Source organism: Vanellus vanellus (assembly GCF_965231255.1).
Source record: "Vanellus vanellus genome assembly, chromosome: 2".
NCBI lineage: Eukaryota > Metazoa > Chordata > Aves > Charadriiformes > Charadriidae > Vanellus > Vanellus vanellus.
In genome coordinates, this window is record NC_138906.1 from 162213966 (window position 1) to 162286054 (window position 72089).

Here is a 72089-nt window from a genome sequence, read left to right on the forward strand (position 1 = left end):
GTGGGATTGCTTCTGATCTTTTATACCAAACCTTACATGATTGTCGCTTTGACTTCAGTACAGGTACTTTTGACTTTGAAAAAAAATAAGACCAGGATTAGGTCCATGATGTTCTCCAGGCTAGCAGCAATCCATGTAGAGTAAATGATGCATTCTTGCTTCACAAAGATTACTCCTTCCTCGAGCCTGTACTTTGACCATTGCTTTGTTTCACCAGTTGTCTGGTTAACATTGCTTTCTTCATAAAACTGGTTGCTTTTCCACAGTGCATTCCTGAGTTTTATATATATATATGATGAAAAGAACTTCACCCTTTCTGAGAGGAAAGCTGATGCTGGAGTCCCACAGGTAGCATATGCAGTATTTGCTTCTTAGGGTATCACATTTTTAAACAAATATAAAATAAAAAATCAAAGGAAAAAAATCTTTGGGATTCTTGAAGGCAAAAATTTCTCAGGTGTACCGCCAGTAAATAATTTTATCCATCAAGGGACACAACCCTGCTTCCACAGGTTTAGCGTGAATGTGGTACTGGTTTTTTGATGATGTACTTACAGCACAAGGCTTCTCTTCATGCAAGGGTACCATTTCCTATAATGCTCGTTGCCCTACACACCACTGCAGTGAGGTAAATATCCTTCTTCATGATCTAAGGGCCTAAATGTCCTTTCCTTGCGTATTCGGAAATTCTTTTGATTGATGCAAGTATTTCTGACTATAGGTCCGTTGACTATGTTTTCCCCGATGACTGCTGGGGGGGTCACATTCCCAGCACAGCTGCCAGTCCAGTTTGAAATCTGCCCCTCCATCAGTTGCAAGAGCCTTCCCACTGCCACAATCAATAGCTTTTCAGCATTGTGTTTGTTTCTAAATTTGTTGCACATTTGTTTAAATCCCCACTGTATAATGTGGATGCATCCTAAATTTGGACACCCTTTTCTTCCAGATAGCTAAGGAGGAACACAGGCTCCATGTTAAAATTAAGAGGACAGAAGATAAATCCCAGTCTGTTTGCTTGAGCTTAATGAAAGTGAAGGAAAGATCCTATTCAACATCACTTCTAATACATAAGAATAATTTCTATCAATCAGAGCCATCTTATTTGCTTTAATACAAATTTCAAATAAAATAAATCTTCTTCAACTGGAAGAAATTATTTCTTTTTAAGAAGTTCATGTGTGAACTGTTTTTGTGTATTTTCTTCTGTACTGTACTTGTGAAACTGCCTGGAAATACTAGTATTTCACTTTGCAGAAATATCCCTCAGGAAATGAGATAGACCATTGAACTTCTAGCACTTGACTGACCAAAACAATTAAGTAAAACCAAAACACAGATAAAACAAAACATAGTTTACACAGAATAATGAATGTCATCTGGTATCAAAGTTACTCTACCAGATGAAGATAACAGCTGTAAAATTAAATGACTAAACACTACAATAGCAGTTATACATGTTTCCTCTCTAGAGCCCATCATGGTGATAATAAGGTATTTATCATATTACAGCAATATTACATACCCTCTTTGTAGTAGGGCTGCCAGAAGCATGTCAAAATAGATGTTCCCTGGCCTGAAGATGTGCGTAATTTTGAAGCTGAAATATCAAAGGCAATACTTGTCTGTTTGGCAAGAGAGATTTTGTGTATTAATGTAGGTTACAGCGTCTTTTCAGCTGGACTATATGTTCTTTTGGTTTTGAGAGGAACTTGGTAGACTTTGGTCATTAGGAAGCAAATAAATCAGACATCTATTAAAAAATTTGCTCCAGAGTTGTTGTGAGCCTGACACTCTCTTCATGCAAGACAGACTCATGTGTGGAAATATTTTAAATTTTTGTTGTTTTAATATTCAAAAAACACCATCCCTTAGACATCTGTTCAGCTTTGGAAGAACAGGATTATTAAATGGGGGTAAGTACTGAAGTAGGGGTATCCTTGATAGTTATAACAGCTCCATAGTGATCATTTCTGCCAAGGGAGGAATGGTTCCCCATGCTCACCTTGTCCAACTTTCTGAGAGTCTTAGGGATGAAATTCAGGATTTTTTTTCAGGATTTGAAGCAGCCCTTGAGTTTACAATGAGTCATTCAAAGATGGAAATTACTCCACCTAAATAGCCTACCATTTCCTATGTCTTCCTCTGAAGGACGTGGTTCTGGCTTGTGTCAGTAACAAGTTACTAGAGTAAATGATCAGGGTCCAGAGTAATAATTGCAATTCCCCTGTCCCACACCAGAAAGAGGTAAAATGGCTTTGAGGGAGCCAGCTAAGCATGAAATAGTTCACTTGGCATGGAGTGAAACTAAGGGAAACCTTCCCGTGACTTTGTTGAAATCTTTGACTGAACCCAAAGTGCTGTGAAATTGTTCTGCAGGTATCATCAGTGAATTGTCCACTGGCTTCCCCAATAGAAAATAGCTAGGACTTGATACTACCAATAAGCCAGTAAAATTCTGTGGTTTCATTTACCGTTGTAAATTAAACATGATCAGGACAGCTCTCTGGAGCTGAGGCAGACTGGTGTGGAAAGACACTGTCTTATTCCCCAGGAACAGACTGTCTTACTGGAAAAATGTGTGGACTACCTACTGCAAATGGTCTTTGGCTTGTGCTTGGCCCAGGGATTGTTTGGGAGAGCCCTAGCTTGTTTGGGCCAAGATTGTGCTAGGAGCCGTTCCAGCAGTGTGTGGATGATTGCACCCAAGTGCCTGTGAACGTACCCTGGCACTGTTTGATTTACTGTGTACAGGCCGCAGAAGAAGTGGAGTCTTTTGCCTTTGAGTACACTGGTAGGTTGGGCCCACTTTAAAAACTGGGGTAAGATCTGAGCTCCTCCATCCTGCAGAGCATCTGAGGCAAATATTGGCTGAAAATGTCTCAGTGTGAGCTCTCTGTGCTCCACAAAGGACAGGCAAGCGTCACTCTGCTGCCCAGCAGTGACCTGTCGAGGGCAGGAGGCATATTTATTCTATAACAGAGATCACTGACTGCAACGCGCCTCCAATGCACCGTGGCATCTCGTGACTCCCGTTGTGTGCCTGTGCGATGCAGAGAAATTGGATTCTCTGAGACAGGTTCGTTCCATTTTGACAAGGAAAACACATTGCACAATCAATATCTCAGTCCCTCCGTTTGTCACAGTGGCATTTCACACTGTTCAGTTGCTCTCTGCACTGAAGAGTGCTGCAGGTGGCTCTTCACAGATGTCTGTGAGGGTGACAGATTAGGAGCTTCTTCACTGTTTTGATATCAAATGAGCCTTGCATATGCCTCCTGTTAAACATGAACCTAAACAGCAGGATTAATAAGAGTAGCAACTGGAACACTCACCGGTGTATGATTTCATTTCAGTCGTGATCCTGTTAGTGTTGAAATAAATCAGTTGTGTCTGCTAAGTCCAGCTGAAAACCAGGCAACTTATTTAGTAACATAAATAATGATTTTTGAACCCTGGTTTTAGGGCTGTCTCCAAAGAAACACACAACGGGGAGGAGGTAAAACTTAGGTGTATAAATCCAAACCTTTCCCATTCAAGACTACTTCACTGTTTGCTTTCACTGCTCAGGTACCTCAGCTGTCTTTCTGTGTTTCATTCTGTGCAGGACTGGCCAGATCCACAGGCTACACAACACCTTGTCTACCTGCACTGAAGCATCTCAGAAGATGCCTTCCTGGAAAGTCTGTCATCAGACTTCACATGGGTTTAGCTGTAGCATTCAGTTTCTCATGCAGATGTGCCTAGCAATTGGGAAAGGAAGCAAAAGAGTTAAGTCCATATGTTTTGGGCATGGGGTAAAATACATGAACAATTCTTGGGGAACAGGAAAGTCCCGCTCAGAGAAAGCCCTATGCTCTAGGCTGCAAAGAAACTCTCACAATTCTTTTCTCTAAAGTAATTCTAGAATCATAGACTCACACAAGTCTGGAAGGTACTTCTGGATGTAATCTACTTCAATCCTCTGCTCAAAGCAGGTCCAACTTCAAAGTTAGTTCAGGTTGCTCAAGGCATTCTCCAGTTGAGGTTTCAGTATCTCCAAAGACAGTTATATCATGACTTCTTTGGGATTTTTCCCACAAGAGGAAATAGCTTCAGCAGAAGGAATGGAAACCCCTCTCCTCCCCACACCAAAATAGGTACTTTGTTCTTCACATTGGTTTTGAACAACTCTATGCATGTGTGACACTGGAACCAGCTCTCTCACATGGTGTGCTCAGCAATGAAATTCATATAAAGGTGTGTCACCGAAACTGCTCTCTCATAAAAAATCAGAAGAGGTCTTGAATTGGTGGACTAGAGACCTTTAGCAGAGAGTGAATATTGCCCAGATAAACACCCACATCTTGAGGAGAGGTAAGATTTAGCATGTGCCTTTTTCTCCAGTGCTTTGCTCCCCATAGAGATGTCCTCAGTCAATGTTACAGCTGCTCCAAGGTGCCTGGCTACTCTTGTGATGCTATGTGGAGGGACCAGACACTTGTCTCCCAGGTCTGGATTGCAGTCTAGTAGCCAAATCCTGGAAAGAGAAGCGTCTCTGATTAAGTTTTACAGTCTTCAGCCCTTTGGACCTAATCCCAAGAGAGTCACTCAGGCCTGTGCTGTGAATTGAATAGGAACAAAGTGCAGAAGCCCTGTTTTTCCAGTGCCAAGCACTGAAGCATTACTCCTCTGGGTCAGGCAATGAACAAGCCAGAAGAGCCTTTGAGGCTCTGAGCATGATTAATAGACCTAAAGCTCCAGCTTGGAGCCAGATGGAGAACATACACACTCCTGCTTTTTATGTTTGCATACGTACAGGTGCTGCTCTCAAGGAGTTGTCAGCTGCCCGCTTTGAGGGAACTGTCAGATCTGCCGTAACACTGTTTGACTAAGTGTGCAAACATAAAGTGGAGATTAACCAAGACAGTCCTTTAGTAACACCATCAGCCGAGTGATCATGATGACTGATGGCAGGAGCTGGGAAGGGTTAAATATGTATGCAAAGAGAATTTTTATTGCACCCTTTGCAGGTACTTCCATTCACATAAATATATGCAGGTGTACCCCGTGCTACCCAATCACACATTTCTGTCACTGGCCTGTCTGCCTATCAGGCACTGGGCACGAATTCCTGGCAGCTGATTAACTGCTTGTGCCAACCTCCTCACGATTTACCGCATGATGGTTTGATTTACCACGTTTCTAAACCTATATCTCATCTGCTTTGTCAGGCCTGTCCTGGTGAATCCTGCACCAGACCAAGGCTTACTGAAATACCTTAAATGTTCTCTAATGGGCAGAGACTCTTCAATGCATTCCAGTAAATTACCAGGCTGTGCATTTTAACTCTCCGTGGCCTTGACAGCTCTTACTAGACACATTTTGGGCAAACACAAGGCAGCCTGTCAGACTAACAAGGCCCTGGCAAGTTTTGAGCAATATAAACCCTTTCAAGAAATCCAGAGAGAGAGAGAGCTGACAGAAGAGACAAATGCCTTCTAACGGCAGATGTTTGAGACAAATTAACAAATATCAGAAAGCTGCTTTGATCAAATGAAACAATGAGGTAAAATGTTCCCTAGCTTCTTTATTAAAATGAAGTACAAAATCTAAAGTGTAGCTGAAACAGGGGAAAATCTTGGAACAAACGTGGTTGGATGTGATACTTCTCTCCCCTAGGTAAATGTGGCTTTTCAGTACTTAACAGCAGGGCAATTATTACAGCAAGTGTTGCTCTGTGCTGTTAAATAAGTGGTTCTTTGCAATCCCACTGAGATAATGAGATGTGCGTAGGTGCATTTGAAAGGATGATTCAGTAGCCAAAGCTTTGACCCCTTACAAGGGTCACCTGAAAGCCAGACTCAGCTCTGCCAATAACCTGCTGTGTGTGGGACTTTGGGAAGAACTTCAGCTTTCTTGCCTGTTTATTTCTAGACTTGCCTGTTCTGCTAAGAAACCTTCCCCTGTTTAAGCAAGATTTCTTGCTGTGTGGCTGTATGAGACCCAGCGGTGCTGCCATGCTCTCAATTGCACCTCTGAATGCTGCTGTTAGAAAAGGTGGAAAGATACCCAGTGAAAAGGGCCGGAGTTCATTGGCACCACTTGGAATAAAGGGACCTGTGGAAAAGAAGGATGGTTTCTAGCAGAAACTTATTTTACCACTATAGTTGCTGAATTAATTGCTTTCTCTGCTTTCATAGGTTGCCTTTAGTTAAGGTGAAATGCTTTCAAAAGTAATGACATTTTTAATAATTAGTAACTTCTATCACATTATCTTGCTGTCTTTTCTTCTTCAAGGGTAAAGCTTGATGTCTTTGCTTATATGGAGTTCATATATATATGCATACGCGTATCCATACATTTACGTATGTACATATGCATATGTACATCAAGGCAATGACAAAAGAAAGAATGAGGAACAGAATTATATAGCAGGGAACAAAAACAAACAAACAAACAAAAAAAAAAAAAAACAACCAAAAAAACCCACAAGGCAAAATAATTCCAATATTTTTATTCATTACACTTCACTCAGAAAGGAAACCGGACTTCCTGAAATATCATTGCTTCAAGAAATTTCCAAAAGGAAAGCTTTGGGGTTTGTTTGTGAGATTTCCTTCTTTTGCCTAGATACTTCTTTTTGTCTGCTCTGTGACGGTACTCTCAGTTTACTGCCACCGGGGAAGCTTTCCCATCTCACACAAGAAATAATTGTGACAGGACGTTTGGTATTTGTGTGGGGCCATGCTCAGAGCCCGTGTCAGCTTTTGAGGAAGCTGATGTTTGGGCTGGGAACACAGCTTTGGTGACTCATCTCCATCCATGAAGACAGACTGCAGCCTCCCCCTCCAGCCGCTGTTACATGTAGTAGTGGACCAGTCTCATCCCCGGTGAGCAACCCCAATCGGTGCCGGTTGAACACCTACGCAGCAGCAGATGGAAGCCAGGGGAAGGAGGAAAAAAGCTGCCTTGTCTGTCCCTTCTCCTCTCCCTTAAATCTCTCCCTGTTGCCTTCCAGCAATGTAGAGAAAATTAATTTGGGATTCAAGCATCTGGAGAGTACTGGATAAAAGGTGCTCTAGAAGAACATATTGTTACAGATGTTCCTCTCCTTACTGCTACAGCAAGTCAAGATAAAAACACACTGCATAAACTGTGACGTGCCTGAAATCTAATGCAAACTGTTCCCTTTCAAGCAAGCAGTAAAACCCTGGAAGCTCAAACTGTGTCCTGCAGGCAGCTGAGGAAGAGACATGCTCTCTTTTTTTTTTTTTTTTTTATTGTATTTTTAAAGATAAAATTGTGCTTGGGGCCATTCAAAAAAATGTGGTGCTGAGGAATGTGCATGAAGCAGATAACACCATTTCCCTCCACTAGGAGGGAAATAATTATAATAACAGGAACTTTATTCATTAACTCGGAGAAAATTATGATTATGTTAGTGAGGCTAAAGGATATGAAATACCTTCCGCCATCGGATAAAGGATGCTCCAGACAATGCTGGGACCAGGCTTTGGAAGTTCCTACTGGAAGAAATAGCAGATGAAGGCAGGAGTAAGAGGAGGAAAACAATTCCCAGATAGTAATCCTATAATTTTTAATTTGGAAAAGTTAATATTATTCCAAGTTTTATACCCTGAAGAAGAAACCACTTGAGGCAATGCCATATTCTTGGCTCCCTGGTGGGTTAAATAAACTTGTAGTTGCAATGATTTTTATTTATTTAAGTGACAGCTTGTGCCTTGGACTGAATGTCTGCTCAGGAGCAGTATAATACTGATCCCCTTAGGCTGACTATTTGATCTGGTTTGTGTCTGCTACTTTCCCAGTCCCTTTCTTTGTACACGCACAGGGAACAATCTATCAGAGTTGTCCCACATTCCTGCAATGTGGGAACCAGCAGGACTTGACCAGAGCAGGAATACCATGGTAATATTCTGCAATAATTTTCCCATCTAAACCAGAGGTTTTCTTGACTGGCTGTGGGAGAAACAGGGCTGAGCTGCACCTCACCCAGGGTTTCATAGGAGAATAAGTCCTATCTGTACCACCAGTTCTGCCACCATGATGTCTGGAGTCAGAACACTGCATTGTGTGGAATCCATTATACACCATGGCATTTCTTCCTTCATTTAAGTCTGGACCCTCTATTCCTTACTCAGGCTCCACTTGGAAAGCCGAAAGGAGTAGCGTGTTACGTGGCGTAGCATTCAGGCTGGAAGAGGGGAAGGTTGGAAAGGAAGGGGAAAGCTCACAAATTGTCAGCTTTTATTTGGGACTTAACAAAAGCACCTGGATTCATGGACAAAAAAAAACCTGTCTGTGATGAGTGTCAAATGAGCAGAAGGAATGGATATTTACTCTGTAGAATTGAGTTGTAGTTGGCAATTGAACAATTTTTCATTGGAGCAGTGGATAACAGATGATTACTCCTGCTTTTTACGGAGTTTACTCCAATGCAGATGTATAACAAGATAACAGGAGGCCTGAGAACTAACTAAAGATACACTGTTTGAGCAGTGGCCCAAAGCCTTGACATTGACCATGGCTATGCCAGGCTTCCCACGGGTCCTCCTGGATGAAGTCTCCAGGTGTGGCTGGTACTCAGATGGAAGACCACATGCAAATCTCAAGTAATGTGGAATAAGTCAAGGAACAGGCAAATACTAGACTCCAAAACACAGGCAAGTTGAAAAATTATGTTCCAGCCCTGTTGTGACTGCAGAGAAGGCATGAGGAGGTTACCTGCTCATGCAGCTATGGAAGAAACTGGAATTCAATCCCAGGCATAATTCACACAAAAGATTCATCTTCTCTATGCTGAAAAATGGGAACACTGCGTATCTTTTACTGTGCATAGTAGAGATAAGGGGCGTCCCCAATTTTCCTGCCTGATGTGAGGGATAAAGCAGCTTTCTATGAACCAGAGAGATCATAAGTAAAGATGTAGACTTATGATCCCTGAAAGGGAAGTATTGCCACCAGATGTGACATTTGAGGTAAGCTGTTGCTCTGCCATTAACTGATCAAAATGTCTCTGGAGGAAAAAAGAAAAAAAAAAAAAAAAAAAAAGAGAGAGAGAGAAGAAAAGACCCAAACTTTTTTGAAGCAAGTTTTCTCGATGGTTTATTTGGAGAGATCTATGGTCTCTGTGAAAGTCTTCAAGGGCCAAACTTACTGCACATCCAAGGACCTTCTCTTTTCTCCACCCTGAAATAATAATTCCCTTGTCTTTTCCCCAACAGTACTGGGAGCTGCATGTCTTCTTTGTTGCCCTTTTCCAATGTCCAGGAGCTCAGTGTAACTCACTCAAGAGCTCTATTTGTCATCTATTCCCCCACCATATACCACAGTTTTTCATTCTCCTCTCTTCCCTTTTTCCAGGCAAGTCCTCCTATCCAATAACTTCTCCCTTGCTTGGTTTACAGGTCTTTCAGAAAAGCTTTCACACAGAACACAGAGATTAGTGCTGAAGATTTGGGGATGGAGAGAGGAATGCAGTATCACTTCAGGTGAGTATCTGAGCAAGTCTGAATGGCAGATCCCAACTTGGATTCCCATAGTAACCAGATATAATTCTGGACAGGGAGACTTCAATGTTTAGGACACTGTTATCCACTAGACCAAAATGAACAAAATTCATCCACTTCCCAGGCCCCCCAAAATAGCAGTCTCGTGATAAATCCACACAATTTTTCTTTGGTCACAGGGTACTGGCATCTTAAATCTCCTGGAACAATGAGGTGGGAGAATGGAATATTACTTGGATAAATTTAGTGGATGTCAGCAATGAGGTATTTGATTTGTAAGTCAGAAATTCTCAAACTGAGGTCACTACTAATAAAGCAAAAGGAAGGATAAGCTGGCAGTACTGACAGTAGCTGGTCTTAATTTAGGATCTCTGGGTTCTTTAGTTTGTGGATGTCATTGCTGGAACTGCACAGGACTTTTTTGGAACAAGCAGATCCTTGAACAAGACATTTAAATGTGCTTCATGTCAAATATATGAAAGGTCATTCTGAAGTTAGTAGGACTTGTATCCTTACTGGGTTGAATCCCCAGTTTCTGTATTTGTCTCTTTCTTCAGCTACTACATGGGGTCAGTAAATTGTATGCAGCTTTGGGCAGTCACACAGACACTACATGAAGGGTAGAGGGGATATAAACAACTCTCCTCCTTCCATATTACAGCTCTGCATCCTTAAACTGGGCTATGTATTGTGTTGTCCTTTGGAAATCAAACAGTATGAGGACTGCGTCTGCAGCTGCCTGTCTTGTGTGGAGCATCCTCTCCTGAAAAAGTACATTTCTTTCAATGGAGTACGGAAAGTTGATACTGAGGTCCAAATAAGAGAGCTACAGTCCTCACACCTACCTGGGTCAAAAGCCTATCCCACCTGGAGTCACTCCAACTCCCTGGGTACCTCAGCAGAACAGGAGAAAGCAGTTCCTTTGTCAATAGGTTTTTCTCTACTGCACTGTTTCCAGGCTGTAGTCATGCAATGAGTCCCATGTCCATACTTTGGTTTTACTGAAAGACAAGTTTCCTGTAATTTTAACTCTGACCATAACATTCATGACTCCAAGTACAGTTAAATTCCTCCTCCATGCGCTACTTTATATAGGTTGAATGCTCCATAAAGATATGGAGATCTTAGCTCCTTGAATTGTATTTGAACCAAATACTTGGTTTGTGTCCTAAAGGTTCAAGTCAAGTGTTTATTTCATTTTACTCTGAGCTGAGATGTGGAAAACGTTCACTCCATATCAGCAACACTGTCACATCTCCCTCCTGAGAAAAGCAGTTTCTTTTATTCTTTCAGTGCTCTATGAGACTATACTTCTGTGCCATGAGACATTGCTGCTTTGTTATGTGACACTGGGGCTGGTGACATGTGGCACACTGTCCTGCCTATGCCTGAGTGCTATGTGTTGGCTCCCAGTAGTAGGAATGACTGTGTGCTAGACACTGGACTGAAAAGGACTTTCAAAGTCACCAAATCCAGCCAGCCACAGTTGCAAAGAATTATAAGGTTCCCATAAAACTGATCAAGCTCCCTCTTGAACAGCAGCTGCCTGGTTTTGCCTCAGCAATACCAAGACTTCACTATTTCACTGATTTGTTAGAAAGTTTCCTTTAGTTTCCATCACCTAAGGAGATGGAAACTAAAGGATGTCAACAAAGGCTTCTGGTCAAAACAGTTTCCTGTCTTTCTGGTGTTCACGATTTTCATAGAGTCATAGAATCATAGAATGGTTTAGGTTGGAAAGGACCTTGAAGATCATCGAGTTCCAACCCCCCTGCCATAGGCAGGGACACCTCCCCACTAGACCAGGTTGCCCAAGGCCATGTCCAACCCAGCCTTAAGCACCTCCAGGGACGGGACCTCATCAACTTCTCTGGGCAACCTCTTCCAGTGCCTTACCACCCTCAAAGTCAAAAACTTCTTCCTAATGTTTAATCTAACCCGGCCCTCTTCCAGTTTAAAGCCATTCCCCCTCGTCCTATCACTACATGCCCTTCTAAAAAGTCCTTCCCCAACACTCCTGTAGGCCCCCTTTAGGTACTGGAAGGCCGCAATAAGGTCTCTCTGGAGCCTTCTCTGCTCCAGGCTGAACAACCCCAACTCTTTCAGCCTCTCCTCATAGGAGAGGTGCTCTAGTCCTTGGATCATCCTCGTGGCTTTCCTCTGGACATGCTCCAGCAGGTCCATGTCCTTCTTCTGTTGGGGACTCCAGAGCTGGATGCAGTACTCCAGGTGGGGTCTCACCAGAGTGGAGTAGAGGGGCAGAATCACCTCCTTTGACCTGCTGGCCACACTTCTTTTGATGCAGCCCAGGATACGGTTGGCCTTCTGGGCTGCGATCGCACATTGCTGTCTCATGTTGAGCTTCTTATCAATCAGCACCCCTAGATCCTTCTCCTCAGGGCTGCTCTCCAGCCATTCCCCACCGAGCCTGTATTTGTGCTTGGGATTGACCCGACGCAGGTGTAGGACCTTGCACTTGGCCTTGTTGAACTTCATGAGGTTGGCTTGGGCCCACCTCTCCAGCCTGTCCAGGTCCCTCTGGATGGCATTAATCCTATTACATAAGGGTTTACATTTAAAACCCATTTTACATAAGTTATCAGCAATATCTATCCTACATGTTGTCTCTGAACTGGTCAATATCCTCCTTGTGGCAACAAGGTAGGGAACTTAACGTTATTTAATATATTGCTCCATCATGAATTATGCCCAATGACACAATGTCTAAAGCAGGAACAGGACAACACACCAAGGGAAAGTTTTCATTTATGATGCCATAGAAATGCCATCCATGATTCACTGGGTGGAATTGTCCTAGAACAGGAAACAAAAACATACTGCATAAAACCAGTGATAAACATCAAGCTGATAAATGCTACTAATTACTTTAGAATAGCTTGTTTTTTTCTCCCCATTAGCCTGCTCCCTAACCCTTTGGTACCAAAAATAATTTTGCATGAATCACAACTATATCATTATAATGAGTGTGAGGAAACATCAGTTTATGTAAGATCAAGTTAAGTAACAGGAAACATCACATTAAGTATAATCTAATTATACTTTGTTCTGCAACAGAAGGGACAGATTTATTTTTCAGATAAGAGTGAGAAGCAGTGTATAAACATGGGAAACTCAGAGAGAGAATCACAACATCTACTATTAGGCTCTGCAGAGTCAAGAAGCCAATTGAAACTACCTAAGACAACAGTTTCTCTGCTGACACTGCTGGGAGTGCAGCTCTTAAACAAACGCCTACATCATATGCCTAAAGCTATGCAGCTAGACACCTTCCTTTCCAATCAAAAGTAAAACCACAAAATGCTTCTTTTCCAAAACAGGTCTTCCTAAAGCAGTGGCCCAGAACTCTAAAATATACCTGAAGGTACCATCATTTTAAAATGTCAATATGTTTGTGCTCCTGGAACTCCACAAGGGGATGATGAGTCATAACATTTATGCCAACAAAGACTATTATCGATGTCTTGTTCACCTTCATAATTGACATGGGTATAAAACTTAACTCGGTTTTCCCTGCATTGGATCATAACCTGGTGTGAGATACAGGATTTCTTTTGCAAAGATATTTGATCTTCACCTGTATGAATTCTTATCTCCCTGGCAGCCTGTCTGTAAGGCTCAGGAAATGTTTGTGAAGTGCTTTGAGAGCTTCCTTGGGGATGCAATGTAGAGAATTTGCAGGCAAACAAATAAAAGGTCGATTTCTATCCAGTTACTCTCATGTTGTCTTTACTTGGAGACATTGCTCTTAATACAGCTTGAATTCAAACAGGTGATTAACAAATCATAGTACATCTAGTACATTAATAAAATGTGATGCTTTCTGTCTTTCAATAAACACTATTTACACAGGATCAAATTCTGCCATGAATTACACCAGCGTGAAACCAGAGCAAACAGTTCTTCAAGTCAACAGAGTTGGTCCGGATTAATGCAGAGAGGTAAAGGTTTTCCAACACCACAGTCAACTCATTCAAAGCTTTTTTAACCTCCAGGGTTATGTGTATCAATATCTCAATAACGTGCTCGGAAAATCATGCAGCTGATTAACAGTAGAGCTCCCTGAGTAAGACGTAATTAAATTAGAAAGAAAAGGTGCTATTCCCAGGATAAGGGAAATGTAAGCAGTACAAAGAGCTACATGCCCAACCAAGATCCTGTATCAGAGGAGTGACAGCTCTATTTATGGGCACAAGTGTGACAGTTAAGGACAAAAGTGAGCTAACTAATTTGGAAATCTCTGTGATATTGGCACAAGACCCTTGATTGCGGGGTTTCCTCACTGTCAGTGTTAATCTCAGTCTAGTCCACGAAGCACAACTTATCTCATTCTAAAGAAGAGAGGTCAGATTTACCCTACTCTAATGCAGATGTAGATGACTCGCTTTAGTCAATTAAATTCTACTCCTGGTGCCCACATTGTTCAAACAAGAGCAAACCTCACTGTTTCACCCCCACTTGAGCATGACACTTAATTCCCTTTAGGAAGATGGACCTCCCAAGCATTTCACCAACTATTCTGTGGGACAGGACACCTGTATTGGCCAACAATAATAGCAAACACCTGTAAATTAAGTGATCTAGAAAAAAACATGGTTTAACCCTGGCCAGCGACTAAGCACTGCACAGCTGCTCACTCACTTCCACCCCAGGTACGGGGGAGAGAAAAGGAAGGGTAAAAGTGAGAAACAAATAACAATAGTTTAATAATGAAAAAGAAATAATAATAATAATAAAATTGTAAGGAAAAGAGGGGAAAAAAACCCAAACACACAAAAACAGAGCAAGGAATATGAAACCCAAGAAAGACAAGTCATGCAAATGAAAACAATTGCTTACCACTAACCGACTGATGCCCAGCCAGTCCCTGAGCAGCATCCCCCCTGCGGAACAACAACTTCCTCCCTAGTGTTATTGCTGAGCACGGCGTCATATGGTACGGTCAGTTGGGGTCAGCTGTCCCGGCTATGTTCCCTCCTAACTTTTTGTGCACCTTCAACCTACTCGCTGGCGGGGCAGTCTGAGGAGCAGAAAAGGCCTTGATGTTGCGTAAGCTAAAACACCAGGGTGTTATCAACACTATTTTCAGCACAAAGCCAAAACATATCCCCTTACAAGCTAGTATGAAGAAATTTACCTCTGTCCCAACCAAAACCAGTACAAACTCAATCAAAGGAACTGGAGCTGTTTTTTTTTTTTTCTAGAGAACTTTAAATTTAAAGAGAAATTTTGATAAATAACTGCAGATATATTCTCCATGCCCAATGAGTTGAACAAAGATTGTCTTAAATTGAAACAAAAAAGGAATCCACTAGACATTAAGAAAACCTGTTTAATGGCTAGGAAAGCTAAGTACTGGCACAGCCTATGTGAAGGAGGAACAGTCTAGCACATACTGCAGTCTGTAATCGGTGGTTTAGATATAGCTAACACCACCATGAACGTGGACTGGACAGCTTCTCACACTCCCTCCCAGCCCTGTTTTCACTGATTCTGGATAGTTCCCACATTGTTTCAGAATGACATGAGGCAGAGGCAGAAAAAAAAAAAAAAAATGTCTACTAGCACCCTGCTCTGATTCCTAATAAATTGCTTCCCATTAAAAGTAACAATGTTTTCAAATGCTTGCAGTGATCAGCAGGGTAAGTCATTGTCCCTCTTTCACTACACATGAATTCTCTTTGCTGTCTTTTTTGTGGACATAATTGTTCTTTTTTTTTTTTTTTCCTTTAATATTTTCCTGTTTTGTATTTTTCCTTTAACTTGGTGATGACCTGAGATTAGTTTTACTGGGTTTGTTTTGTATTTCTTTCATATTTTGAGACCCCAGATGATAAAGTTGTACACATATATATAGAACTGACATGACTAAACAGACCATCAAAAGAGCTTTCCAAGAGAGATTTTGATTTAAACAGGTAACAAACAGTAGGAGAGAATAAATTTGCCTGAAATTACTTGGAAAATTATAGAACAATTTAAGTTGGAAAGGACCTCTTGAAATCATCTTGTCCATACTCCCTGCATCTTCTCACCCAGTTCAAGCAGGATCAGCTAGAACAGGTTGCTCAGGACAATGTCCAGAGAGATTTTGAACATCTCCAAGAATGGAGACTCCACAACCTCTCTAGGCAACCTGTTCCCATGTTTGATTACCAACATGGTAAAAAAGTGTTTTCTTGTGTTCAGATGGAATTTCATGTGTTTTAATTTGTGCCCGTTCCCTCTTGCCCTCTCAGTGGGCAGTATTTAGAAGTGTGGGGATTGTTCTTCTTCATTCCCTCCCATCAGGTATTTTTGCACATTGATAAGACCTCCCTGAGCTTTCTCTTCTCTGGACTAGACTCCAAGTTCTCTCAGCCTCTCCTCACATCATAGGTGCAAGCAAAACTAAGTTAGGGCTCCTGAACCTTAGCTCTGTGTCCCGTCACCAGAACCAGGGCTGCTGCATGCACATACTGAGTGCTGCTGAGGATGCAATGGCTGTATCCTTCACACACATGACTGTGAATTAAAATTAGTGTGGAGGACTTGGATGTAGCATTAGCATGAAGGATGGAGGAAGGCCTGACAGAAACGTACCACGGATTATTCTATTTTATATAAGGTGTGAAGACTAGTCAATCTATTTTTAATTACAGCTCAGGCTCCAAGCTAATGAGTTGGTATGATTCTCATGTTTCAATTGCATAGCAATGACAGTGAAGTATTTGAATCCTAAGTAAAGAGGAGATAATGCACCTCCTATCCGCATTCTTGATGCATTGCGCTGCCCCCACTTTCCTCCACCCTCTACAACGATGCCTTACATGTGCGTTCCCTTCTCCTGCCCTTCATTCAAATCAGTTTTCAAATGTTGTGATTCCAGGTACTAATGTTCTGGACAAGCTTGAAGCAACTGAGACCAGGCTGTAAGCTGAAAATAATGTGTAGCAGCATAGTTGAGTGCTTAATCAATACATGAGCTGTCAGCTTTTCAGATCAAGGAATTAACATACTTATTTTGCAATAAATGAAACTAGTTTTGGGGGGAGAATATGAAAGCTGCTAACAAGACAATGTCTGAGTTGTTTTTTTTGTTGTTTTTTTTTTTTTAAGAAAAAAAAGGAATGAAGGAAAGACCTCAAACATTAACATATGATTCTTTTGCTACTCTTAGTAGTGCCTGTTCTAACTAGTCTTGAGGAATTATGATGGCAAATTTACAACTGAAGGGTATTCATCATAGCTTGATGATGGGAAGAAGCAGGAATGGCCCTGACGTTTGAGCTCCACACATATCTTTACAGCCACAAATGTTCTCTCACCCCAGCATAAACTGCAAAAGTTTGAAAACTACTATATCACATGTCCATTATAGGGAATGCTTGATTAAAAAGAAAAAAAGAGCATTTAAAAACCTTCTTCCTTTCCTTTAAATCAAAGTGGGACCTTATTTTTAATGTCAAAAAATATTAATACTGCCTTTTTCATTTCAAATTCCCAAAATCAAAGTAAGACTGGAAAAGTCAAAAAGCATCAAGAGCCAGTTCAGGCAACTGTCAGATGTTTATTTCACAACTATATCCCCTACCCTTGCAATCCTACCCACAGCAGGCAACTAGTTAGTTAGGGCCACCTGTTGCAAATAGTACTTCTTCTATATGAACACTGTCATAGAGGAACTGTGCTCTGCATGGCTGTATGACTGAGTGGGAAGAGAAATGTAGTAGCAATGAGGTGCTATCTGAGCCCTGTGAGGGCTCTGCTGTGTCCCTGCAAAATTCACTGCCCTGTTTTGTGTTGCAGTGTCATCATCATCTGTAAAAATTAACTTCTCTTGTGTTCTGTCACATGTTACACAGGCTTACAATTGTTATTGTAAGCTTTAGTACCTTGACTGGGGAACTTCTGGTGACACCAACCAGGAGCTGAGCAAAGACAGCCCCTGAAGCTTCCCAATCAAAGAGAAACCTCCCAGATAGAGAGAGGATCCTCTGCCCCCAGTTGCTGGTGAACAAGGAGAATTGATTGAATGCTCCAGACCTCATCTGCATGTCTATAACATAATGATGTGAGAATTTTTGTTGAAGTACCATGAAGTTTTGAAGCTGAAGTGAATAAAACATCATCATTCATGTCTGACAATGGATGGAAAGAAGATCTGTATCTATCTGTGTCTGGTACAAAGGTTCACCCTAATCTTTGGTGCAGCCCGTGGTGATGATCCTGTCTGGGCAGCTGGGAAAGAGACTGTATCAAATAGTGACTAGATGTGGAATATGCTAATACATGGTTGTGCAGGCAGGTGGTCCACTATATAATGAGCTGAACCTCTGCAAGGACTGTGTAAAGATGAATGATACAAAATGGTAGTATAAGTGGGGAAGATTTGGTCTTAAACTAATGTAAGTAGTGATGAGTGATGGATTCTGGAAAAAGCAGATCTACCCAACCACCAGTTTAAGGCTCAAAGTACTGTTTGAATAGTTATGTATAAATATGTAGATACTTTGTTTTTCCTGGTAAATGCATCACTTACTTAAAACTACCATAAATGGTATTTCCTCTTATTTGAACAAACCAGTAACAGAAATACATGTTCTATAGACTGCTTAGTTCCAATGTATTGAATTAAAATGTAATCTGAGCAAAGTGACATTTAAATCACCTTTATTAAGAAAAGAAGGGTTGATACTGTACCCATTTAATCAGAAGCATCCCAGAACATTCTGGAGTGTCTGCAGCTTATTTTCAGGCTTATCCAGGTAATGGATGGAGAATAAAGCGTGACTTTGTCAGGCAGAGACAACCTCAAACACTTCTTGGTAGCTCAGTTGATGGCATAGCCTGGGGAATGATGTTTGCAAGTGTAAAAGGCAAAAGTCCTATCACAGGAGCCCAGTGTGTGATATAAAACTTTCTGTAAAAGGCCATCCTCAAATTAGGCCCATTATCTCTGACATACAATCTCCACACAAGTGAAATATTTAGTGCTAAGAGTTTATGGCATTTCCCTAGGCGAAGCTGTATGGCTTTCACAGAGGTTTTCCTTGCAGAGCACAGCTCATCAGCCTTTCTCAGCCGGTTTGACCAAGACCATGAAAAATGTCTTGAGCATACAGTCTCCCTTGCAGGATCAGAGCACTAACACACAGGGCTACAGACCTGCTGGGGGGCGGAGGGGGGGGGCAACAAAACCACCCTGGACTTTACAGCACTTCATAGCTTTGGTGTGTGCCCGGTGTGAAGAACAATGAATTATTATGCTGCCCCAAGGGCAGAGTAGGACCATTTCTCTAGAAAGCATGCCTCTTTATGGGGCAGAAAGAGGCACCACAACCCCAGACTGAGGCTATAATAAGCTGTATAATGAGATGTCCCTTGACATTATCAGGGACCATATCCCTACAGCTAGGGAGGGTCTCCTGGTGCAGAGTAGAGAGTTGGGAGTGTTTCTCTCCTCACAGTTAATGTTTGAAGAGGTTTTGCTTGACCTATGAAGAAAGAACCTGTAGGACCAAAGATCTGTGGCGTTAGGTAATATAAATGCACGGACTGAAAAAAAAAAAAAAAAGAGAGTCCCCAAAAACCCTTCTGCAGGATGAATATCAAAGTAAGAGACCAATAGTGACTTTTCGTAGAGCTGAAACCAACATTCCTTTTCTGCCTCTGCAGTTTATTCCTACCTGACTCCTGGAGTGACCCACTCGCTGGTCTTTATGACCAGCGGGCCTTTTGGATGAAAGTTTTGACTATGTGTTAGCATTAACATTAAGCAAGTCTTGAGAATTTACTGTGTTGCTTTTATTTCATACTTCACTTGGAGAAAACACAATAATCCTTTCTTTTACTCTTTCTAAATAAGGAAAGCCAAGGCTCTCACATTTGCTTCTAATTACAATGCACTTTACTGTGCAGCCCCAGCGAGGAGAAAAGGTTTTTGAAGTCTACAGCATTGAGTGAGAATTGATCGCTAATTCAATTTGACTCTGGGAAGTTAGCTATAACTAAAATGTACTGAGTAAAAACAATCAGATCATTGTTTCTCTAGTGGTACATGTTAAATAAAACCTGAATAAATCAGGTGCTTTGAAATAGCTGGGAAAGCCAAGACCAGACATGGTGGAAGTCCTATTTCAGGAGGGCACTGACTCTTATGGGTCAGTGCAGCACTTCTGTGTACTTGTAGTGATGATTAGCTTTCATGAAGGACTTACCATGCTGTCCTCCTAACATGGGAAAGGCTTGTTACGGTGCCTCCAGAGTTCTACAGAGCTAAACATATCCACTTGGGTAGAACAGGGTCTTTTGGCTCTTTCTGGGTTCCACTGTCGGTTTGGGACTGGGTTTTCAGAGTGCTGGGGGAGCTAGGACTGGGACTGAGTAGGAAATATAAGGGAAGTTGTGCCTTCATTTTCACAGGACACATTCTAAGATGTATTAAAAGATGACCCCAGAGGTAAATCAAGATAAAGTAGAACACAAGTGTAGCAAGTGATTTTATTTGATGGCCTCTCATTTAATGGGTTTCAATGGTGGTCATGATTTTTTCTGTTTTAGTTGGTTTATAAAAGAAGTGCCTATTTTTTCCAGTTACGGTTTTTATTTACCTCTGCCTATTAATATAGTGGCAGATGGTACAGGCAGGTATGCTTTAAGGTGGATGTACAGATGGCTCACTCTGTCTTGCCGTGCCTCTGACAAGATAACAACATGAGGAACTGCAGGATGCTACAGATTACAGAGGGAAGTAATGTATATGCAGATGGCCTACGCTGACCCGTGGTGCCACTAACAAGACAGCAAAATGAGAAACGGCAGGACACTATAGATAGCAAAAAAGGTAATAGCTTGACAAAATTGCTGTCAAAGTTAGAAATTACCAGGGCAACTATAGCATAAATAACAAATAAGGATCTAAAATCAACAAAACCAGGGCTGATAGGGAAGTGGTACACAGAAGTGAGCTGTTTATTTGGGAGGGGATGAGAGCAGTAAAGGGGAAGATCTTGCGGGGGAAAAGGGGAATATAATGTGAGCCAAATTGTGTGTTCACAGCTCCCTGTCAAGCAGGTCTGAGCCTGACCAACACAGCTTGAAGTCAGATTGTAAACACATTGTTGCTCCAACTGTGTTCGCGTCTGACTCTCTTGTGCACTCAGGAGGGATCTGGATGCTTTCCCCATTGCTGGGAGAGAGCACCTGGAGGAGGTGGCTGGACATCCCAAATTCCAAATGGTGTGAAAGTCAGAGTGTTGACAATCCTATAAAGAAAACTTCCATTTTGTGACTTTTGGGGATTATTTTGATGTTGTGTATGCCCAGTTTGTTTTTGAATCCAGAAATTAATTTCCTTTCATTTGAAGAAAACTAAACGCCACCCTGCCAAAATTCAGCTTCTGATGATATTATTATTTATACACCACAAATGTCCAGAGGTGCTGGCATAGCATAAACAGGACAGTGAGTTTAGAAACAGAAATAAAAATTAATGGTAAGAATGCAATCAGAAGTACAATCCTTGTTTTCTATAGGCAAATCCACAGGGGATATATCTGAGTTTGTCCTCACAGGCCACCTTGAGATTACTGTCAAAATATCTGGGTGGGAACAGCCCAGCTCTCTGCAATCAAAGGCAGAAAAAAACACAGATCAAACACACCATGTCTACTCTGATCTCATCAAAGGCTACAAAACATTTCTGATTGTTCTGGAACAGTTTCTGGCTATAAAGAGGCCATGGGAAGTGAACAGGAAAGGTTAAGGAACAACCAACATCCCATTTCCCACCCAGGAGGAGAGGCAGTGGGAAACTGTGTGCAGGTAGACTGTATTCCAGTAGATGATACCCCAGGCTGCATTTAAAGGAAGGATCACAGAAATGTTTTCATGAGTATTCCATCTGCCCTGAGACTCCTTATGTGCTATGTGCTAGAGATATGTGGATGTGCTAGAGTATAAATGTAAGTACACATTTATCTCAACACTTGCTGCCTTTATTTGTTGCAGAGTTCAGTGCTCAAGAGTCAAATGACTTTGCAGGTAGTAATTACTAACTTGTTATTTGCAAAATGTAGTTTTAGTTCAACAAGCAAATTGAGATTGACTTGTCTTGAAAGGATTTTTTTATTCTGGCCCACCTCCTTTTTTCAGTGTCAATTTATTGGGTTTTGTGACCATGCTGCTGTCTTGGCAAAATAGGCTGATTTCAGGATGTAACTCCCATGATAATAACCATAATCGTATACTGTACTTAGTGGACTAAGTAAGGCAGTAGACATCTTTGTGCTCCCCATGTAGTGCTAGAACCTTCTGGGCAATGATTCAATGCTTCTCAGAAGACCCTAAGAAGATTATAAAAATAACTATATAGTGAATTTGTTGCAGACAAAACAGTCATAGCTCAGGGAATTGATTTAATTACTTGAAAAGTAATACCAGTTTTTGATCACTCATTCATGTATGGAGAAAAAATAGAAACGTAAAAAAAAACACTTCAGCAAACAACATTGCTCCCCTTTCTCCAGGCTCATCCTAAGCCAGAACCCCTATCCTACCCATTCCCAGTGTCAGCTTCCCTTATTTTCATCGCAGGTTACGCTTGGTCTGTCACAATCCTTTCAGTAAGTTGAAGAGGCGCAGAAGTTGGGGTCATGTCTATAAAGGATTCTGTCCATCTTTTTGTCCATATTAGTTTCTGTCTTCCATCCTTTGCTTCTGACTAGTTTCTTCCTGCCAAACCTTGCTTCCTACTGTTTTTTCTCCTCCATTCCCTGCCTCTTACTGGTTTTCTACTGCTGTACTTTTCCTTGTGTCGCTGCCCCAGAGTGGGTTGTCCACAGTCCGCAGTCCCTCAGGGGTGTCCCTGCCTCTTTGGTCTGATGGGGACCCCCTCTGAGGGGTGGCTTTCCACCTATGATGTCACAGGTGTGACAGATATTTCAGTTCTGAAATAAAAACAATTCTAAGGAGAGCATGAGCTTCTTTACCCCAGGCCACATTAGGCAGGATTTCCCACACTGACACTTGAGTTCCTCACTAGAAAGGAGCTGACCTTCCCTAGCTGGGCTTTGTTGGGCTGAAGACTAAGTGACATGCATCAGTTGTTGCAATGTGCTTTCTGGTGACCTTCATCTCTTCTGGAGGTTGGTCTGGAGGTTTCCTGTCCAAATGCTTATTGATTTTAGTGCAGGCAAACAGGCGTGCAAGTATTTAACTATGTAAATGGAGGAGGAAAGAGAAGGTGTATGAGGCAGAGACACGGGCGTTTTTTGTATCTTTAAAGAAGACTACCTGCTCTTACATAAGAAAACATGAAGTCATTCCTCTTCCATGTACGACTGTGCCTTGATTTTTCTGTCATTGGTAGTTTTAAAGACAGGGAGTGGTATCTGTGTCTCTCTTTAATGGTCCTCCAAAGCCAAAGGGAAATAAATAAAGGAAAGCAAAGGAATTATCAGTAAAAAAGGAGTGACTGGCAATTTGTAAAGGGGATATTTGGGTAGCCCCATGATCATGCAAATGTCTTCTGGTGACATTTCACTCATCTGCTGTGTTTCAGACTGGTGGCTTTCCCATCCCATATGGCTATTCCGAAGCACAAAACTGGTCTTACATATAGGGACTAGATGTATGACAGCAGCGTGGCCGCCCATTCAGGCATCCTGTTTTTAGATAATACTTTTTTTGGTTTTTACTACTTTGTTTGCTTTAGAAAATAAGGTGCCTGTTGACACAGAGGTTAAAGAGGTTAACAAGTATTAAACAGAAAGACAGAAAATGGTTTCAGAGTTCCTCATGTGAGGCTTTAGCTTTAGTTTTTTCAAAGGAATTTCCAGCAGCACTAAATAATTAGCTGTTATACCAGCCACAGCATCAGAGCTCATCTTCACAGCTGTAATTACCGCATGCTTCTGACACCATAGATATTACCATTAACCCTGCATGTGAATCATCATCTAATTTATTGTCTGAGCTGAAAGCAATTCCTTCTTTCCAGTTGAAAATATGCAGCAGTGCTTTGTAATGTTAATCTTCAGGTTATGATCTCTCCTCCATATGCATGCTTTGCCTTTCCAGATGGAGGCTTACCGAAGCACCTCCTGCTGTCATCCTTCATGTGCAGTCTTTGACAATTTTGGACTTTTTCCTAAAGCACAGGCAATCTTTATTTCCATGTATAATGAAGAAGTTCATTTAGCAAGCATTGGTATTTACAGCACAGAAGGAAGGATATTCTGAGACACTTGAGATGCTGAAAAGGCTAATTATTATCATCTCTAAAAAATAAGAGCTCTGTATAATGTCCTAACTGGTACTGCACAGTTGACAAGCGTACATGATGCTGATGTACTGTTGGTGAATCTGCAAAAGAGGGCCCTGACACCACATTAAGTTCTGAAGATCTCCAAAAAGATGGGACACGGACCTGTGCCATGTGAAAGTACCACAGCAAATAATCCCAGCATAGGCTGCGGCATAAGCACTGCTACTTGATAAAATATTTCTAAAGGAAATTTTAAAAGACAAACTTTTTCATAAAAAAATGCCATGTCTACTAAATTGCGGGGGGGTTCAAGGAAAATGTTGGCTATCAATTGAAGTTAGCTTCAACTGAAGTTAAATATTTAGTGCCAATTTCCTTTGACATAAATTACTTTGCCTAATTGAAACAAAATATTTTGTTACAAGGAAGAAGAAATGCAGTGTCTCAGGGCCTTTTTCTCCTTTCTATCTGGGTCTGTCTGGGTAAATTATGCTTCCTATGATGCTTCACAGACTCTGTCTGCATTGATAAATTAAACAGTACTGGGGAACATTTCCAGGCAGTGGACCTCAAACATCTTTTAAATGGTACTGTTTGCAACATTAAATTGTTAAACATATCTCTGGTCATGGTCCAGGCTCACTCAGTCTCTCCCAAGCAATTCCCAGGCACAGGAAGGAGTTAGAGTGGGACAGGGACTGTTTCCTGGCAGGTGGTTTGGATGTAAACATCAGCATCTGGAGGTTAAGAGAGTTTAATATAGGTGCAAACTGTTTTCTCACAGTTCAGTCCTGAACTTCCCACTAAAGTCTACTCATGGAGATTTATAGGGACTTAATGGCTAGTCTTTCTGAAGTCCTAATGGTCCTCAACACTTTCATCCTCACATTTGTCCAGAGATGTGAATTAATAAAGTACCATCTAAGGCCATTCAAGAGATCTTTCAGGAGAGAACCTGGCTCCAGGTAAGTCTTCTGGGTCATGGTCACTCCATCTCTCCAAGTCTGTGCTAATCTCACCTTAGCTGCAGCAGAAACTAAAACAAGCAGCCAAAAAGGCCTTTTGAAAACATCACCATACCTGATTACACCTGAAATTTTTGTTTGTAACACAGCAGAACTTTTTGATTCACCCAATCCATATCTTAACTTATCCAAGTTAATAATCCTTGTTTAACTGGAAAGAAATGGCAGTATTGAATGGCACCAAATTTCTTTCATTTCTCAGGCTCATCTCCTGGTTGTACTTGAAAGAAAGTTAATTCACATACTGTAGCTTTGTGTCACATTCCGTTTCACACCTCAACCTCTACTGCAAATCAAGCCACAAAGGCATTTTTATTTTTCCAGCTGGACACGTTTCTTATGTTCTCCTGGAACTTATGCTTTTCACCTCTCCCTCTAGACATTGTTCTGACATGGAAAATTGGTTCCAGAGTCTCATAACAGTACTAGAATAATGTCTGGGATTGAGGAAATCCATTTCTTCCAGTCATCCCGAACTCTGTCACCTGGTGTGACGGTGTATGGGGGTCAGAGTTCCACTGGCACTCCCAATAGCAGGGCTAAGGAGCCTGTTCTCCATGCCTTCTCTCCATCACACCCACACACTTCCGTCTAGACTCTTCAGAGAATATTTAGCAAGGATAGAGATAAGCTTTCCCACAGGGCTGAGGAGATGCTTGGTCTGATGGCCAGCAGCAAGGCCAGCCCAGCACTGATATCATACAGATTGACAAACTGCTTACTTGTCAAAGATTATTTTGCAGTTAACAGAGATATGTGCAAAAACAGTTATCCACTTTTTGAACAAGAATAATCAAAATACTGGGGTCATCAGAAAGATATACCTTTGGCAAAGGTCCACCATGGAGTTATAGCAAGCAACAGAGAGACATACCAAATTCCTTTCTTGGAAATCTTTTTGTGTTCACAGAAAGTTAGGAAAAGAGGCAATCTGTTCAGAAGCTGGTTAGAACACAATTTAATCATGAAAGTAGGTGTTCAGTAGAATATCAGATACTTGCTCTAGATAGACATGATCTCCCTATGATGGTCACAAAGAAGGTACTCAACTAGCAGCAAGTATCAAAGCCAGCTGCATTTCTCTTGTGCAAACAGATTATGGTGCCTAACCAAAAAAAACAGATCTCGAAAAAGAAAGCCTCCAAAAGATTAATGCAATTGTTGGCATAACCCACTGAGAGTATTTAAGTATAAGATCTTAATGAAGATTTTTCCTAGGCATACTACCCCAAAGTGACACTTCCCACAAGTGAGCAAAGCAAGTTCTCCCGGGCAAAATTCATCTAGTGTTACAAAACTGTTAAAATGCTTAAAAATATAGATGAGGTTGAAAATGAGAACATAAAGGGCAGCGAATATGAGCTTCAAATTAAAATCTGTCAGTGACTGATAGAAGAGGCAAATGAGTCAATGATAATACGGTTAAAGAAAATAGCAAGGTATTAAAAAAAGCCCATCCAGGGAAAAATGAACTGATGTGAATTAGAATTACAAATGAATTACAGATGAAACTACAAATAGTGAAGCAGTATCCATGATCTAAAATAATAAGGGTGGAATAGAATGTTTTTCCTCAGTAATAAAACAAAGCATAGGATAGTAATAGCAATAAAACAAAGTGTGGGCTCTTCAAATTAAATGTTTTCCGAAAAGTAGACTCAGGCAACTTGCACCTATGAAATTTTCAAAGAATTAGTTAATCAACTTCATAACTGAGTTTGCCTGAACACATTTTTAGAAACAGAGAAAATCCCATAGTCTGGGGGATTATCTGTATAATATCAGTATTTGAGAGTGCCAGAGATCGGGCAGATGTAAATCCCTAGTGAAAAAATGCCAGAAGTAATCAACAATGCTGTTGTTTCCTTCTCCATCTTTATTGATATTATTCATCTCAGTTACCATCGCTTCTCGTAAACCAGGCTTGATCAAACAAACTTCTCCCTTTTTTTCCTTTTTAAAAATAAATTATTGGTATGATTCATGAAAGCAGCTGGTGTGACTAGATTTCCTTATACCATTTGACTGGGTACCAGACAATATTTAGTCGAAAATAATTTGTTTAGTGAGAACAGAAAAGGGACATATTAGGTATTAAACACAGAGCACAGAAAGTTCAAAATCTAATGTTTAAATTGAAAACATTCAAGGTATTTCTCTCTGGGTACCCCAAGAAGTAATCGATGGCCTAGCATTATGGGGGGAGGGGGGGGAGGAGGGGGGGGATTTGGAGAAAGAGAAAAGTGATGTAAGGGATCAAATAATTAATTTTGCTGCAAAATTTGCAACTAAGAAAAGATTGGTGGAGTTACAAGGCAACATGATGCTGTTACTGTCTGACCTGGAGTGCTTGAAGAGATGACTGAAAGGCCACAAAACATGTTTTGACGTGGAGTCTTTGAGGTCCTGCACATCATACATATTGTGTTAAGAAAACAGGAGCTTTGTGGAAAAAGTCACTGTAGGCTGAGACAGTTACAATTAAGTAGACTATCAAAGACGGTTATTTGGATCACCGGTGACTGATAGGCACATTCGCATGGTGGCTTATTTCTGTCCCCCAATCTGAGGTGCTTAATTAAGGATGAACAAATTATTTTCTGCAGGAACCTTTCTCTCTCCTCTGACTGGAGAGAGCACTGTAGGATCTGCTTAGACTAGACACCAACGGCTAATATTAGGAGAAATTAATCCTACCTTTTGCCTTAGTAACTGGAAGAGATACTTTCAGCTTTCTATATGGCCAAGTACGGGCTGCAATTGCCTAAGCATGGGCACTGCCGTCATTTAAGCATCTTCCTCAGGCCTCAGCTGAACAGAGTCTCAGAAGTCCCAGCATGTATCAGAAGTCACACCAATGGCTGAAAGGACTGAACGACCTTTTCTAGATCTAACCTGCAGGAAATTCTGAAAATTCGAGCACAATCGAATCTTGCAGTCAAGGCCACATCACAGGAAGAGCAGAGCCCCTGTACACCTCCTCAATGGATGTTTTTAGAAGCTCTCTGTGTCCTGTGTCTTGGTATCAGATTCCTTCATTAATCTGTGCTACTTAACTTTATTGCCATCCCTTTTTACACAGAAAAATGGCTTTACAAATTTGCTATTTCCTCTCAAGCGTTGCAGAGACTCCTGTCTATCTTAGGCATCTGTATTTTTGGTGCTGGCATCCATCTGGGTTAAGAAAAAGAAAGTTTTCAAAAAAGAGATTTAATCCTTATTGCACACATTACAAATAAATGAATAAATATTGATTTCATCTTTTACCCATTTATAGAGGAAAATGGCCTCATATTAAGTTTGCACATTTCTAAAAAAAGTTGATGAGACCATTGTAAAAAATCTTAATTATAAAGAAATTACAAACTAGTATACAGACATACATTTTTCATTTAAGAGTAAATAGTTTTATATGCTTCTAAATAAAGTCTACCAGTTGTGTAAAGTCTGCAACTACTAAGGAAAAATACATGAACAGTTACCTGCATTGTTCATAATGTCTTCCAGAAATATGCTATAAAATTGAAGAAAGATAGAAAGACTGAAATATCTTACGTTCCACAGGAAAAACAAAACAAAACAAAACAAAACAAAACAAAACAAAACAAAACAAAACAAAACAAAAAAACAACCAAGCAAATGAAAACCAAAAACCAGATCTGGGGTTTTAAAATAAGCAGTTTCTCCTCATTTCATCCAATTAGAATAGTATTTTTAACTTTGTCACCTTTATCGGAATCCTATATTAGTAAAATAAGAAAATTATATTTTCTAGATAATGGGAAGGTTTAAATAACAGTATAGGCTTTTGTAAAATTATTAATACTGTAAAACTGAAAACAAAACACTTCAAGCACTTGTGGGTTTCTTCAAAATTCAGCTTCTTCCATACCATGTAAATTTAGCAATTAACCATTGGGTTTATTTTAATTCTTTTTAGTCCTATCCCAGATCAATCTATCCTAGAGAAAAATCCGACCTTCTGTAAAAGGAAATTCACCAGAAGTTTACAGACAGACAAAACTCCTCTCATTGCAGGATCCTCACTGAAGCCAATTGAATCCATGGTATTCAGGACAATAACAGCAGAATTTGATTATTAGTTGAACCGATAAAGAAAGCAAAGAAACAACCCCCAATGTATTTTACATAACCTTTGGTATTCTTTTCAAAATCAATGTTTAAGAACAATTGAAAAACTAAATCCTTTATTAAACCAACCACAGTTTAATTCCTCATATTTATCTGAATTGTCTTGACTTTCTCTTCCCAAAAGTTTATTTCTAATCAAGTTATGTCTTTCACGATAAGATACTCTTGTAGTCTCCAGGGCAGATTATTCTTTCAGTGATGCCGGTATTATTCAGCATAACTCAATTGAAATCAGCAGTATTGCGTGGAATCGATTCTAATCTGGCCAAGAACTCTAGAATCTAAATTTTGTCATCCTACAAAGACAACAGCAGGAAAAATTTCACAGATTTCAGTTAATAGCGCTAATTTTGTATCTCTCAGTTGTGGATGAAAAAAGCTTTTGTTAAGCAGAGATACACAGACCTGATGCTCACAAACTGAGGTTTATTTGAAGGCTGTTGATTTACCTCATTGTCTCTGGACAAGAAAATACGTCAAACCTTTCCATTATGAGAAATAACTCTTTTCAAAAAGAAGGGTCAAGCAATTGGCACTTTTCCATTCTGATTTTTCTGCTCTGCATAAACAACAGTCTTACATGCTTCTGCTCAAGGAGGATTGTGGCGAGATTTGTAAAGCAGTTCTCCGCAGATTTGCTTTTATTCAGTCAGGCTCCAAGACAATCCACAGGGAATAAAAACCATGACACTCCGAGAGTAAATAAGAGCCAGCCAACTTTGTATTTGCCTGTGAAGATCTATTTCAATCCTGAGGGAGGATTTGTTTACCAAAATATTTGTCTCTTGTTTTCCAACTATACCAGTTGATCTAATAAAACAGATTACATCTGCATATAAGTCTTGTTTTACCCATGTCCTTGTACCACTGTGGCTATAATAGCCATGATGTAGGCGTGATATAGGCTCTTTTCAGTGGGGCCCAGTGACAGCACAGGAAGCAGTGGGTGCAAACACAGGATGTTCCATCTGAACATCAGGAAGCTTTTTTTTACTTGGAGGGAGGCTGAGCACTGGCACTGGCCCAGAGGGATTGCAGAGTCTCCATCCTAGGAGATATTCCAAAGCAATCTGGACAGGGTCCTGAGCAACCGGCTCTAGATGGCCCTGGCTTGAGCAGGGATGGTGGACCAGATGACCTCCAGAGGTCCCTTCCAACTTCAACCATTCTGTGAGTCTGTGATTCTATGATAGCAAAATACCTACAAACTTTCCTTAACTAGTCCTGGCAGGGCAGCTGTTTTAGGGGGCTAGGAAAATGAGAACGGAGGCAAGCTGTTAATGTCTCATGGTCTCATATAAAATGGTCTGGGTCCTCTTCCATTCTCCTGCTCTTAGCCAATTTTGTAAACTCCAGTACATATAACTCAATTAAAGAAGGCATTTGCCTATAGTTTGGATATTTCATTACTATAACTTGCATTAAAAGCCACTACATATTTTACACCCTGGAGTTGTCATCACAAATCTTTTATGCAAAATATGAAGATGCAAAGATACCGAATCTCCTTTTATACCAAAATCCTCTCACACGTTTTATTTCCCTCAAAACTTATATTGTAGTTTTCTTCATAAAATCATAGAATGGTTTAGGTTGGAAGGGACCTTGAAGATCACCTAGTTCAACCCCCCTGCCATCAGCCGGGACACCTTCCACTAGAGCAGATTGCTGGTTTTATTCAGTGAAGAAAATCAAACATGAAGGTCCAGACTGCCAAACATCTGGAGCACTAGCAGAAGTCAGAAGAGAAAAAGAAAATTTGAATATTTTAATGGGTTCTGAACATGTGTTTTTTATTGGAAAGATGAGGGATGTTCAGATGGGGCTGGATTTGGTCTGTCTCTGTTTTGAACTGAAATAGAAGAAATCTGTATCATGGGTTGCTTTCTTCCCACTAGATAAAATAGTGCCACACACACTGAGCTTTGAATTTGTTGTTACTGCCTCCTTGTCAGCTTAATCCCTGGGATGGGTTTGCTGCACGTCAGCAATCACTCTCATTGGCAGTATTTGGCCCCCTGCACCCTAAACGCTCCTCTAATTCTACTACGCAGGCTACATCCCCTATTTCATTTAGCTGTCTAGATGTAGTTTATAATAACAGGAACCTACAAAAAGTGCGGTTAGAGTTGGATCTTCTCACATGAACAGTGCAGAATATGGGTGTGAAGACCTGACACTACTGATACCTATTTCAAAACTCTCACTGGTTTAAGCAAAGAATTTCAGCTTGGGTATTTATCCAAAATTTTTGTGTGGAGCTAAGCTGGTTAGAGATCTCAAGGGTGCATATTTCCTTATAGCGTAGAGAATTTGTCTAATGGGGATAGAAATTTATCTTTGCTGCACAGGGACACTGTGAGGATTGATTAGGTAATAACTTGAAAGCAGTATAGGAGTGAATAGTGCTGTGCTATATAAATGCTAAGTATTGTTATTTTTTGTTGCAAAAATACTTCAGGAGAATCTGACAGGTTCACAACTAAGTTCTCAAGCATAAATACTAAGATAAGTCGGTGTTTGATTTTGTAATACCGCACATGACACTCAGGAGAATATTATGATAGTATTACCTGAGATTGCTTGTTATTTTTGATGAGGTAACAAAATACTGGAAGCAAATGAGATTTGGTGAAGTATTTGCGGTGTTGTATTTCTAAAGTATAACTCCTCCTTGGTTTTTTATTTCCTCTTATAGAGAAAGGCTGCGTGAAGGGATGCATCTTCGGGGTATGAGAGACGAGAGAGAGATAAGAAAATGCCTCCTGCCCGTCCTCAACGTGGGACTGCTTCTTTAGGCTGTTCGCTTGTTGTCCTTGTTTGAGCGACACAGGATTCATTTATCTTTCAGTAATTTTACTTTTCAGTAAGGTCTTTTCTAATGCTTGGGAAAACTGCATTTTTAGAAGACTCTAGTGTCTGAATTTGTGAAAATATTTACTTTATAGACAGCTATGATATGTGGGTTTCAAAGTCTCAGTGTTTCTGAGTTAGCCAGTTATAGGGACGAGGAGGAGCAAGACTTGGGCACTTGGCCCAAGCTAGTCAACAGGATAGTTTCATACCATGACTGTCACATTCAATATAACTTAGAAAGTTTCTGAGGAGTTTCTTCTCTTCCTTGATGGCTGTCATCGTGAGAACTTCTTGCCCCAGTGCTGGACCCCTGAGCCCTTCCCTTCCTCCAGAAACCACAGCGCTCGCTGTGTCCCACGTTTGCTGCCCACTGCTGGGAGTGCACAGCTTCCTACTGATAGAATGGGCTGAGTGTAATCCTTGTATATTTTATATTGCTATTGAGACCAACACTGGTTCTTTAGTATTATTAATGTTAATTATTTAGTCTTATTCTGTTAAATCTATCCACATTTCAGCCCTCAGATTTCCTTATTTTTCTCAATTCCCAAGTTGGGTCATCAGGTGATAGAATAATTGTCTAAACAACAATAAATCGTAGTGGGTTTTTCAAACCGTAACACTTGTGTAGCTCTGCTTTGCAACAGGTACCCTTCCTCTTCAACATATTAAGGAGGCTGAGATACGTGTAAGGTGAGGGATGCGGTTATTCCATATGCTTCACAACCTTATCATCTGTCTTCTGAGGACATCATGGGATGACAAAGCTCCCTGTGTAGTTGGTAGAAAAAAGGAAGCACTTACAAAAGACTGATGTAAGTTAGAGGCCTGAAATGGACATTTTGAATACAACAATACACTTTCACCAAGTTTTCGGGTCTCTTCCAGCACTCTGAACTCCACTGGGAGACCACATGCCCAAGGGTTGAGCTTTGCCCTAGGACAGGTGTGCACAGAGGCTCAGGGATTTAGAAGTAGACAGTCATGCTTCTTAGGGGAAGATCTGTCAGAAATTCCTATGCCATGCAGAAATCTGTGGAGGAGGTCTGGATTCATCTTACTTCATATATTCACTTAGTGGAGGAGCCAAAACCTGTTAGACTCCCATAATATATCTAGAAAGGATACCTCCATGCCTGTCCATCCTTTGTAAGAGAGACGCTCCCACTCCCTGGAAGAGAGAGCCGAACAACTCCTGAATTGACCCAGGAAATGTTGCAGACCGTAGCTCAGCATATTAAAGAGAACGGGGTTGGGGATTTTTTCATACACTGTGCTATAAAACATGTAATTCAGGAACTTCTTAATCAGTACTAAAGCTGTTGCCAGCTGTAAGCCTGTGTACCTTTGTCAGAAGAGCACAGGAGACGGCTGCAAGCTCAAATGTCTTCAGCTGTCCCAGTACGGTCTACGACCAAATATAGGTTGTTGTGCTATGAATAGGAAACTTGAAAGAAAAAATAAGAAAAAATAATTTAAAACAAAATAAATAAATAAACTGGAAAATAATGGGCTCCAGGAGGGGTGACAGCGAGTCTGCAAACTACATCTCAGTGTCTTTCCCAATTGACTGTAGAGGGAATCTGGGACAACTCCGTTTTTAACTCAGGATGTATTTAGGATAAATCCACACCTAAGTTACTTAAGTTAGTCAGACTCATGAGCAGAACCCAGAGTGTGTAACTGTCTGTTTTAAACCCAGGAACAAGGCTCCCAGCCTAGCGACAGTGGCTACTACTGCAATTTGTATGCTATACTGAGGAACATGCTTTAATGACCCTCACTCTCATCTTCTGTACTTTTATATGCTCTGGTTGTAAAAAGTTCTGGCTAATTCCTAGCATTTGTTTTAATACTTTTGTTTTCCTGTCTAGTTTCTCAGATATTGCATAGAATATTTTATTCTTCCTGAAAATAGTTATGGTTCCCTTGTGTGTGATATTGAACAATCATGCTTTAATCAATGCTACTAAATCTGAAGTATCTCTTGTGCCTCCAGGTATTGATTCTACCCTGTTCGCTTATTTCATTTCTGTAAAACACTGCAGTATTTTCTGCATATGGGATCAATCTTCAGGCTCAGATCTCTCTATAGTTATCACCGCTGTTCAGGTCATCTAGACAATCAGAAAAGACCCAGGCTCATGAAATAATCTTAGGTCTTTTCCCATGTTGACAAAATTACATCTATGATTGTAAAAAGTCCACCAAGTTTCCCCCCATACCAAAACCAGCACATTTTGGGGTCCATGTTTACATTGCTGCTTTCCCAGGAGTTATTCCTCTGGTGTTATTGAGACTGGAATTCAGCTTACGATATTCGAATCATGCACTGGGTTTGGCCATGTAGTTGGTTGCTCAGCTGTGTGATTATTTCCAGTACAATGTCTAACATCAGAGAAATTCTATTTATTGGGACCTGTGCTTAATTCCAGACCTCAGTGGCAACCTTGTTATCATTGCTGACCCAGGTAGTCTAAAGCTGGGCTCCCTGACAAACACTCCCGTACAAATGCAACTACAGATATATTTGCAGTTCCTGAAGAAGTGGCTGAGTCAGAGCTTCGAATGGTGATGATCACAGCTATTGGGAAGAGCACTACTGTGGGACTGCATCTGCAAAATCAATTGTACCGCTGCAGCTATTACATTGCAGTTCACTGTCTACCATAGCAGTGTGGGCAGGAAGAAGAATAAGTAGGTAGATAACAAGCTGATTAGTGAAATCTCAAGTCTCCTGTAACCCCAGTGAAGATATCAGCATAGCGATGAGAAGCTCTGATTTATGGTGTACTTGTGGAAGGGGATACCATTGAGAAACTGAAGTGTTTTCAATATTAGCAGCATCGGGTACAGAATCACAGAATCACCGAGGTTGGAAGGGATCTTCTTGAGATCATCTAGTCCAGCCTCCCTGTTCAAGCAAGGTCAGCTACAGCAGGTTGCTCAGGATCAAATCTGAGGAAATGCAAAGCAAAGGCTCAGTGACGTTGTGATGTAAAAGATGCAACAGGGACCTTGATAATAAACAGGAAAGAAATGTGGGCAAGGCAATCGAAGTAAATTTTATTTAAAATTTTATTTCTAAAATAAAAAAAAAATTATTTAAAAAATCTCTGATAACCTCTGGTGAGACAAGCTATACAGGCACAGCTTTTCACTAAGACAGAAGTGGCAAAGACAGATACCAAGATAATTTATTAGTGTCACGCATGTAACTTTCTCCAGAAAGAGGTCATGATTCAGCCCAGACCTGCACAGAGTTGAATTAACAAAGTACTTCAGTATTAGACAGTTTCATGCTTGTCTAATATGCAAGAATCGACTGTTTCCTGTGGAAGGAGGAGACACATCCATGAACTGAGGCAAGCTTGCTCTTCAGGCTGCAAAACACAGAGACTAGAGCCCAGCCACGTCATTACAGTCAAGCACCTTCTGTTTGGTTCAAATATGTGTCATATGAATATTTAAGGTACTATGAACCACAATGTCCCCTCCTTAACCTAAAGGTATGACAATTTATGAATTATTCTTTAAATTTGTAAAACAAATGAAGATCCAATTATATTGTAGGGAAAGTTGTAATAATTTAACTTTGATAGAATGGTTTGCCTTACAAAGCAATAGTTAGCAATAAGTTTCGTTCTTTTTAAAATTAAAAATATGTTTCCTCAAAATAATGTGGATTTTAAAACAAGTTGCTGTTTTCTGTAATTAAATCTCAAGTTTAATTTTAATTAAAGATATTTACAGGAAATCTATAAATACTGAAATTCAGGCTTTATTAGGTACTTTCTTATATTCATAATTTGCAGTTGTGCTCTGGTTTGACTCAAAGAATGATTACAACTTAAACACAAGCTATTTTAAATATGAAACTGTAACATATCATTTATTAAGCTAATTCTTAGAATATTTTAATCACAGAGCTATTGTTCCCTGTGGAAAGGTTTATAATGTACATGAAGTACTTTTTGTTTTAAATTATGAAAGCACCATATATACTTTCAAAAATCCTAAAAATTTACTTGTCAATATAAAATAAAACAGTCCAATTGTTCACGCAAAGAGTGAACTTATTGTTTGGCCATATTCTGAGCAGGTGAGTTAAAGAGGTGCGTTAAATACATAGTGTGTGTCTTTCTGTTTGTACATACTAGTACTTCATGTTCATTAATTTGGCAAGACAATCTGCTAGTGAGCATGTGCAAGTTACTTTTCTGAAATTTGTTACCTGAAATTTCTCACAATGCAAGAAGGGATAGAATAACATGACAAATTAAAAATAAAGAAGCCAGTGCAAAAGCAACCTTTGAGATATGGTGGAAAAGATTATGTGAACTTCTTACCTGGCCTCCCATAGGGGCCAGCCAAAATTCTTAGCCAGTGAGAGTGCTACCAAGTTGGTCATAGCTTAATACCACTTGGTTAATACTCCATTAGCAAGCAAACTCACCAACTGAAAATTGTAGCCCTTTTCTTGTTTGCAAAGGGCTGCGGCCATATGAGTAACAATTTCAAACCATCCTGGTGTTAGTGAATAATTCCTGGAATGGAAACAAATTCATAAAGTTGCCTGCGCTGGCACTGCCTTCTGTTTTGGGTGGAGTTTTCCTCTGAACAGTCTCCCAACTGTCAGTCTTCACAGGGAACATGTTATTCACAGACAGGGTAAGTAGCAGAAACAAGCTGCCTGTCAACAACACACTGCTGTGAGAGCGTCTCCTTTCTCCTCCTTCCAGGGCATCATCTCATGCCAAGAAGCATGATGATTCTTATTCTTTATTCTTACTCTTCAGTACTGGACGCGCACTGGGAAACCAACCACACATAAAAAAAAAAAAAAAAAATCAGTCTTAATCTCTTAATCGGATATTGATGAATGGCACTTGATACAGAGTTTAAATCCCAAGAACAGGTACTTGGAAGGGGTAGGTGTGAAAGCCAAACTGACTGCACCTAAACCTCCAGAGATCTGCCAGCAGGAGATGCACATGCTAATTAGCAGCCAGGGTGCTCATCCTTGGTGTCCTTCCTGGCTCTGCAGAACTCAGACATGTCCTAGACTTTCATCACCTTGACTGGACTGCCCAGGCATGACTGGGATGGATTTACAAAACCCTTTTAATAATGAAGCTGCAGCACTTATCTCAGAGACTTTCTGTAGATGGTGTGGTCGCCAGCTACAGGAGGTCAGATTTCTCTGTTCACTCTGCATTCCCTTGTCCTTACGCTCTGCTTGTCCTCTTACACCCTTACACTCCTGTATCGCAGTACAGAGGAAGGAAGGCAGGAAGGAAGCAAAGCAAGGAAGAAGGAGGGAGGGAGAGAGGGTGGGAGGAAAGGAAGGAAGGAAGGAAGGAAGGAAGGAAGGAAGGAAGGAAGGAAGGAAGGAAGGAAGGAAGGAAGGAAGGAAGGAAGGAAGGAAGGAAGGAAGAAAGAAAGGAAGGAAGGAAGGAAGGAAGGAAGGAAAGAAGGAAGGAAGGAAGGAAAGAAAGGAAGGACAGACAGATGGATGGACTTCAAAGTTTTCATCACACTTCTAATTTTCTAATTTCAAGCACCTCTGGGAAGTTTTCACTTGCTCGTTGTCTCTCTTTTGCCTGATTCTGTTTGTCAGTTCAGTCTTCTTCGCTGGGCCACTGGCCATTAATAATTTCATCCCAAAAATAACAGATTTTGTTCTGTTTGCTCAGAATTGCAGATCCTACTTCTAGCAAAGTGGCTGATCCTACTTCTAGTAAAGTTAACAGTAGTTCTATAACTGACCTCAGTGAGAGCAGAATGAAGCTCTTCATTACTGAAAACCTGTATCTGCTTTATATAGTGTGGTTTTGCTTTAAATTCCACATGAACTAGTTTTTGCCAGGTATGTCCATGTGTGTATATTAAAATGTGAGAAAGTTTCATTCCAATGTGGATGCCTTGAAATTTATGGCATTCCCATGATTTTTATTTATTCTTTGAATTTTTCTGCATGTGCAAAAAAATTAGTAATAACAATAGCTGTTTTGCCTGAGAAAAATAAAGCATAAAGCAATAATATAATATAATATTGCATAAAGCAATAATATAATTTCAGCATTTCCCAATTAAATGTGTTTTAAAGCTTCTGACTACAATGCCCTCTTATTCCCATTTGCAGATCTATTACTCCATGAAACGAAATAACACTGCATTAAAAATGTACTCAGTTCTGTTATCCAGCTCGTAACTTCATAACACTTTTTGCTTCCAGGAATAACTCTGGTAACTACCAACAATAAATGTTGTTTGCCATGTCATATTTCTTCCCCAAAAGCAAAGCTGGTGAAAAAAATAATCCCTTAGACAATGACATCTGCAGCACAATCTGTCATGCAATTCCTTTGGAGTCAACAAATAACAAACAACTCATTATCCAGACTGAATCATCAAGCTTGATAAGGAGCAGCTTGCACCCAAGCACTTCTTTTTGCACATTGCTCAGCTACTAATTCTCTTCCATTTGATAATCTCTTATTTTGCTGTCTCTTTTGGGTCTGTCTCTTGCCTTGTGCTTTTCTTTTGCCATAACTTCCTGTTAATCTCTGATAATTCCTGACAGACTACTTGTTTTCTGTTGTGGAATGGTTAGGGTGGTTGAAGCCATCCTGGTGCCCTTCATGATGGGACTGTGCTGGTGCAATGTCAAAACAGACATCTCGAGTGGTCTCTGACTGAAGACAAGGATGTTTCTGTGGAAGAGAAACAAGGACAGTTGCTGTTAACCTAAGAAACACGGTGAAGAACAAAGGTAGGTAATGCTGGGTGTTCAATGGGTGGGATGCTCCTGCTTATCAGGGGGACTGTCCTGGTTTGAGGTAAAACAGAACCAATTTTCTGTTCGGTAACTTTGCTTTTTAGCTAAGCCTCTTCTAACTACTGGAATTAACAGCATGTTATGGAGACGCTGTTCATTCTCAGAGTGATAAAACCTGATTAGCTGTAACTTATGCCAAGGAATGGTATGCAGAGAGGCTCTTGCTTATACTAATTGCTATAACAGCCAAGGGCAGCTCACTTTGTTATTTGCCCCCTTGGAGGGTCGGCAGTGGAAAAGCGCCTGGGGTTGCACCTGTGGGGAGGAGCAGACAGGACAGGTGACCCAAAACTGACCAACAGGGTATTCCATCCCATCTGCCTCATGCTCAGTATAAAAGCTGAGGGATCAAATAGTCTGGGACTGTCTGGGACTTTCCCAGTGCCTGCCGGTGACGTGATCATCAGCCTGGGAGCTTGATACAGTTTTGTATATATTTCATTATTTCCTTTTTATTATTTTATTGTTAATATGTCATTAAAGTTGCCTAGTGTCTTCTAACTCGTAAGTCTTTTTCTTTCTCTCCCTCCTCTCCTTGGAGAGAGAGGTTGTGGAGGGCACTTGTTGTTTCACCTCAGTGGTCAGTCTGGCCCAAAACCACGACAGGGACCAGTGGTTTAGCCACTGCATTGGGCCTCCACTGGCCTAAAATTGCGCCTGATATAGAAACCAGTAAACCACAGAATGATTCTCTAGAACCAAAACATTTCACAAGCAGCGTAGCCCAAACCATCTTGATCTTCTGAGTAGAGAGATGCACTTAACTCCCCTCATAGACTGAGTTGGTGAAGTGGGGCTGCAACAGAATGTTTGGAGCTGCTATTTATTCGAGCAAGTCCTTCCTGTCCTGATGTGACTTAATAAACAGCTCTCTGAAGGACAGCAACGGGGAGTTTTGACCCAGACATACATGAGCAAGAAAAATATTAACTTTGATCTAAAAAGTCTCAGCTGGACCCCACACAGATCCACAGTGTGCATGTGCTTCGATCTCTGGATGGGAACAGGCTGTCACACTATGTAAGAGTGGGCTAGACTCTCAGACGAGGCGCCTGACACTTTCATGACCAGAAACATTGAGGTTTTTACTTACATTTTGTTAGTTTTGTTTTGTGCCTCATCCATGACAATGCATCCTGAAACTCATTCCAAATTGTATATTATAAATATGAAGAAGACCTCAGGACCTATGAAGACTTTGCAAGACATTTGTTGATTTTCCTGGCCTTGTATCAGGCCTCCAGTCCTGCACACTTTCCTCTGACACCCAAAGCTTTCCCCGAGCAGCATCGTCTCTGTGCAGTAATCAGGTTTAACATGCCGACCTTGATAAAACCAGGGAGCTCGCTTTCCTTCACGTGGCTTCTGTGCCCCTCTGCCTGGGTGAGGCAAAGGCTTTTATTCAAAACTCATTTCTCAGGGCATGCTCAGTGAATGAGTTACTTCAAGATCCTATAGCACGTACCCACTTCATTTTTTATGCTCAATTGCTCGCTACAATTAAGAATTAAAGCTGCCCAGGTGATCTGGGCAGCAAAGGGACTAAATTTTGATGAACTGATTATAAAGGTCTAGTACCCAACAGAATCTGTGCAGCCACTACTGTTTGACTTAATAGGGGTTTTAGGCTCCTAAATACCTTTGAGGCAGCTGAGATCTTTGAGAATCTGGGTTTTGGTGCGCTGGCACTCAGATTTTACAGAAATTCAGATTGACAGATGTTTATGTCTCTGCCCCGCAGGTAACAATAAGTAACATATTTATCTTAAACTAAGATATAGGCAATACTATAGACTGCCAGTGAAATGGAGGCTGGGTTTATCAGTCACACTTTTTGTTTAATGTAATCAGCTGCAAAACGGTTCTTGTTTGAATCAAATAAACGATCAAGTTTCTGTTTAGACACTTTAAAATCATAAGGTTTATATACCAATTGCAATCTAATAAGATTGTTATTGTCAATTATAATTAGAAAATAACTACAGTCTTATTGCCATCTTAATTGGCATTAATGTTGCATATAAATTATAGCTGCTCATTCAAGTCTAGCTGAAGCTTTCCTAGAGTTCTAAAATATCTGCCCTATAATTTACCAAAGGAAAAAATCCAGAAGTATTTTCAAACTATTTCTTCTCGTTTGTCTGCAGCTACTTCTATTTAAAATCTTGGTTTTGCAATGGGGTCCTTCATCTGTTACACTATGGACAGTGGCCATTAATTGTAGATAAGGCAGTGAATAAGAATCAAATAGAAATTGCAATTTTTAGCATCAGTGTGAATGAGATCCTGCCAGAACCAATTTCTTGCCTTCTTTGACAGTAATTAATATATTGACTTTCAGCACTAGTAAATTAAGGAGTTATGCTATGGGACTGTATTCTAAAAATATTTCATTTATGGAAACTAGAGTATTTAGCTGAAGATTTACTAGGTCTCAAATTACTTCAGCAAGATGGAAATCACCTCTGACCCCAGTGAGGTGCCTAGGAAAGCAGTATGCACCACTTAAATCTGAAAAGAAGTCCTATATGTATCTGAAATGACGCACAGACTTTTCGTTAGCCCTCTGAGGGCAGGAGCAATTTCATCAAATCAAGCACGTTAAGGCCTCAGTGTTTTTCCAAATTGTTGCCATTTACTTATTTTCTCAAATTAATGAGTATACAAGTAAACACAATAAAAAAACAAAGCTGTCACATTTCTGAAGCTCTTTTAGTTTGACAATTATTAGTTAGTAATTAGAAGTGATGTACTCAGTTGTAACAGTTCTTCAAAGGGCATTTGTAATTATAGATTATTTGCAAAAATAAAGGGAGAAAATGACCTCATAATTGATGCATCAAGAAACAATCTTTTCAAAGGTTTCTGAAGTCTATAGATTAGTGATGAGAAGATCAACCTGGCCATGCTGTTGTGTTGTATTTATCTCTATAAATATTTTTTTGCATTTTCATGATGATGAAAACCTGTTTTTCAAAACTTAAGGAAACCAGTGAAATACAAATTGTGTTTGCTTTACATGTCCTCTAATATTCTATACTGATTTAGTTTTTCTTTCACTATTTCTTTCTTCCTTTTTCCCTGTCTTTCCTTCACCCCTCTGATTCTGACTACTGGGGAAGCTGATAAATTGAGGAAACAATATTAAATTGCTAAAAATTGCCACAGAGAAGATGATCTGCCCACCACCTAGTATTGCAGATTTAAAATGAGAGAAAAAAAGGGGTTTAGGATGGGCTTTATGCACAGCTTCTGAGGGCAGTGAATGAAGCTGGTGAACTATTGAAGAAAAAGCAAGGCATTTCTGTATAATATCTGGAAATTAGTGTGGGATCTTGGATGGGGATAACTTCATGTTTTGTAGGGTATATGAGATAAGGAGTTTGAGGCTTATATGGCATTTAGCGACATGGAGCCAGGTAAAGGAAAAGAAAAATAAGGATTTCAATAGCATTTGAGTCAAGGCAGTGACAGCTTTTTGCATGTTCAGAAAAGGACATTTGAAATCTGAAACAAAAACAGGGATATGGAGGAGGTAATTTGTATTATATTAGCTCTACTATTATAAATAATGAGGATCAGAATTATTCTGGATACACAGAAGCAGATGGCAAAAGCCAATGTTTGCCCCAAAGAGGAGCTTGCCAACACAAAAAGCATAAAGACAGGAAGGAGGGGGGAAGGACAGGCAATAATCTAATGTATTTTCATAGTCTGGCTCTATGCACTGTGTATCTCTCTGTTCTGCTACCCTTGTTAAAAAGCCACCTTCCTGATCCATGGAAATGGTGACATCCTGGAACAAAGCATATGTTTCCATGGCAAAGATTGTATAGTGAGGACTCAGGGGCATGGTTGTTCCAGGCATCAGAAGGTATCAACAGTTTTGAATCATATCTGCCCATAAAAAGAGGAAGTTATGGTCTAGGAGTACATATAAACTCCTGTGCTTTAAAGAGAAGTTTCCTCTTAATCTTCTCTGGGCTTTGAACTACTCACAATGAAAAACTGGCACCTAAACTGAAGGCAAGCAAAACAGACAAAACTACCTGTACTTCCACAGTGAAATAATGTACACTTGAATTATATTTACTGTGGTGATTTTATGTAGAGAATACACTTTCTCCATTTATAAAGAATACTTAGTGACTAAAAGAAACTCCTGAAGTAAATAAAAGCTATAGACTTAAGTGCTTACAGTTCCTGAAGTATTACTCTTTGAAGACCAGCTAACAGCTTGAAAAGCCTCCTCTCTCTCCTTGTGCTTTGCAGGTAGTTTGAAATGACCCTCCATGCTCCTAAGACTTTCTCCTCGCTCTCCAATGTTTTCCAAAGTGTCTGTAACCAATATGTGCTGCAGGACCCTTGAGCCTGATGCTGCCTACCAGCCCCTCTTTGTTGGTAAGAACAAGGTCCAGCATAGCTCCTCTCCTCGTTGGCTCCTCTACCACTTGGAGAAGGAAGCTGTCGTCAATATGATCCAAGAACCTCCTGGATTGCCTATGCCTGGCTGTGTTACCCTTTCAGCAGATGCCAGGGTGGTTGAAGTCGCCCATGATGACCAGGGCCCAAGAACGCGATGCCATCCCTACCTGTCTATAGAGGGCCTTAACCGCTCGGTCTTCCTGGTCAGGTGATCTTAGCAGACCCCCATTATAACGTCCCCTGTTCCTGATTTCCCTTTAATCCTGACACATAGGCTCTCGGTCAGCTCTTTATCCATCCCTAGGCTGAGCTCCATGTATTCCAGTTGGTCATTGACATGTAGAGCAACACTGCTTCCTCGTTTCCCTTGCCTGTCTCTCCTGAAGAGCCTGCAGGCTTCCATGTCAACACTCCAGTTGTAGGAGTCATCCCACCACGTTTCTGTGATGCCAATAAGATCATAGTCTTGGAGGCATGCACATTTCTCTAGCACCTCCTGTTTGTTCCCCGTGCTATGTGCATTTGCATAGAGGCGCTTCTGCCATGTCCTCGTTGAGGCTGACTTGGCTGGAGTGGTTGCAATTCCTGCCTGTTCCAAAAGACCTGCAGCTTGGCTGGTACAGAGATGAGAGGGTGTGTGCCTGGAGATATAAGAAGTTACCTGGCCAGGTTACCAAAGGCAGGAAACATATTGGAAAAGACAGCTTTTGGGTTTTCTTTGAAGCATGTATTTGCTGTACATGAACTAGGTGTAAAAGTTTAAGGCAAAACAACCACAGTTCTTAACTACAGTTGTTATCTGAAGTATTCTCCAGCTGCTTTAGCTCCTCTGTTTATTTAGGAAGCTGACACCTTAGTTTCTCTGTCTACTCAAGGATGGCATGACCCTTTTTTGGGTGGGATGAATTTTTGATGATTTTTTCTCTTTGGATCCCTCTCTGTCATGTAGGGTGGCCACTCCTTCCTCTTCTCTGGGTACCTTGTCTATTCTGGCCTACACTGCCATCCCAGCTGTCCGTTTATCTTCACCTTATCTCTACCCTGCCCTATGTCTACATTGTCTGGGCATTGGGGCATCACATCATCCTCTGAGAGATTAAATCACTGCCTCTCTCTTCAACCCCCTTTTCTTCAATATTTCCTTCTATTCCAATTAGAATATCTTTTATTGTCTGACTGACTTATCCTGTTAATCCTTCTGAAAGACATAGTGATAAATTTCCTATCTTATAAGTCACATACCTTAAGAAACAATAGTTTTTTTTAATTAGAATACATTAGTTCTTAGATCATTCACTGTGAATTTCAAACAGCCACTGCATCTTATGCAAGAAAAACTGAAATTAAGATTGGCATGTGGAGGTTGAGTAACACGCCCCAAAATACATTGCTAACCTTGAGAGGACTCCTGTGGGCAACCATCCCATGTGGATTAGCCAGGTGCTGGGTTTCAGGAACAGCTTGAATTTTATCTCCCACTCACCGAAACTCTTTGAAGTCCCCTGGTGGATCAGCTGGAGGCAAGCACCATTTTAGTCTTCTGCTTTGATCACGGAAGCTTTCATGTAGCATTGGGTAATGAAGGCATTCAAGCACAGCATCTCTCTGTGACCAAACTGCTATGTGCAAAAGTGAATAACATCCCACAGATGTGGAGAAGGCCTTCCCCCATCTTTGTCGTTCCTTAGGATGTGAGGGGGCAGGAGGGAGAAGGTGCCAGTTCCAAACAGGCACGGGCTATCAGAGCAAAATCCTGCATGTTGAGGGTTAGATTAACTATTGTTAGTCTGCAAGCACAGAGTCAGCTAGACCTGCCCGTGCCCTGAGAGCGTGCAGGTCCTGGCACACAGCACCATTCAGACCATTCAGCAGCATTGCCCAGGCAGTCTGCATGTTTTCTTTAAGGTACCGTATATTCAGAAAGTGGGCTTGCAGTGCAGCAAAGCGTGCTCTGTGCTGCTTTCAGGCTGTTCTTAGAGGACAGCAGAGTCCTCTGGCTGACAGGTTTAATTGTCTTAATTGCACAGGATCATCATATATCTCAGCCTCACACTAGATATCTGGTGTCTGTGAAACCAAAGAGGTTCAAATTAATTTCTTGGCTGAAAGGAGAAATCTCACTTTAAAGGAGAAATCAATAGATAAAGTTTATTTAAGCCCATCACTTAAACACTACATTAAGCTAGTGAAAGTGGTCCTACATTTCCTGCGGAGGTTTTTCAGGGAGTGGATCACCATCATAGCAAAACAGATGTATCTACAACAGAAAGAACTTGGCGTATACCAGGACAGGAAGCTTTCAGATCCTAACAAGTGTTCCCTGAAGTGGCTGGCCTTTTTCAAAGTCCGAAAGTTCAAAGAATACAACCATGGAACTACATTTTGCTTCTCCTTAGTCGAACCTTTAGAGAAAGTATTGTTGTATTTCACATCAGTTAAAAAGAGCTCCAAATACCTGTTCTAACAGAAGTTTTAATTTGGACTTTCAGCTTTCCTCAAAGAGGCCCTGTGCTTTCAGTTCCTGCGCACATCTTCGCAATTCTTAATGAAATCAGTTCCCAAGATACAATTAGGAAATGCTGCTCCATTAATTAAGCATCACAGTTTAAATCTTAGGAGCCCTGATGATCCCAATGCAGAGTCCTTATGCATCTTACAGCACATTTTGCTATATAGCCGTTAAGTTGTCATTTAGATATTGGTCATCCAAGCTTAGACAGGAGCAGTTCTTAAATTTTAGCAGAGTGCTTTCATACCTGATTGCCAGCAGAGATGGAGACAAATATTTAATCTATGTTTTAATCATATTTAAAGGGTAATCCTGGATTCTACATTAGAAGTATGTTGCTATGGAAATGCCAGTGAAATTGAGCTGTGGATTTTACAAGAAAGGAAGCGTGTACCTATGTTTACTTAATAATTTCCTTGTTCAGATAGTGGGTTCAGGTGGCATCCAAATCTGACAGACATGCTGAAAAACAGTTAATCCAGAATGAAATATAATGATTTACATACACCAGTTTAGGTTTATTAGGTGGTGTATTGATTTGAACTCTCCATCTTTAGATAACTTAGATCACTGTGTTGGGTCCCAAAGACCTGAATTCTTTGTCCTGTCCAGCCTGTCACTGGTGGTCTAAAACCATCATTGTTATTTTCTAAATAAAGCAAGCACAGGAAAGTACACACCATTTCAAAAACAGCAAATGTTCTGATTTTATTATCTTTCCTTCAAGTCCGCTGTTTCCCTGAGGCCTGTGTTCATGTACACTGAATTCCTTTCCCTCATCAGGCTTTTATTTCTGAATCTTACTTCATCGTAAGGGGATGAAAACCTTTCTTCCACCTCCATTAGTAAAGTATTTCCTTCCTCTTTGTATGAGTTTTCATCTCTCTCTCCTCTAAGATATCCTGACTGTCTGAAAATTATCACGGGCCCGTACAGCTGATAAACTCACTTTCCAGGAAAGCAGCCAACCTATTAGTGTTATTGCATTACTGTAGTTATGTGTTTAAGTCTTTTCTTACAAGCTTTCAAAGTTGCAGTCTAATATCACTGACAAAGAAGTCAAGACAAAAAGAAATAAGAGGAGAAATGAGAAAAAGGAGAGAAATTCATATCTGAAATTAAGACTGTAGTCTAAAATAGACAGAAGGAACTGATGCCAGGCTTAATAATCAGTGGATAGTCAATATGGTAAGAAGCTGCACTTGCCATGAGCAGGAGGAAAAACTCCTCCACAGTCTGTAAGTCAAGAAAGTAGATATGGGAGATCCTGGCTAGAAAGGTTACCATCATGAGATGATTCGCTGCATAATTGGCAGGTCTAGCATTGCCTCCAAACAAGTTGAATTTTCCACTACAAACAATCGGGAAATGTTTATTTTTAAAGAAAAAACTCTGCAAGTACATGCAGTCAGAAGCCTCCAGACCCTGGGCCAGGTCATGTTGTTGACTCCCAAGATTTGCCGGTCACTATATCCCATCAAGTTTTGATATGGTTCAGTGGAAATGTCACTTCGGACAAATGCAACTGTGTCTTGAATTCCTTTAATAAAGGAGTTATCAGACATGGCAGTAACAAAGGCTGTGCTGCTCGAAGGGACAAGTCTAGGAGAAAGCACAAGGATGAAATGCTTCTGCCCTTCTTCTTGTTCCCAGTCTCCTCCCACAGAACAGAAACAGAGGGATATTTATGTAGTACACTCTTTATGATCCTCTCAGGACTCAAACCTTTATGATACAAAACTATTGAACACAACAGGGTACCCACAGCTTCTCTCCCCTTTCTCCATTCAAATAAGCTACTTGGCAGCGTCCAGTTTGCAGCAGGACTCCAAGTAGAAGTCAAGGCAGATCCTACTGCAAAATACCAGAAGATCCCTTCCAGAGTTTCTCAAGAAAGTTGTTCCCATGGAACCCTGCTGGGCACCTGGCAGGGGCTGGTTCTCACCCAAGGCTTTCAGCTTGTTCCACAGCCTCCATCTCCTGCCTGGAGTACCCCACACAGTTCTGCCTCTGCTTCTGGTATGAGTTAGTCTGTAGGGGTCCTTCTGCTTTTGTTGTGGACTCTGAAGGCCTGCAGCAGCAATTTCTGCTTCCACTGCTATTCCAATGGTCTGACTCAGAGAGCTCCTATATGTCTTCATTCTTTATTTCAGAATTCGTGCTCTTTAACAAAGAAAGCTGTAACAAGAAGACAATACATGTCAAATATAAGTCTGGCAAACTGTTGGGAAGGCACCACAGTGTAACTCTAAATCACTCCTAGCATACAGTGTAACAAAGACAAAACTCCATGAAGCACTGTATGTCCCTGACTTTCCATAGACTTCTCCACTTTGAAGGATTAAGCATGGGATGGGCACGTAGCCATGTATCACTCATACACCATTACTTACGATCTGAGGTGGAGGTGGCAAGCAGAGACAATAGCCAGACCTCATTCTGCTTTCAGACATACAATGGAAAATTCCATTCCAGCTCCGAAGAACGTCCACTTTAAGTTTCACATATTAATTGCTTATCATAGCTTTGCAGTTCATTGGCAGAAGCATTTTCTTTCAAACTTCATTGTATTGTTCTTTTTTCGTGGAACTGTAATATACAGTGTCATGGAGAAAATGGAAACAGAGACGTGGTGTAGTTATATAGGGCCACCCAACATAGAAAGGTTGGTTTTTTTTCTGAACGATACATCTATAATTAAGCCATCAACCCACCTAAGAGAAATAAAACTGAGTCTTTTAATTAGCTTCTTGAATAGGAATAAATGCTTCATTATTCTTAACCATATCAAGCTGAGAACATTATTAAAGTCTGAAGGAATAATGAGCAACATGACAGGAAACACATTAGAGCACATGCAGGAATACATTTGCCTACTAAGCGATCTGCATAAATATGCCTATCATTGCTATCTAGGAAGACAAAAATACCAAAGGAAAGAATGAAAACAAAAGGACAGTATAGGCAAAGCCTTAAAGAACATGATATGAAGTCAGAGGCAGGGAACATATATTTTGTCATTCATTACTGTTGAGCACTGAAGAGCTCAGCTGTTTTGCCAAAACTTGTCTAAGATGCCTGAGTAGGTTGGCCTGTGTTTGCACTCAGTGTATTTTTTTAAAATTTCGTTGCTTCTGTTTTGGCTTCTAGGTTTTGCTTCTCAGATATTTAGAGGGAGAACTTCCCTCTCCAGAAGACATAGAACAAAACAGCTTAGAGGACTTTTGGACAAATTGCTCTGAGTCTGTAGGGAGGATGAGTAATCTTTACAGGCTTTCAGAAATCCATTGGCTGAAGGGAGGTGTTATTCACCCTCTTTAGAAATAATGCCAAGAACACAGAAACACTCTCACAGCAGGGAAAACTGAAGGTACATGTCTGATCATTCATAGCTGGATATGTTATCCCACAATCCCAAACAAAGAATGTTCTGAAACTCAGAACCAGCAAAGCCTGTATTGCTGCTTTTGAATTAAAGCTCATCCGTAAGCCATTTCTACTCACCAAAGCTCATTAATTTCAGCTGTATTCAAACACATGCTTAGAGACCTGCATTGCTATGGACTGGAGCACCTGCTAGAAGGACTTCACTGGATCATAGAACTGTCAAGAAATACAGACTCCAAGGTCTCGACTGTGTGGTTGAAGAAGGTGAAGACACTGAGAATTTCACACAACTTTCCTTTTTCTGACATTGCTATGAAACTGCTGGATCCGACAGATGGGTCCGCTGTCCAAAAAGAAAGGATGAAAGGATGGTGGGTTGCCTTCTAACCACCCTGCTCCTCTCCATCCTGTTCTCTGTCAAACTCGTGGGCAGCAGTGCTCTGTGCCATGTGGGTGAAACTGAATTTTTCCCTTGGACATCCAGCTCCACTCCAGCAGCAGAAAATCACCTCTGTGCAAGCACCTAGGCACCTCTGCGGTGGCACAAGCAGAAGCACAGACAGGGAGAGAGGGTGTTAACTTGTCCTCAGAGAGCTGTCATACACCTCTTGCAAACTCCTGCTTTTAATGGAGGTGGTGTAATATTTTGAAACTGAAAGGAACAAGAACTAAAGCTTTTAAAAGTATAGAGGGAGGAGAGCTGTCCTATTTGCCATTCACAGAGCCATCACATTCTGATAAAAAAACATTTCCCAGAAGACATTTGATCAAAAATTGACTCCACAATGTGGTGTTTGTCAACCTTTGCTCTGGATTTGACACTACTCCTAATCAGACCAACAATATACTCTACCTTCCAACTGCAGGAAATTCTATCTCCTCTATCAAGCTGAAAGGGAAACATTTTGGTATTTACCTTTGGCATTTTTGCTTGTGAGACAGTGGCAATTGGAGACAATAATTTTAGAGTAATTATGTCTGCTTCAGCCATGATTCTTTGATTTCTAGCTTCCTCTGTCTCTTTTTTATTTTCTGTTTGAGAAGCTCTGTAATTGTATATATTTAAAATGCAGTGATTTCAATAAATGCTTCATAAGGTTCAAGCAATTTCTCAAAACATGATCTTCTTCATTTCTAATTAATGTAATGGGATAGTACAGCTAATGTATCAAATTTCATGCTTTTGATCCCAAAGGGGATCAGGAGATAAGGAGCTCTTGAAACAAAGATGTGATTCATTATGTGAAGCAGAAAATGGAAATAATCAGATTCATGGAAATGAATTGTGGAGATTATATATGCTGAAAAACAAATAAGATGGGATGAAAAGCTTGAAATGTGCCTGTATTTAGCAGAAAGGAGGGGTGGAAGCCTGGAAAAATATACTGTCTGGTTTTATTTATTAGCCTTCAGCAACTGCTATCCTGAGATATGATGAGAAACTGGAAAAGAAAAAAATACTCATCTAGCAATTCCATTTGAAATGAGCTAGGAAACACTTGTGTTACTGTTATTTTAATTTTATTTTTTTCCCCTTGAACTTGAAATGTACTGTCTTTCTCTTATTGCAATCCTAAGATGAAACGAGCAGCCACATCCTTATGTTCTATAGAAGAAATTTCCCAAAATAAAATTAATCTCTCCTGCATTCTTGGAATTTTGCATTCTGTCAGCTTTTACCAATGACTTTGTTGCATTTTATCTTCTGCCATACGCTGGATCAACTTTAATATCTCTAGTCGAACTGCTGCACTCCTTAGAAAGTCTGCATTTTCCATGTTTTTTAATTGCTGTTCTTCCACTCTTTGTTTTAGTCTTTTATCAGCTGCCATTGTTTCTTCAACTATTGTGTAAAAAATTCTGAAGTAGGAATTACACTTTCTTATAGGACATGGACAATAGTGTGGTATTTCTTGAACAACAGGACATGGAGGCATGAATAGGTCTGTCAGTACTTTCCTGTCACTGTCATTCAGAATGAGAGTGAAGTATCACAGTATCACAGTATGCTAGGGATTGGAAGGGACCTCAAAAGATCATCTAGTCCAATCCCCCTGTCGGAGCAGGAACACCTAGATGAGGTTGCACAGGAAGGCGTCCAGGCGAGTTTTGAATGTCTCCAGAGAAGGAGACTCCACAACCTCCCTGGGCAGCCTGTTCCAGTGCTCTGTCACCCTCACTGAGAAGAAGTTTCTTCTCAAATTTAAGTGGAACCTCTTGTGTTCCAGCTTGAATCCATTACCCCTTGTCCTATCATTGGTTGCTACTGAGAAGAGCCTGGCTCCATCCTCATGACATTCCCCCTTTATATATTTATAAACGCTAATAAGATCACCCCTCAGTCTCCTCTTCTCCAAACTAGAGACCCAGCTCCCTCAGTCTTTCCTCATAAGGGAGATGCTCCACTCCCTTAATCATCTTAGTTGCCCTTCGCTGGACTCTCTCCAGCAGCTCTCTGTCCCTCTTGAACTGAGGGGCCCAGAACTGGACACAGTATTCCAGATGCGGTCTCACCAGGGCAGAGTAGAGGGGAAGGAGGACCTCTCTCGATCTGCTAACCACCCCCCTTCTAATACAGCCCAGGATGCCATTGGCCTTCTTGGCCGCAAGGGCACAGTGCTGGCTCATGGTCATCCTGCTGTCCACCAGGACCCCCAGGTCCCTTTCCTCTACACTGCTCTCTAACAGGTAGCTCCCCATCCTATACTGGAACCTGGGGTTGTTTCTGCCCAGATGTAGGACCCTACACTTTCCCTTGTTGTATTTCATTAAGTTATTCCCTGCCCAAATCTCCAGCCAAATCTCCAAGTAGTTCCTTAGGAAGGGTTTTCCTCACATTTCCTAACAAGACTTCCTAGCTAAGCTTTTCAAGACGACAAAAATTACCTTACGGACAAGACGGGCGGTTTCTAAAATGATGTAGCATTTGCCTTTGTGAGTCAGGGGCAATCAAAGCATCTACAACTGGGATCCAAAGATGAATGGCCGTGACTCTTTGGATCCCTGAACTGGTAAGAGCCTTAAATGTTCAGATCCTTTTCTCTCTCCAGGCTTTTTACACAATTCTGATGTGCGAGTAAGGTCAATAAGATGCTTGCACAACACGACTTGTTACCATTGCAATCTTATTTGCTGAAAGAATGACAATTCTATGTCATTTCTGGAAAGGGAATTGATATATTGATATCCACAAACAAGAGTTTGTGATTGGATTCCAGTGTCCTGTATTTCCTCACGTCCTTTCTCTCATTCCTAGTGAGGAGAGACTCAATACTTAATTCCTTCACACAAAATGGGTAAACACCACCTTAAAACTACAAAATTTGATTTGTTCAATTACTTCTTTACGAAATTTGTCCCAAAACACCATTGTGGTGGTTGGAAAGCTTTTCTTCACCAAATATTCATGTCCTGTTTGTGAATATTTGTCACAGTATCAGCACTAACTTTTAGCTTAAATAGCTCATCTCCTTCCCTGGTGCTTATCTCCTGATGCATTTATAGTCAGCAATCGGACTTCCTCCCAGTCTTAGATTTCAAAACACTTAAGTTCATTAGTCACCTGTCTTTAGCTAGTTTTCCCATTTCCCCGATGACCCAGGAGTGTTCTCTGCATCTCTTCCAGCCTGAGTGCACATTCTTGACCTGAATGTTGCACATTATTGCAGATGAGGTTTCATCAGTGTCTTGCAGTATAGAATTATCAATTCCCTTACACTAATAGAAGTATCTCACCTGAAGTCATATATTCTTTTTCTACGGCAGCGTCAGTAAATGACCACTCAGACCATGATCCACAGTTTGTTTCTGTTTACAGCTTTTCTGTAAGGTCTTTGCTATATACCAAAGGCGAGTCTGAAATGCCATCTGGTTCCGTGGCTAAGCAGTGAAGAATTAATGCTGGATATTGCACAAAAAAAAGCATCTTCATAACAACGTTGTGAACGATATTTGTTCACCAATATACAACTGAGAAGGAGCAGCTTCCCCTGGTGACATGAGGATTTCTCTCTCCAGTAACATTGCAGAAAACTCAGCAGCCTGGTAGCATCGCAGATCTTTAAAAGCAGTTCCCCAGAATGATTTTGAATCAACTAACTATGGCAATGTTCCTTCTTTGTACACAGAATAATGTTGAATGTGCAGTCTTTTAGTTAGCAAGAGTCTTGCAGTACTGCATGGAAAAGGTGTAGCCCATTTTGTGTCAGATAGCTGGAACTGTCTCCCTCAGTTGTGTTGAAATTATAAATGTCACCCATGGAGAGGTAAGGAGTGCATAAACCTGGGGGTCACTTAATGGTTTTGTGAGCATAAGCCATAAGCATGTTGGCATGGTGGTACCCTTGTAGTCTCCTTGGTCAGGTGGTCACAAACAAGATGCACAAACTTTCACAGGCAAGAAACTGTGGAGCTGATCAGAAAGACAGTAGGAGGTCGTCCCACCATAAAGCTTATTCAGATGAAACCACCTATCTGCACGAGGCTGCTGAAAAAGAGGGAAAGATGGAGTGTACCTAATTCACACCAAAGTCTATGGGTCAGGTGCTTTGACATACATCTATATTAACTAATATTCTCATCATTTTGTTTAATTTTGTGCTTTTTCACAGCCTTCAATATTTGCACTCTCTATGTTATCACAGATATATTTTTATACACCACCACTGGTAAATCTATATCTTTTTTTTGCCTGGGCTTTGCATACAGACTTCTCATTTGCTTTATTCTCTTCACCTTTGCCAGTTTAGGCACTCTGTTCTGCTAACTCTGTCACTTTGAAATGACTGCTTATATCAATATTAATATTTCCTCTCTTCTTTCAGTCCACCACCCATTGTATTCTTCAGTCTATCCACCAACTAGACTTTTTTCAGTCCACCCACCTTTGTTCACTACTGTATCCTTGTTCACCTGAGTTTCCTCTTCCTTATGCCTTACAATGGTGTATGAAGAGCACATGAACATCATAATCTTGTTCATTGATTTCTTACTTTGAAGGTCTTTGATTGAAGATTATTTCACCCTCAGAGCTCAATCCTGCCAGCTGTCATCCCAGGAGATTATTTTCTCTATTCCTTCTACAAACTCCATCATCAGAGAAGATCCTTCTTTCTCTAAATACATCCCAGTGCTCTGACATCTTGAAATCTTCATTATTTTAATATAACTTTGTTCTCCTTTTCTGAGAACTGGAGGAAATGCATTGAAGAATGCAAGAAGAGAACAACTTGCATTTCTTAGATGGTTTTCCTCAGACAGATATCTTTGTTCTAGTTCTCATGAATATTCAGCAGTAACACATGTCCCAATGTTCCTGGAATTTTTCCAATGTCATGGGAATGTTTGTCTGCCTCAGGTCCTCATCTCATACTACCAGCCTCAGTTGTGAAGAAGGAACTATACTATACTCTTCCTCTGTTGTATTTTTCCGTGATACAGCAGTGTGGAGAAAAAAAAGAAGATATGAGTAAAAAAGTTCCCTAACACAGCCAGAGAAATACTTTTTTTTTGTAAGAGTCAATGGACTATAATATAAGAATTAACACTGCAAAGAAACATAAGTTGAAAGATCAGACATCAAGACAGAAACATTATGTTCAAACACTTTTTGAATTAGAATTGCACATTATCCATCTGAATGTGGCTGTGCAGTGTAGCAAGATGTGTTATCTGTTAGAGTAGAGAGCTATCAGAGATTACTTGAGTCAGCACTGCATCCACCAGCAGTTCTTTGTTTCTGTCATTGATTTTTTAAAAAACCCAACACATTATGAAAAATGAGGGGAAAAGAGTTTTAATGTTTGGATTGGAAAAGGAAATGTAATAGTCAGTGTGTGTTTGAAATATGTGAACTGTTTTATATCTTGAACTGATATACAGTGCCCAGAGATTTACATTTCTGGAGGCAATTAAGGGGGAAAAGCCCTACGCATTTTCTGGCTGCATTTTTTCCAGGCTGTTAAAATTTGACACGTGTATATTTTCAAGCCCTTAACCTAATGAGTTAATACCCAACAAAATGGCCTTATCCTAAAACTATTCTTACAGAATTTTAGGAAAAAGTACTACAGCAAATCTCATGTGAATTGTTCTTACTTGTTAGTTAATTATTAGGGTGATTCCTAGGAGCACCCTTTGTGTGAGGTGCCGTGATCATATTTCCCAGCTGCACACTCTGCCACCTATCATTTTAACCCGCCTTGTATTGCCCACGCTGAATAGTAATACAGATTTGGTGTTGCTTTCAATGCTTTGAATAAGATAGAAGCTGTATGAATATAAATACTGTGCCAGACTCATACATCTCATCCTTCTTCCAAAAAATCAAGCAGTGATACTGGCCACCAGTGCAGCTGGTGATAGTAAAATGCAGAAAAAAAAAAAAACAACACCTTGTTGACTTCTGATTTAGTGAGTTTGGACACATTCCTGTGCTGGGAGATGTTACACTAAAGGATTTGCAGATTTAAAGTGAAATAATTCTTGAATTTCTTAGCACAGGTTTGAGGGATACTGCTCTCAGTCCAACAGGTATTCAGTTTACCCACATATAAACTCAGGGCAAATAAGGAGAACATCCACTTTTTTATGATTTATCTTTAGACGTACAATGATACTTGTTATTCAGCTTCAAGCAGGAAATTCATCCTCATAATTGTGGCCTCAGTGAAATTGTTGCATATTTTCACCAAAAAGGATAAATCTTATTCTCGGTGGTAATGATGTAAATCTTCTGGGAAATTTCACAGACTTGTCAGGGTTTATAGATGTATAATAGATAAAATCTTATACTTTTCTCTAGAGGAAGAAATGTCTAAAAAAAATCTTTAAAGAAAAAATGTTCTCTCTTAGCTAACTAAAAGCAGATGAAAAATTAAAACCCTGATGTGATTTCTCCTCAGGAAAAAAAATATATTTGAGGGTTTCTACATTTTATTGCCATAGATGTATGATTTACTGCATGCCATCTTTGCATTCAGCTCCACTGATCAAGAAAATAAATTAGATTCCAGAATCTTTGTGCCCATGATAACGGCTTAGTGTAAGGAGCCATTAATGTTGTAAATTATACTCACAGCTGTTAGCAACATGTACGTATCTTGTTTTCCCTCTTTTGGTTCAGATGAATGTCAATTAGCTCAGCGATATTTACACTAATATTTTATTTATTGGGTGCAATTGTCCATCTGTTTCAGTAATGATGGAAGGTACAATGATTCTGCTGGAAGTACAGGAATTAGATTTACTTACTGTTAACCTTTCCCAGGAGGCAAAAGAAGACATTTTCATAATTTTCCTACATACAGGCGATAGTAGAAATGGAATGCGGAATCTCTAAGAGGTATGAGAAATTATTCCAAGCGAGGCGGGGGAGGGGGAATAAAATCTTGTGTTTTACGTGTGACTGTGCCAGGTGAAAATAGCAGTAAAAATAACAAATTCATGATAAAGTGACCGACATTATAACTGAGTTAAATACACTGAGTAACGTTGAGCTGAACTCATTTTTGTAGCATGTAGTTTTATCTTGGGGAAAAAGAGAGAGAGAGGAAAACCACTTTAATTTTTGATCACCTAGACTATCTTGTCTTGCCATCCTACTGGACTTAAGGGTAGCTTGGGCAAATCAGAACCTTTAGGTTCCCTGCCCTGCTCTTTCACTTATTGATAATCCACCAACATCCCATGATCTCAAGGGTCAATTTGACAATTCCCATTTTGTCTCATACTTGTCTGCATATATACGCCCATGTTTTTTCATCTCCTTTTCGGGTATGTTCTTTGTCCTGCATCTTCAACACTAACACAGCCCTGAAAAAGCATCGGTCTCTTCTGCAGACTCTCTTCCATTCTGATACATACAGTATTTATTCAAGTCTGATGTTTATCAATATCTGATGTTTATGTTCTGCTCAGATTAACCGATTGCTTCAGACACAGATGGTGTCTTCCCTCTCTACTTTACAAACTCTTGGTGAAATCATCAGACATCACTCCAAGCCGCGAATGTCTCAACTCTAGGTGAACAGTTAAGGTAACAGAGTTAACAGTTGAGCAGATGACATTTCAAGTTATAGATTTATGGTTTAGCTCCATGTTGTTTTATATTTTGAAGCTTTAATGTGTATGATTTCTAGACCTAAGGGGGAATTACACTCATGAGAGGAAGACTGACATGGATTCCATCAGCATTTTGCAAAACATGAATTTTCCCTTTTACAGTTGCTTTTAAGGGTTCTGGCCTTAGGGGTGGTGGAAAATGTGAACTGTCCTACAGTTTGAGAGGGTTTTGTATGTAGCAGTCTGGTAAAGATCTCTCTAATAAAGGAGGGCTTAAAGCATGTGATCTCTCTGAATGTTCTACTGTTGATTAACTGAAATTAATGAGGTGTTCATGTTTTGCTCTTTCTTCAGGGGCTAAAAATTAACTGAATGATAATTAATTATGAGTAAATAATTTTTAAATTAATATTATTTCTAAAAGGATACAATACAGGGGATCCTGAGAAACCTGAAAATTTTTGACACAATTTCTTCTTTATTGAGCAAAGTCCAAGCAAACTTGATCTACACTTTCCTATGGATGTGTCATTTACTTTTAGGTCAACCTAATGTATTTTCTTTTCATGCATCTGCATTGATAGGGAAAATAAATTGGGTCCAAGAGTTGCAGGTTTTGTTCTCCCTTAGGATAATGGCTCACTACGAGAAATCATTAATGTAGTAAATCATAGTCAAAAATGTTGACACCATGAAAGCATCTTATGTGCTTCTTTTTGATGCAACTGAGCATCAATTAGTTCAGTGATATTTGCATAAATACCTCTATTTTCTGGGTGGAACTGTCCATCTGTTTCACTAAGAACTTAATTACAATGTTTTTTCTGGGAAAGAAGAAATTAATCTCTCTGAATGTTAACCTTTTCTACAAGACAAAGCAGTCATGTTCACTAAATAACAACAACTAAATAGGATCTGATGAAATATTTCATCTTGGAAAATAAGATGTTCATTAATGAAAACAAAAGCTATTTCCAAAATATAACGAAGGACCAACATTAGATTTTTAGACCATAATTCTTATTACGTTGACTATCGCAGCTTGGTACCGATGCCTTCTTTCTTAAGAATAATGTCAAAAGTTCTGTTTTTGTTTTGTTATTTAAAGCACATTTGGTGCTAACGGGTATCTTGCTGAGGGTCTCAGGAGAGACCAAGGGCAACAGCTGGTCAGTCACCTGCAAGAGCAGCTCCACCACTTCACCAGAGTAGAGGCACAATGATATGGTGACATATAGTGTCTGTTCTGCCCTTGTCTGATCTGGATTCTACTGAAGACTCACAGAAATAGCTGTTTTCTCATGCTACTTCAAGGCCATTTTTTCTCTTGAGCTTTCTGTATTCCTCTGACTTTCAGCATCAATCACGATTCCGCCCTTGCGTATGAAAGTTACTCATGAATAGCTGAAGAAGCTGGTATTTTTTTAACTGATCCCTAGCTGAATCAGTTGCTGTATAATACTAGCTCTGGAGATATGAGTGTCCACCTTCCGGTAAATGACCTGTAATGATGAGAAGGGACCAGTTGCCAAGAATACTTATAAGATATCTCCTTTTATCCAGGAGATAAAGGCCTTTGTTCTTGGAACTGACTAGTCAGAGTTATAGTTCCATTTCCATGCGTGTCATCCATTCTGTAATTGTGAAGCTTTTGGTTTTAATGTGTGGATTTATTCCATTTCCAACCAAGCTTTGATCCATAATTTACTCTGAGAGCTTGAGTTTCCTCTTGTGTCCAGAACTATTAAATCAAGAGTAACTTTGTTAAAGTTGGTGGACAGTCAGTGCAGTTGTTCCAGTGCAAAAATAATGTATGTGAAGAAGAAAGCGAGACAGCTAACACGGACCCATCTCTAAGAACCTCTTCCTTAATTTTCCAGCTAAATTTTTGCACAACTGATATCGTGCAGGCTGCTTGAACATTCAGTGCTTTCACAGCTGCCCTTTTCTATGTCTTCCACACTTCAAAATGCTACCATAGACAAAATAAGTAAATAAATAAATACGTCTAAATTGAGCAGTCTTTCCCCTTTCCCTCTGCCTCAATACAATGAGGCATTTTATACCGCGTTTTTGCTGAGGGTCCTGTTTCTGGTCCAAATTCTCACCAGCAAAGCCTGTTCAGCCTGGAAACCTGGTTTAACTACATTGCGCATACCAGAATAAAGGAAATTTCCCCCATAATACTGTAGTGGGAAAGAGAACATCAATGAAAAAGACCACAAATGCAGAATACTTGTGGACAATGTCACAAAAAGTCTTTAAGTTCCTTTCATGTTAATGGATACCAGTAATAAACGTATTCAGGAAAAATAAAACAATAAAACCTCACCACATTTTCTTCTTGCACATTCCCATTCCTACATGCAAGTACAAACACAAGAGATTAATGGAGGACGAGATCACTACACTAATGAAAGGATAGGATGAAATATTATAGAATAACAGAAGCTCATACAGGACATAATTTATGTTTCAGAGTAACATATTGACACTGCTGCAGATAAAGGGTTTGTTCTCATTTCCATTACGATCTGTTTGCTAATATAATTCAGTTGTAAAAAGAGGAAAGAACATTTTTTCAAATATTGCCAGAAGGCCCAACTTGGGACACCACCTAAGAAAATCCAAGTTTCACCAGTTTAAACCTGGCCCTATGTAACTACTGGGCTCTTTTTCCTCCACACCAGAGTAACTCAAAGCAGTATTCCTTCCTCTGATTTGAAATAGAATTAATTCCTTAGTATGGTAGCATAGATCCTTACCCTGTTTTTCTTTCTGCAGTGTATATATACCCAAATGTAAATTATCTTCTAAGGATGAAATCAAGGAAGGACTGGCTCTGGTGAGGCCACACCTTGAGTACTGTGTTCAATTTTGGGCACCATAATATGTGAAGGACATAGAGGTGTTGGAGAGGGTCCAGAGAAGGGCAACGAATCTGGTGAGGGATCTGGAGAATAAGTCTTATAAGGAGTGGCTGAGGGAACTGGGGTTGTTTAGCCTGAAGAAGAGGAGGCTGAGGGGAGACCTTATCGCTCTCTACAGCTACCTGAAAGGAGGCTGTAGCCAGGTGGGGGTTGGTCTCTTCTTACAAGTTACAACTGATAGGACAAGAGGAAATGGTGTCAAGTTGTGCCAGGGGAGGTTTAGGTTAGATATTAGGAAAAACTTCTCCACTGAAGGGTTGTCAAAGACTGGAACAGGCTGCCCAGGGAAATGGTTGAATCACCACGCTTGGATGTATTTAAAAGCTATCTAGATACAATGCTCAGGGACATGGTTTAGAAGTGGGCCTGGTAGAGTTAGATAATGGTTGGACTTGATGATCTTAAAGGTCTTTTCCAGCCATAATGATTCTATGATTCTACGATTTCCAGTTCCCTCTGGACTCCCTGACCCCAAGCAAGCACACTGTGTGCCTTCCATAACACCTTCTCTTTTTGCTTAGAAAAAAGTTTCTGTTCCCAGAAGCCACAATGCTTCAAAATTATTCTGCTCTGAAGATTTTATATTTACAGAATTAGGCTTCACTCTTTCTTCCTGGTGTTTCAGTGCTTGTATCCTGTCCTAATGCATCTATTTCCGCATGTGCTAGCCTCATGTATGTTTAGCAATCAACAGGAGTGCTTCAGAAACCAAAATGGGTTTCATATGTCTTTGTTTCATAGCCCTGGGTTTCCTGGAAATGTTAGCACTTAACATAGCTCTCCATATTCTTGCAATACCTTTATTTCTGCAGTTATTGGCCTTTAGAGTACCTTGTCATCTTCCCCTGGGAAGATCACAGCCTGCCTTGCCCAGCAAGCAGCTCACTAAGAGGCAGTTAGCATTGAGATAGGTCAGGCACTTTTATACTTCTGGTTACAGAAAGGTTTCCATGAGTTGAGTGAAGATTTAATAGCGTTTTTTCCCAGCCCTAAGCAAAAGACATTGAAATTACTCATAATATCAGTATGCCATTAGGAACTGAATTGATTAATTGGCTAGTGATGGTAAAGCACTATGAAAATGTGAAGTGCTATACGCTTGGTGCTAGTGTAATAATTAAGACTGATTCTTTTCAAATTCTTTTCTCAAGGCTTAGACCCACTGTTAAATTAGCTAAATTTAAGGAGTTACCAAGCATTAGTGGAGCTCCAGTAGCTGCCCTTATGTGTACCTTTATCCCATAGCAACCATCTAATAATTACATTTCATGTAGCCTGTAGTAAAATTTGGTTCACTACATTTGTAGTTGGGTTGTTACTGCAAGACAACATCAAGTGACACTGAAAGAAACTGTCCTTCGCTCTCCCCATTGCTATGCAGTCTATATACTCCCTTTTCTTTACTGGTTAAAACATCTATACAACTGTGTGGTAAAGCAAATTAGGGAATTGATCCCATAGGAAAACAAACTATTATTACTATTATTGTTGTTGCTGTTGTTATCCTGAAGACTGGTTAGTTCCCAGCTCTATCTTTTCTCTAGGCTCCTGTGAGGTTTGGATATGATCAGCCAACAAAAGAGGAAAGGTAGCATTTCTTCTTTTAGCACTGCTGGCAGCTTAAAACCTATGTTGAGCCACACTGTGGCTCACTTTAACCCGAATTTACTGTAGGTGAGGAGAATGAAAGCACAGGATAAACGCTTTCTTGAAGCTTGCTAGCCTTACTGACTTCATAGTAGTGTTGAGTCCTCACCACTCATGATGTTTTGGAGGGAGCTGAACATTTTATACCAACAGTTTCTTTAATTACCAAATGAGAGCTTATGAACTCCATATTTTACAGATTTTTATTTGAAAATTCCAACATGCCTATGTGTTCTATTTGTCTTACAGAATTTGGGAAGTGAAGGCAAAAAAGGATTTACATGAAAACAGTGCAACATCTCATTGGAGATAAAGCCGCTTATTTTAGGTTATCTTTTATCTTTTTAAAGTCAATTTTAGCTAACAAAAAATAGCCCCGCTTTTTATATATTTAAAAATAAAGGTTCTCTGGGTGAACTTTTTACATCTTCCACTTGAATTGTTTTAAAATCAAAATGCAGCTTCTCTTATCACAAAGCCTGTAGTCATGGGCTTTGTGGCTTTAATGATTTAAAACACAAAAAGAAGAATTGTATTTGTGGTTTGCCTGAGAAAATGTCAACAACTTTTTAAAAGTTAAAACTCACTTTGGGATTCTCTTTTTTGATTTTAGAGGGATATGGCCTGAAAACTTTGAGCACTCATAAGTATCAGACTTACAACCAAACCAATTGGTAGAGACCAAGGTATCAGTAGTTTTTATATACTTAAAAATATTTACCCACAGAATGCTTGTACGTTTCTCTCAGTCTCCAGATTGCTAATTACACTAATCCAAAAGTCCCAGTCTCACCATCATCCTAGTGGATTGAATTTAATGTATCCAGTTAAGCACAAAGCAACCAGAATCCATATAGTTCTGCTGTAACTGCCATGGTTGTCTCCTGTGAATGCAGAAAAGGAGTAACTACAAAAAGGTTTAGATACAGGTTTTAAAACCAAGAGCTATGACATACAAGAAAATGTAGGTGGAGGCTATAGATTGGTTTACAGTAGGTTTTGACTGAAGAAGGAAGCTCAAACCAGCCTTCCTGTAGGAACAATAGTGACAACAGTCAAAAGTATCAGGACACCCTTCCTATCATAAGGTTTCAAAAAACTTCTGGGTAGATTATGAACATATTGGTGTCACCAGAACCTGACTAGCTCTATGTGTGCCACTGGCAGAAAATTATATGATTAGATAACTTTTAGTGGTGCACACTTAAGTTGCATGAAGAATTTAGGTTCCTCAGCAACTGGCAACAGGTTTTGAGTATTTAAATTTTGGACATATGCCCCAAAGCAGTAGGAATAAATCCATTTGTTAATATGCCCTCTCTGTGCATTCATTTTGTGCTACATGAGGGTCATTTTGAAACAAATCTCTGGTCACAGGCCAGTTGTTCTTGATTCTGTCTGCAGGACTGCTAAATATTTTAAACATTTCTTAGCAGTTTGCTCTGCACAGTGTTTCTTTTATCATGATTTCACTAGTTTCTCTTTTTTTCCTGTGATCAATTGACAACTGAAATGGCTTTACACTTTGTAAAGTGCTATGAATTAGTATGTGTGAACAGCATACTGTAATTCTGCAGTGCTGAAGTGTGTAATATCTTCACCGTGTGGACCTTGTGAGGGGAAAAAAAACCCACACTTTCTCATTCCAGGCTAAATATACTGAACTTTTAAAAGCCATGTCTTCCCATATAGTGGCAGTATTATGCTGAAGTTAATAGATCTGTGCCAACTTGTAATAGCCAGGGATCTGGTTCTTGGTATGGAGAGTTCATTAATAGGCTCTTTATATGTCAGAACCTTGATTCTGTTATTTCTGGTTTTACTATTAGTGCTCATGCTTTAAACTTTCTTGAGTGAGAAGGATCTAGGCCCTTCCTTTTATTTTTTGTAAGTGCAACCCCAAAGATCTGAGAACAAGAAGCTTTTTGAGCAACTTCATAGGTCGTGATTCACATCGGTTCCTTTAGCCCTGGGCATTTCTTCTCTCTTTTGTCGTGAAAGTCATTCCAACAAGGATCCAGAGGCAACTGCTGTATGTTTCTGAGCAGCATGCACATTAAGACCCAAATGTTCCAAAAGGACTGGATTTCTTTTTCAGGGATGTGAACTCCCAAAGTACCTACAGAAAAGGCTGAGGCACTCTTAAGCAGTATATGCACTACAGTGCTAATGCAAGTGTATGTTGGACATTCCGTAAAATTCAACCAGCAATATGGTGACCACATGGACCTGGTATCCAAACCATCCACTCAGGGCTAATATGACATAGAACACATGGTAGAATCCCACCTTTCGAAAACAGCAGCTGGAGGCCAGGTAGGATACATGAAGGTATCTCAAATGGCATTGGATGCCTGTGTACAGAAAACAGAAACAAGACTTAGGTGTGTACATCAGTGGATGCAGCTCCCCGTGCAGTAGATACCCTCTGACTGGCCAGCTGAACAGCTCGCTAGGCATCACTGCTCATGTGGACCAAGGACTCTACTCACGTGCCTACATACAGACAGCTGAGATGCCCTACCCCACTTGGCCTCCAGACACCCCTGAGAAGGGTTCAGGTCTCCCATTGCTCCTGTGTCATGTCTTCCAGCCCTTAGTGATGTCTTGGACATACTAAGGCACCACAAATACCACCAAACATCTATGTTGGGTGATCATGTGAAGACAGTGAGAACTTAAATAGAATCATAATTTTTATGACTTCTGTCAAGTAACTCCAAGTCAGTTTTATCAAGTGTTTAAAGTCATTGTTTTCTTTGCAGGATTCAGAGTTTAATTACTAAATTCTCCAAGGTAGAACCCTGTAGGTATGGGGTATCCATTGAGTTAGCCAGGTAGATTATGTCAATGAACATTAATAACCCCTATCTGAACTGCATACAAGACGTTGTTCCTCTCGCTGTTTACCATTGGAACTGTGAGAGGATAACACATCTGGATCATACAAAATAAGCAGACTGAACTCACACCTTTGCCACAAATGCAGAAAACTTCAAAGTTCCTAAGAGAGAGGGGTATAGTCCTACCAGATCTGACACACCTGCTAGCTACAGCTTTCCAAAGACAAATGTTTTTTTCCATAGCTGTCATCTTTCATCTGCTTTTCAGGTCCAGATTTGGTGACAGTAGCTTCTCCATCTTCCTCTTGCTTTTAGCTATAACCCAGTGGGAAAACAAAAACCAAATCTATATCCTTGGGATAGATTTGCTCTTTTTTTTGTCAGGAAGAATACTCAATTATTTTCCTTGTGCTGTGTTTGGTACTCAGGTGGTATAAAGACGCAACATAAATGAAAATTAATGCAAAACCTGAGATGGACAAAATGCTTTTTATTACCTACAATTTACTGTAAAATGACACTTTTTCCTTTAATTATTGCTCAGGCAAGGGAAAATATTTGCCCACCTTTAGTTCTTTTGATACAATTTCTAAACGACTCTTTATAACCTCTAAATGACTATGACTCTTGACTGAATCCCCAGACTTGTAATTGCCTATTTCTAGCATCACAGCACTCAGGAGTGGGATGCTGTGACCTGGATGGTCTGGCCCGTACCAAATAGCTCTGAGGTTACATCTATACAAAAGAGTAAAGACGAGCCTTAAGAATCAGATCAAATACAGGGAGTCGCACAGACTATGCAATTTCCACCTGCTTTGCTGACTCTTTGCCTCGTCGCTCAGTGCAAAACATCCGGGATCTGCTTAGGAAATGCTGAGTTCAAAGACCAAGTGCGGGACTCAAATTTTCTTGCCCCAAGACATTCAGGAGTTCAGCCTAAGTTTGCATTTGAGCATGGGATTGTGACGGTGAGATAGATGAGTCTGGACTTGAGCACTGCCTTGGAGCTTGGACCTCTATTGAGAGAATCTGAGCGTCTTGTACAGAGCAGTTTGGCATCTTTTTGTCTGAGAGGATGTTCATGAGAACCCCTAAAAGACAGCATCAGCAGACAGACCTAGTCCAGTGTAGCGTTATGTACATATACATGCCATATAGATGAGTGTTCTACATAGAATAAAATTTTGCCTAAAGGAAATTTTATAGTCCTAACCCTGCAGACCTGATTCACCTGTCATTTATGCCAGAGTGGGCTGACTGATTTGAGCAAACCTTACTCAAAAATGAGGAGTGAATCAGACCCTCATTCTCTCACTGCAACTGGTAAATCTGTTGGTTGGGCAGTTAGTGAATAGTTCAAAGCAAGAACAGGAACGCATGACAGTGTTAATATAAATTTGTAATCTATGTTATAGTGTTGGTAGCTTTTCATGCTTTTTTTTTAATGTGATGTTACTACCTTTACACATTCTGACACCCAAGTCAGAGAAAGTACGTAATTATGAGACTTTTATGTGCATTACCCTCATCTAAAGATAACCAGCCATGCATTATCAAAATTACCATTCTAAGATCTTCTTTGGAAGGCCAACAGACACAGTGGAGGGGAAAAGCAGCTATTTTGCTGTATTTTCTTATTATACGCAAGTTTGGTGCCATTTGAAAGAGCTCATCAGCTAAGAAAATGACAGAAAATTGAGATGATAAAGCAAAAACTGCCATAATCAGAAATATTTGCACTTCCAGTCTTTTCCTTCATCTTGATCTATTTCTAAAAAAGAATTCTGACCACATGGAGGGACATCAATCATCAGGCTGTGACAAGCCACTCAGACGCTCTCTTCAGAAAAACCCAGGACTGTGTGGTAGCTCCCATTACCTCCCAAACATCTCCAGTTATCCTCATTTCCCTACTCCACATCCATCTGACTGGAGACTTCATGATACGGCCCAATGTGTATACCACTTTAGAGAGACATCTGCTTGTATGTATTTATATTATATATATATTATATATTTATATTATCTGCTTTTATATGTTTATAGTATCTTTATATAGCTTGTTTTCCAAAATCCCTCACTATGACAGCACTGCTCATGAATGACAGAGAAAAAGCAAAAACATGTCACCCAGCCAGGGTAAATGTGCCCCCTATGCCTCGGCTCCGAAAATGATGACTTTAACTTGCTGTGTGACATTTCGTGGGGACACAACTCCTATTTGCTGAATTATTCCTAAGTCTTCCCCGTATCAGCATTCTGTGGCCATGAAACGAGGTGACTGGGGGGGACTGGAAAAACACAGGTTTGTCTGACTGCTGTGACGCATGAACCTGAAGAGTGGAGGTGGTGAGGATGGCCCCCCCTTCAACGGCAGCGGAACCTTGGATTAGCTGAAGGTAACCATGGGTCACAGCTAGAAACCAATTTCAAGTGCTTTCGGCCTTAAGAAATGGCAGTCTGGGGAGAGGGGAATTGGGGATGGGAGATGAAGGTTAGTGAGTCATTCTCAAAAAGGTTTGTCATCAATTCGCAGCTATGTTTTGCCTTGACAGTAAGTACGCAGTGCACCGCCTTGCTTGCATTTCTGCTGCGCTTTTAAGATCAGGCATTTGATTAAAGTCATTACGGGGTAGTGCACTCTTTGTGTGGAAAAGCCTGAAGACCTCGTGCAGGAATGAGCCTTCGCTCAGCTCCTCCCGGTGTCCCAGTGTGACAATTATCCCATTGTTGTGCTCTCTATAGAAGACAAATATTTAATGACTTTTGATAGACATTTCAGACTGTATCACTTTGATGCGTGTGTTTGTGATTCAGACCCGCTTCCTTCCTTTCGTACTTTATTACTAAAGGGGAAAAAACACTTCCTGGCAGGTTTGCAGGTTCTAATAAGCCCCTCAATTCCCTTGCACCGGAGCTCGTGGCAGTAGCAACAAGAGCAATTGCTGTTTCTGATTTTTTTCTTTTTCAGTACTTCTGGCCTATCTGAAGCAGGGCTTCATGTGCAATTCAGGACAGCTGGAAGTCTTAATAAGCCAAAGTATGAAAGATAAATTAAATGCAAAAAAGCATTTTTTAATTACATGCTTTTTTTTGAAATTTCTCCTTCCCCCATCAGTCTTTCCATGTACAAAGCTTTCATATGACCCCTCAGGTTCCTCAGAGGGAAACACATATCCTGTCACTAAATGTCTTTACCTATGGGTCTGCTGCAACCAGATATTGTCTCATACTGTCTTCTCAATGGGAAAAGAGTCAAATCCAGCCTCTTTTTGTGCAGTTGCCTGGCAGGAGCCAGTGGGCAGCAGAGATGCCATGCAGGGGGTGGGAGAGAGCACCAGTCTCAGTGGAGGGGATCGCTGGTCCTCTGGGGAAAAAGCTGTGAAGCGTCTCCTCATGGATAGGATGCAGTCAGGCAGCAATTCCTTCTCTCTGCTCTGCAAGTGGCCAGGGATTAGTGCTGATGTGCGCTGGCTCGGTGGGTTTCAGCTGTGCAGCCTGTTCGGTACGACATGTCATGGTAAATCTGTAACTTCTTTCGGCAACGAGACGCGGTGATTGAGTTTTGTCAGGGCAAAAGCATTTGAAATATACACAGCCACCTCTCTGCATTATATATTCTGTTAAGCAAATATAAAATTTATGTGCTTGCTGGCATAGCCAGATGTGGAAATATGATTGATATTACTTATCTGAGGAAATGCCTTGGAACTGAAGGTGCAGCTGTGTTAGTAATCGCTCTAACAGCTCTAAACTCCAGATCATTTTTCAGATAAGACTGGAAACTTTTATTATGATTTTCCCTTGAGGAACCCGTTTCAATTTAATTATTCAGTCCATTCTTTTCAATTTGCCATCTCCTTTCTGGCAGTTTCAAGAACCTGGAAGAACATTGCCACATCTGCCATGGTGGGTTGATATCTGAGAGCCTTGACTCTACTCTTGACCGTTTACATATCTCAGGCAAATAGCTTCGGCTGTGCTCCTGCAGGTTACACAGATGATGTGAACTACTTAATTTCTTATGGCACTACTGTATGTGTAAAATCCCTCCATGACTGAGAAGTCTTTGCACCCTTTGTTGATGATAATGATGTTTAGTGATCCATTCAGATCACTTCCTTTAAGAATTAGAGCTGAGATGCAAAATGTAAATCTGGATATACAAAATGTCTGCTCTCAGACATACCTTGATAATTGACATGTCTTCTTGGACAAAAGCTTTATCTTCACAGCCGAAACTCAGTCACACTCAGATTTTGAAGCCTTTTCACTGCATTCTCCAGATCTTCTACCAGCAATTTACCTGAATAGGCTGGAGAAGCTGGGAGTAAATGTTTTTTAAAATCACTGTTCCCTGTCTCCAAACAAATGAGTAAGGGTATCTTTTATGTTGGCCATATTTAATCAAGGAGTTCAGATGAGGTACACTGGCCTCAGAGGTGCCTTCCCGGGAGAGGCAGGACTTTCTGTGAGCAGTAGCTCTTTTTTTACAGTTTTTCCTTCCTTATTAGGATTCACAGAAGGTGCCAGCACAGCAACTCCAAAGTCATCTCTAAAGACCTGCAGAGCAAAGGTAGCAGTAATTTCATTGCCCACACCATGCCCATCTGCAAGCCTGTGTGCAAACACCCTCAGCACAGAAGCAAATCACACCTCCAACACACCCTGGGCAGAGGCTGACCTCAGGTTTAGGCAAAGGGACTTTTTGTACCATATTTCAGCATAGCCATAGCCAGAGCAGAGGGATTTTCCACTGCAGCCTGTCTCTTGCTTGATGTCCCTGGCTCTGCTCCATCCCTGCTTTAGCTTGCTGGAAGAAAGTTTTGCCTCATTTCTGAGTTTTCCTGCTCCCAGTGAGCTGAGACAGTGTGCCTCAACATCCACCTTCCTTTTAGGCAGAAAACCTAATCATTGGTTCCTATGATGGCTATGTCTCATCTGTGTTTCTGTATTCTCCTCCCAGCACTCTAATTTTCTCTTCTTTATCCTTTCAGGTTTTGGCAGCTACAATACAGTCTTTTCCCACTGCTCTGGCTCCACCTTTGGTACCTTGCTCAGCTGTCTGTCTCGCTTTTACAAGGTCCCTGCTCCTCTGTTTCTCCTCAACCATTCTGCTCAGCTCTTTCCTCTCCCTTGTCCTCCCTCTCATTTCTCTGCCTTTTTTCTCCGTTTGTCTCTTTCCTGGCATTTTTCTTGCTCCTCTCTTGCACTGGAATAGCATCATCATTTCAAACATTTTTATTCTCCTCTTTCAAGCTTCCTCCCGCTCCCTCACCCCTTCCTCCACCTCCTTATTTTCAGCCTTACTTTAAGCATTCCTCTCCTCCCGATCTTCTCCCAGCTAAAGATTGGTGTTCTTTGGGAAACAGCCTCCTTCTGAAAAATATGCAGGAATAAAACAATTTTATTCCATTAAAAAAAAAAAATCTACCGTGCTTTGGAGGATTGTGTGTTGCACCTCCACTCCCAGCCACCTGTTTAGTCCTTCTCTTTAATATTGAAAATTGGAAGCATTTCAGTTTATCTGGCAACTTGGATTGACATGGTTTTTAAAGGGTGAAAAAATGTGATGGTAGGTTTGACATTGAAAAAACCCTACAAAAAGTCATGTCAACTATATGTTTGTTATGACAATTACTATAAGGTAAAATACACACACAAGTGTGCACAAAGATGTATCAGGGCATAAATGTATAGATATCATAAAAAAAAAAAAAAGAAACAACTCTCAACTATCTTCTTTTGTTTAAGTTTTTACAAATATGGCTTATTTTGACAGCAGGATGGCCCAAGTTATTTTTCTGTGGTTTATCTCCCCTTTCCTTAACTTCTCTTTGTTCATTATCTCAGACTTTATATTTGTCTCACAGACTGTGACACTAAAGGAGCATGAACTGTCTCAGTCTCCATAAATTGAAAGATCGTATCTGGATGCTCAAGAATATATGACAATTTTACATATATACATATACACACAAATGCCAAACAATAAAGGAGGAGCTTATTTGTAAATGACTCAGCCTGCCCGTCCATAACACCAGCAGCAGTCCAAATATTTCACATTACACTGGCTATGAAGCCCTCTGATGCAATCCTGCACTTGAACATGTGCTTAATCTTATGAGTACTACAGTGGCAGTCAGGGTACATAAAATGCAGTGGAAATTAAGCATGTGCTTAATTGCTTGCTTGAAATATGACCTCCACTTTAAAAACAGCACACTAGAGGTAGAAAACACAGTAACCCCTACGCATACTCCTCAACCTTGTCATTTTAAAAAGTGTGCCTAAGGAGGAAAAAAGACAATTCATAAGAAATCTGTATTTTTTACAGCTACTTGGGGAGCATAGAGAAGGGAATTCCCAAATGTGTGACTGGGCTTGCAGGAAGTGATTATCAAAAGCAATAGTAGATACCTCAAATGGATTAGGCACAAGCAACATGTATATTCGTGTATCTGTGGTGGATATGATGGAAATAGTATATGTAACAAGGCACATCTAGTATGTTTCTGAGTTGGCAGCTGATGTTTTTCTTTAGCCTGCAGTGATTTATTCAATAACAAACTGTTGGACTCAGACAAAAAAGGGATATGAAAATAAAGTGTCTCAAGAAAGGTCAGATGATCACTAAACAGCAGAGATAATATAATGTCAGAGTTACTTGGCTGGAGGCAAATCCACTGATCCATGGTTTCATTTGCTTGATTCCCAAGAGGTGTGACCTCTCCTCCACTCCTCGTCCTAATGATGTGCAGTCGGGTTAATTTGTCAAAGTTCTGTCTCGTTTGATTCTTCAGGAATAAGCTCTGCATTTAGAAAAACAGCTTCTTCTTCCTCAAAGTCTTGAGCTTCTGAGTCAAAATAAATTTCAGCTTTTAGTGTTTTCTTAAACATTGTCTTAAGAGAAGGACCAAAAGGGACCTGAGCAAAGACTTTACCAACTGCTTAGAAATGCAGTCAATTTATAAAGCCGTAAAAAAGCATAGCTATTTGTGCACAATTCAATGTTCTCATGGTACAGACTGTGTAAAGTGGTAAAGTTTTTCAGAACACAAGGACTGTGTAGCTCCATCGGTGTTGCCTTTCAGAGAGGACACAGCCCAGCCCAGAGCCAGGAGCTGCAATCCCAACTGGACTCTGCAATTACTGCTAATGGTGACACCTGGGAAAATATGTTTGTAACTCTCTGATGTAGGAAAAGACACTACAACCTTGCGAAAAAGGGACTGAAATGTGCTGCTGCTGCTATTTCTGTTGGGTGGGCTGATGGTTTGACCCATTGCTTATACTGAGCTATTGGGCTGTGTCATTCGCTTTACCTCCATTGCTCAGTGCCACTAATAGACCAAGAAGTGGTATAACCGAGTTGTCCTCCTTGGAGCTTCCCTGTCTGTTACAAATTAGATTAATGGAGGCACAAAGAAAGCAGAGGAAAGGGAGAAGGACAAACATCAGAGAGAAGAAAAGAAAGAACAGGAGAAAACACAGGAATATAAAGAACTGTAGGATCTGAACAGCTAAAAGTCTGCCTAAAAATGAGACAGTGTGTATCAGGTATTTAAGGGCTAGACAAACCATTACAAGATATTTTTCCAACCCCTGATATACTGAATGCACGAAACAGGATTG